The 72,089-nt window shown below is 46.9% G+C and overlaps 2 protein-coding genes and 1 long non-coding RNA gene across 3 annotated transcripts; all 3 read left to right on the top strand.

The window, feature by feature from the left end:
• The first annotated feature begins 26,473 nt into the window (after positions 1–26,473).
• On the top strand, positions 26,474–47,473 carry LOC139831886 (uncharacterized). The gene is made up of 5 exons (XR_011746241.1): positions 26,474–26,522; positions 26,609–26,687; positions 46,323–46,430; positions 46,532–46,879; positions 46,992–47,473. It is a non-coding gene; the product is annotated as an uncharacterized lncRNA (long non-coding RNA).
• A 9,747-nt stretch (positions 47,474–57,220) lies between these two features.
• Positions 57,221–58,327, top strand: LOC127310644 (BTB/POZ and MATH domain-containing protein 1-like). Its single transcript, XM_051341297.2, has one exon. It carries the CDS (start codon positions 57,221–57,223, stop codon positions 58,325–58,327), a length of 1,107 nt encoding a protein of 368 aa, XP_051197257.2.
• Positions 58,328–64,259: 5,932 nt separating this feature from the next.
• On the top strand, positions 64,260–64,658 carry LOC127310645 (uncharacterized). The gene has a single exon (XM_051341298.2). The coding sequence runs from the start codon at positions 64,260–64,262 to the stop codon at positions 64,656–64,658; it is 399 nt and encodes a 132-aa protein (XP_051197258.2).
• The last annotated feature ends 7,431 nt before the right edge of the window (positions 64,659–72,089 follow it).

Here is a 72,089-nt window from a genome sequence, read left to right as displayed (position 1 = left end):
GATTGCTAGAATAAGAGGAAGGGAGATACCTCTTGACCAATTCCCCGATAGTTTGATATAACCCTCGAGTCACCCGTGTGGGGAAAATACTCTGTTGACACAACACTGTGGACTTGGAGTCCCAATGTCATCAGGATATTTTCTTGGGCCGTTGCCGGGGAGTTGGAAGAGCATATCACAACTGCAAGCTCATCAAGCCAAAAGTACAATAATTCCCACGACAATTGCCAGACTATTTTATGGCACTGTCATATTCATCAACTTAGTGCAAACAACCAAGCTTGGGGAGGTTGAACAATTGTGAGCTCTCTTTTAGATTTTTCAAAGTATTTTACTTGTCTTGTTTTTAGTATTTTATTTTTAGTTCTCTTTCAAACACAAAAGCCCATAAAAATGAAAAAAATGAAAAATGCCACATAAAATGCTCATACATCCATTATTGGAGAATTATGGTTGGAACACAGAAGGTCAAAAGAAGGAAAGCCTTTGGATGGGTTATGTAAAGCTCTAAAACACATTGTCAAATAATTTCTTAAACATTATGAAAGAACTTGTTACTTTTGCTTTTGTGAACACTTTGACTTCCAATGTAGATCACATAAAGAACATTCAATTGCCTCCTATCATAGTTATAGTTATGTTCATTTAGGGATAACAGAAGTAGAGGAATTTGAGATCTTTAAGAAAGTCTATGCATTAAAAACTTTCATTAATGATATCTATAAAGCTACTGGTGTGGTCCATAAAATGATGGTGATATTAATCTTATCCTTCATTTTTGCATAGACAACTTTTTTGATAATATATATGTTCTTGACTCTACTGGAAGGAACCGCACAACCCAAGAAAAAACTAGCCTATTACATAAATAAAGAAAATGAATAAGCCATAGTTCCATCTAAGATTGGGGAAGAGTGGGATCTTCCACCTTCACCACCAACATGTGATTATAACTCTAAAACTGAATATGCTCTAGATGATGGCCTATGTTCACTTGAGAATCCTCCATGTCTAGAAAACACTATGTTATGTGAGGATAAAACTGATAAACTTGTTGGTTCTAATGATACTCTCATCATTAAGAGTTCCATATCATTATTGAAATCTCCTATTTACACAACAGAGGAGAAATATACTTATGTTGAAAAATACGTGTATGATTTGCAACTATCTTATGTCTATGGAAAATCTTATTGCAGCCATGATGTCATGATTAAAACTGGTACTAATAATTATCTTGAAAGAGGAAAGCATGATTATGAATACCTTAATAAATTTAATGATCCTCTTTATATGCCATAATTCTCTAAGATTCATGATTCAAATAGTTACACTATCGACTTGTCTTTTATCAAGTGCAATTATTATGAGAGAGGAGCATATAAGCACCCTCTCTATGATAATGATAACTATAAGTTGCATTTACTGTAACATCCCTGTTTTAGCAAACCCTAATTAGGATTTGTTTGTGCATTCATGAGCATCATCTAAAATGCATAAGAAAAATTTTGCATTTTAAAAATGAAGTGGAAACCCTAAATTCCAAAGTTCTACCTCTATTTGAAATGTTTCAAACATTCAAAATCTTGTTATGTGGTATTTATGAAGGGCTTTCTATTTTCGTGCCCTCGGTTCCTTAGTTGTGCTCAGTTTTCCCCAGCCGCTTAGTTTTTCCTCAGTTTTGCCCAAGCCCTTGTCTGAAACCCTTACAAGTGCTGGAACGGCCGTTAGCCCGACGGGTCAACAACTTTGACCGTTATCTGCTGACTAGTGGGGCCACGTAGATCCCACAAAGACACGTCAGACCATCCATCTTTGTTTGACCGTAAGCATCGCCGTATCCCTGATCAAAACGCGGACGAGTGGGGCTTCGGTATATCGAATGACAAGTGGGGCCATGACGCTGATACAAGGGGCAATACACGGGTAGGATTAGATTTTGAAACGGAGCTCTACAGCGATGACACGGAGGAGGTGGCCTGCGGCGTGCCGAGATGAGATTGACGTCCACAAAGAACTGCATGAGGCGAGACCAGACACATTAGATAGATATGAACTATATGTGTTTAACCATGCAAAGAAAAGAAGAAATGGTCGAGGACATCGACGACGACCTCAACACTTTGACTGACGATGTCGGACATGAACGCGAGCGGTGTAGAGAAAACTAGTGTCTCTCCTTTCTGGCGTGTATAGATGAGTGCTAGGGTAGTGTGGTGGCGAAGGGAAAGACCTCGCGGTGGTATGTGGCGTCCAACATAGCGGGGCGGCGTGGCCGTGCCCATGGCGGCGTGCATGTTCGACATTGGCATCAGCATATACGTTCGTCATTGGCCTCGGCGGTATCTCTGGTGTGTCAGTGATCGAATGAGGAGGCGGGATTGAGGGTGCATCCCAACGGTGACCTAGCTGTGGCGGCGAGCATAGCTGTTCTGACCATGCTAATATCGGCATCGGCATCGTTTGGAGGCTATGGTGCTCGAATCATGGTGGTACATGCATAATATATAGAAAATAGCTAGATCTCTAAATGGATGCATATGAAGCTACATATATATTCTTGGTCATAATCCCCTTATCTAAAGGGGATGGATGCATGGCTTTACGTCGTCGTCGCTTTCATCGTCAATATGTTCGTCATCCGTGTAGTAGTACTTCCTGCACATTGTTCCGTCGAACATCTTCACTGTGAGCACATAATCGCCTTCATATTTTAAGTGTAGGAAGCAGCCGAAATTCACACCGTGTGTGATGGCGAAATTCTCCCAGCCCTTGTCGAGGTACATCCGGCCTTGTCCATCAAATAGGACCTCCACGGTCCAGAGACGAGGACCGCAGTCAGCTGTTCGCAGATACACCTTAGCGGGCTCCTGGCCATCAAGATAGTCCGCAAACTCTTTTGGGAGTGCCTGCAAAGAGATCGAGCGCCGATCATTTAAAATTAGGCCCTTGAAATTAAAGGTTTTTTTAGAACATGCACATAATTAATCACATGCATCATATATGTGGAAACATGTACGTACCTTCTTGGCCAAAGGGTCTTCATTGATGACGATGAAGAACTCCTCTATGATCAATGGCAGTGTTGCCGGTGGTGGTGGCAATGATGATGATCCACCACCCCGGCCACCCCTTCCCCTTCCGGTCGATGTTTGAGACGTGGAAGCCATGGCAATGGATCAAGTTGTTGCGGTCAGAAACCCACCGGCGAGCAGCGACGGGCAACACAGTAGAGCCGGGAGGCTCCCAGGACTGCGGCTGGCCCTGGTCCCTCCGAGCGACGGTCCGCAAAGACTCGGCACGCACGTCCGATCTTTGGTGCAAGGGCGTGCCACCTGACCTATACCTGGTCAGGAAGGTGATGGAGATGCCTCGCTTAGTTTCCTGCATGGCATACACGTAAACATTAAATACGAGCCTCGATCGGCTCCCAGGTTGTCCTGTGAATCGGCTCAAAGAGCCGATCCACCCATGATTCGCACGAGGTGTACGAATATATGGTGGTCCTGCTTGATCAAAATAAAGCTAAAACGATCTACTACGATTTAGGGTTTTCACCACATAATCGGAACATCCTACTCGTGATTGAGCCTCGCGGCCACGCACGGTGTTCGTAAACCGACCCTAGGCAAGGCCTAAAAACCGACACGAGGTTGATCCCCGGAACATCCTGTCTAGGGCTAGCAAACTACACCCTACGCGCCACTGGATCCTTCAACCCGTTTGTAAGGCCTAACTATGCAGATATTAAACTAATCCTTGAAGAACAAGGAGCAACCATAACGGATCAGATCTACTAAATAATGATCAAGCGGGGTGCCGCCCTTACACCTAAGATAGGCGTAAGGGCGGCTAGATGTCTAAGGGTTGCACGACGATAGCATATGATACGATGAACAATGCTAACCCTAACACATCTAAGATAACTACGTTGCTCGCCATCAAAAAGGCTTCAGTACGAGCAACGCATGAACAGCGAATAAACTTGTACTGCCTAGATCGCAAGATGCGATCTAGGCAGCATGATGCTTACCCGGAAGAAACCCTCGAGACAAGGGAGTTGGCGATGCGCCTAGATTGGTTTATGGTGAACGTGATTGTTGTTTATTTCATAAACCCTAGATACAAATTTATAGTCCGTAGACTTTCTAACGTGGGAATAATCCCAACCGTGCACGAGACAAACTCTAACTAACCGACACGTATCCTACTATATTACAGATACAAGGGCAAACTAGCCCAAACTTTGCATATAAGGCCGATTCACGTATATTCTTCCATGTATATTCTTCAAGCCCATCTTGATCGCGGCCCACCTCTAACTCGGTCAAATTCTGGTGATAACACATGCCCCCCTGGTTTTGGAATTGATAATTCCAAAATCACTCTGCTTTTTCTTCGTCGGGTCATGTCGTGGTAGAACAGAACCGTCGTAGCATCCTTCATCATGATGCCCTGCCTTCTCAACTTCTCCGCGTGACCTGGCAGTTTTTTTTTTGGGCACCACCTCCTCGGAAACTGCTGTGGCATTGAATCTCCACTATATCCCCTTTATTTAACCGTTCTGAATAGTTCGCCACTTCATCCCCTTGCTCTGTTCTGACCATCGGCACCCAAAAAATCCCCCATCTCCCGTAGCCATGTCTTCTTCTTCTTCCTCCTCCACCTCATCGGATCTTTCTTCCCAGTCCTTCTCCTCTTCGTCCTCCTCCACCTCGTCAGTCTTCTCCGACTCTTCCTCATCTCGCGAGCCGACGCCGGAGTGGGGCTCGCTGGCGGCGCACGACATCCTCGCCGCATTGGAGTGGGACAAGGAGGACCACGAGCCCTACGTCTGGTCCGAGGACGACAAGTCCTTGACCAGTGGTGACGACGACCTTCAGTTCCTCGCCGATGGGGAGCTAGAAGCGACGAGCGAGGACGACTCGTTCTCGTGGGACGGCTACACTTCCTCCGAAGAGGAGGAAGAAGAAGACGACGACGACTCCCTCGAAGACTACCCGCCGGCGAAGCGCTTCCGCGCCGGATCGGATGATGACGACGACGACGACGACGAGGAGGAGGAGGCTCCCATAGAGGGCTATGGGAGCAGCGACGAGGAGCTCGCCGGCAGCAGCGCCGACAAGAGCTCCGACGACGAGGGCAGCGACGGCCCGTAGAGTAGGGTCTACTAGTATAGGTCTAGTAGTAGTAGCAGATCGGCCGATAGGCCCTTCTTTTGTTCTTCCTCCCCTGAGCAATCGGCTCTTTCTTTGTAAGAAATCCTTTATTAATGAAGAAATATTCCCCAATTAATTTTTGCTTCTCTGTCGATTTTGCCGATTGTCAAACGAGGTCGATGCACAAAGAACCGATGGCAGGGCATCGGCTTATGCCATAAACATGCTTTAAGGCCATAAAAGTTGCCTATTCACGCGGTCAACAGATCCAATTCGTGTCCACGCCATCTCCCGGTCTCAAACGCACAGATTCAGCAAAATCCACGGGAAAAATACCTCAGGTGCCATGAATTCTGGCATGATCTAATCCGCTCCATTGAGTTTTGTTCCTCTAGAGTCGATGGCTACACATCGGCTTTTTCATTATTCTAAAGTCGATGTCCGTACATCGGCTATACTGGTATCCATATTTCTCAAGTCAATGTCTGCGCATCGGCTAAGATTTGTATAAAAAAATTTCACTGGCCGATTTCCAATCGGCCCCCCTTTATTCTTCATTTACTGGTCATCCCACATGCTTGGAAAATACTTCTTGAGGTGTTGACCATTGACGGCTACTGGGAACTTAACGCCGTCCAGCTGCTCCAGCATGTATGCATTACCCTTCAAGGCCTGGATGACTTTGTACGGACCGTGCCAATTAGGAGACCATTTGCCATATGCTTTGTCCTTGGTTCCTAATGGCAACACAGCTTCCCACACTAGATCACCGACTTGAAACTCCTTTGGTCTAACCTTCTTATTATATGCACGAGCTACCCTGGCTTTGTTCTCTTTGATCTTCTCCAACGACCAAAGTCTGAGTTCCGTTGCGTCCTCAATAGTGTCACTCATCAAGGCTGCATATTCTTCAGCTGTTAGATCATTCTGAAACGTGACACGTCTTGATCCAGCCGTAATTTCCCAAGGTAATACGGCTTCCTGCCCATAGACGAGCTGGTATGGCGAAGTTTTTATAGCTCCATGGCACGACATGCGGTAGGCCCACAAAGCTTCTGATAACTTTTCATGCCAATCCCTAGGGTTCTCATCAATTTTCCTCTTGATCAGCTTGATCAGGCTCTGATTGGACGCTTCAGCTTGCCCGTTGGCTTGAGCATAGTATGGAGATGATCAGATCAGCTTAATCCCCATGTCATCACAGAACTTTCTGAATTCTTTAGAAACAAAGACCGAACCTCCATCGGTCGTGATGGTTTGGGGAATCCCGAACCTATGAATGACGTGTTCTTTCACAAACTTGATCACATCTTCTGATTTCACCTTCTTCATAGGGACGGCCTCCACCCACTTGGTGAAGTAATCTGTAATGACCAAAATCCATTCATGTTTCTTACTCGACGCCGGATGGATTTTGCCGATCATATCCATGCCCCACCCTCGAAACGGCCACGGCTTGATGATAGGGTTCATTGCTGATGCGGGTACCATCTGAATCTTCCCGAACATCTGGCACGCTTGGCACCCCTTGTAGTACTTGAAGCAATCCTCAAGCATGGTGGGCCAATAAAACCCTGATCGCCTAATTAGCCACTTCATCTTATGAGCCGACTGGTGAGTTCCACAGGCGCCTTCATGCACCTCATGTAAAAGCCGATTAGACTCAGTTGGTCCCAGGCACTTGAGTAGTAACCCTTCCAACGTCCTGTAGAACATGTCGTCTCCTATGACGACATACTTCATGGCCTTGTACCTTATCCGTTTAGGTGCCCCCCGAGCCGAATCTTTTAAGTAATTGAAGATTTCGGCTCTCCAATCATCCTGTTCCAGGAATTGCACCTGAACTTCTGACCCGTCTGATATGTCCTTATAGCCTGACGCCATTTGTGCGAGATCGTTGGCCTCGGCATTTCGGGATCTTGGGACCCGATTAAAGTTGATGTACCGAAACTGTGTCATCAACTCACGGCATTCCATCCAATATGGGAAAAGTGATTCACTTTCGCACTTATATTCATCCGTGAGCTGGTTAATCACCAACTTCGAGTCTCCAAAAAGCTCTACCGCATCTGCCTCGGCTTCCAGCAGCAACTCCATTCCTTTACGTACTGCCTCATACTCAGCGACATTGTTGGTGCAAGGGGTAGATAGTCTGATGGAGAAGGAGTACATTGCCCCCCGAGGCGACACGAGTAGAATGCCGATGCCACAACCATCGTCACAAGCCGATCCATCGAAGAACATAGCCCATGCACGTATAGATAGTGCTGCTATATTGGTATTGATCCGTTCAGCTATAAGATCGGCCAATGCTTGTCCCTTGACTGCTTTCGCAGGCTGATACCGAAGATCGAACTCTGATAACGCAAACATCCACTTGCCAAGTCGGCCTTTCAAAACAGGGGCCGACAGCATGTGTTTGACAACGTCTGACTTGCATCTGATGATGATCTCTGCCGTCAAAAGGATGTGATGAAGCTTGGTGCAGGTGAAGAACAGGCAAAGGCAAAGCTTCTCGACTTCAGGATACCTCGTCTCCGCGTCCAACATCCTTCTGCTGAGGTAGAAAACGACCTTTTCAACACCCTCATAGAGTTGCACCACCACTGAAGCGATGGATGTGTCAGCTACTGATAAGTAGATATAGAACGGCCTGTCTTGTTGGGGTGGAACTAGCACAGGCGGCGTTGTCAGATACCGCTTAATCTCATCAAACGTCTGCTGCTGTTCTGCCCCCCAGTGAAACTCGTCATCAGATTTAATTTTCACCAGTGCTATGAACGGCTTGATTCGTCCTGACAGGTTAGAGATGAACCGTCGGACAAAATTGATCTTGCCGATGAGACGTTGGAGCTCCTTCTTCGTGGTGGGCGGCTGCATGGTACGCACTGCCTCTTGACTTTTTAGGCCGATCTCAATTCCCCGTTCATGAACCAGAAAACCTAGGAACTGACCGGCCGTCACACCAAAGGCACACTTCTTTGGATTCATTCTCAGTCCAAACTTCCGAGTTCGGTCTAGGATGCGTCGCAAATCATCCAAGTGTCCCTCCATGGAGACAAATTTGACTACCACGTCATCGATGTAGATTTCCACCAACTTGCCGATCAGATCGTGAAATATATAATTCCTGGCTCTTTGGTACGTTGCACCAGCATTCTTCAACCCAAAGGTCATGACTACATATTCAAACAAGCCAACTGCCCCTGGTACTCTGAATGCGGTCTTGTGTATATCTTCTGGAGCTATGAAGATTTGGTTATAGCCGGCGTTGCCGTCCATGAAGCTCAACACCTTGTGGCCAGCAGCTGCATTGATCAACGTTTCTGCCACAGGCATCGGATATTCATCTTTTGGAGTGGCTCTGTTGAGATCTCGGAAATCGATGGCCACACGCCACCGGCCATCCTTCTTTTCTACAGGAACGATACTGGAGATCCATTCAGCATACCTGCATGGCCTGATGAACCCAGCGGCCAACATCTTCTCAATCTCCTTCTTCACCTCTTCCAGAATTTCGGCCTTCATCTGACGTGCTCGTTGTTGGAACGGCCGAAATCCCTTCTTAAGGGGGAGCCGATGCTCAATGATGCTCCTGTCTAACCCAGGCATTTCTGTGTAATCCCATGCAAAGCAATCTGGGTATTCTTTTAACAGAGCTATCATCTGACTCCTGAGATGTGGATCTAACTTCTTGCTGATAAAAGTTGGTCGCGACTTATCTCCAGGTCCGATGTCGACTTCTTCTAGCTCATCAGCCGATGTAAACCCATACCCTAGCTTTCCGTCACCCGTTAGATCGACACTAAATTCAGGGAGAACGTGTGGTAAGGATAATACGGGCCGATCGCTGGAATCGGCCTTCATCTTGATTGTAACCGGGGCTTTTTGGAATTGTCGGGGCCGATCGTGTGGGACGGCTTCCTCATTGTCTTCGTTATGAGAGCTGCTGCCCTCGTCTCTGTCCTTACCAGGGTGGCGCCCAAGTCCTACCACGTTGATCCTGAACGAGAATCTTGGCTGGCACCTCCCAGGGTATGTGCATCCCACCATGTCAACGGCGTATGCCGGTGAATTCGGCACTTCTGGTGCTGTCAACATGAATGGCAGCGGTGGACGGGACTGGAGTGGCATCTCTCCTTGGTAAGTCCCGAGAGCTGGTCCCGACGGAGAGTGCTGATGCCTCATGATTTCCTGGATCACCCGAAGAGCGACACGCTCCAAAGTGTTCACCAGGCTCTCAGAATGACGGTGCAGCGAGTGAGCTACCATGTAGTTAATCTCCTGACGCAGGGACCTGGTGCGTTCTTCTGACGGGGCGGACAGGTCCACTCCATCGAGCGCGCCTTCAGGTGAGAACCCTTTCCACCTGATGCCATGTGAGTGGGTTCTGTGAAAAGAGCCGATGAGGTCGGCTTCGAGGATCGCTTTGACCTCGACATACTTCTTCTTGAGCTCCTCGGTCAGATCCTCGTACGTGACTGGGGTGCCGTCCGCCATCTCAGATGTAGATGGCGAAGCGGTTGATGTCGAAGACGGTCCCACCGGGCGTGCCAGAATGTGTTGCGGTCAGAAACCCACCGGCGAGCAGCGACGGGCAACACAGTAGAGCCGGGAGGCTCCCAGGACTACGGCTGGCCCTGGTCCCTCCGAGCGACGGCCCGCAAAGACTCGGCACGCACGTCCGATGCTGGTGCAAGGGCGTGCCACCTGACCTATACCTGGTCAGGAAGGTGATGGAGATGCCTCGCTTAGTTTCCTGCATGGCATACACATAAACATTAAATACGAGCCTCGATCGGCTCCCAGGTTGTCCTGTGAATCGGCTCAAAGAGCCGATCCACCCATGATTCGCACGAGGTGTACGAATATATGGTGGTCCTGCTTGATCAAAATAAAGCTAAAACGATCTACTACGATTTAGGGTTTTCACCACATAATCGGAACATCCTACTCATGATTGAGCCTCGCGGCCACGCACGGTGTTCGTAAACCGACCCTAGGCAAGGCCTAAAAACCAACACGAGGTTGATCCCCGGAACATCCTGTCTAGGGCTAGCAAACTACACCCTACGCGCCACTGGATCCTTCAACCCGTTTGTAAGGCCTAACTATGCAGATATTAAACTAATCCTTGAAGAACAAGGAGCAACCATAACGGATCGGATCTACTAAATAATGATCAAGCGGGGTGCCGCCCTTACACCTAAGATAGGCGTAAGGGCGGCTAGATGTCTAAGGGTTGCACGACGATAGCATATGATACGATGAACAATGCTAACCCTAACACATCTAAGATAACTACGTTGCTCGCCATCAAAAAGGCTTCAGTACGAGCAACGCATGAACAGCGAATAAACTTGTACTGCCTATGCGATCTAGGCAGCATGATGCTTACCCGGAAGAAACCCTCGAGACAAGGGAGTTGGCGATGCGCCTAGATTGGTTTGTGGTGAACGTGATTGTTGTTTATTTCATAAACCCTAGATACATATTTATAGTCCGTAGACTTTCTAACGTGGGAATAATCCCAACCGTGCACGAGACAAACTCTAACTAACCGACACGTATCCTACTATATTACAGATACAAGGGCAAACTAGCCCAAACTTTGCATATAAGGCCGATTCACGTATATTCTTCCATGTATATTCTTCAAGCCCATCTTGATCGCGGCCCACCTCTAACTCGGTCAAATTCTGGTGATAACACAAGTGTATGTGAACGAAGAAGAGAGAGGCATAACCTATTGACATGAGGGATGGCCTTTGTGGGGGTTTATAAAGGAGAGATGACCGTTGTGGGGTTTACACCCTAAATTAAGGTAGAGATGACCGTTGTGGGGGTTTATACAATAAATTAAGGAGGAGATGACCGTTGTGGGGGTTTATATCTCAACAAAAAAGTAATGCCTAAAAGAAATGGAAATTCGTGATAGTTTATCATTTTACCCTGAAAAGTAATGCCTAAATAGATCGTGGAAAATAATGCATAAATAGAGGGAATATAGTACGTGGCAAACTCGTTATTGCACATAAATAGAGGGGTGGCACTGTCCACCGATAGAGAGAGAAAGGGGTGGCCACGAAGAGAGAGAGAGAGGGGTGGCCACGAAGAGACGGAGAGGGGTATACCGCCCGTTAGATCAGTCGATCAATGGTTGGTGGAGTCGATCCGTGTGACAACGGCTCAACCAATCAGGATAAGTTTGGGCTTCTGTGAGCATTTGTGGCAGTACTTGAGGGAAAAATTGAGTAGTACTAAGAAACTAAGGGCACGAAAATAGTAAATAGACTAAGGGATTTAAATAAAAGAATTACAAAATGAAAAATGCGTGTTTTGTAAAATATTGTTAATATTGGGATACATCAAATTATTTGCAATTCAAATATACATGAGTGTGATAATTATGGCCTCATTTATACAAACAATGTTTTGGGGAAGATGTTTTGCAAAGGGATTTGAGTGGAAAACCATGCATCTTCATAGCTACTAGTGATTCTGAGAAGTGGCAATTTGTGGTAAAATTTGATTTATCTATGTTTGTTAAGGTTTCCTAGGGGGCAGGTTGCGTATGAAGACTCCATGAGTAGGTGCCACTATGTTTTTATTTTTTTGGATTTTTTTGCGCATGAAATGACTCAATTAGCTATGTTAATCTCATTTGTTGACTCTCTGTTGACCAGCTACTTGAGGGTAAAACTGAGTATATTGCACTTGTCAGTCTAAGTATACTCGAGGAGAAAACTGAGTACAGATAAAATTTATGTATAAGGCCCGAGGTTATAACTGAGTACACCAAACGTCCCAGGGTTAGACTCGTGTCGCGGTGCACGCTGCACCCGTGCATAGCGGACGCGTGTTGCGGTACACGCCACCTTCCTCTTTATAGAGCCCCTCTTTCTCTCCCTCGATGCTCGCCCACTCTCTCATTTTCACTGCAACCGCCTCTCCTGTCCCATCATCTTCTCCACAACCAAAGAAAAAACCCCGAAGAAAACCGCCGGCGATGGAGAAGAATGAGATGCCCATTGTCGGCGCATCAGCCGCGGCCGCCCCTGAAAGTGCATGGAGCCCCCATGTGTGGTTTTGGTAATTAATGACAATCCATATGGACTAATGTTTGCATTGAGTTATATTTGTAGGAGTTGTCCATAGGCAATGCTTGAACCATATGTTGGCTTCAAGACTGCAATAAGAAGCAAATGAAGAAGATCAAGTGTCAAGTATGTCTTGAAGATGAAGATGAAGTGAGCTCTCAAGGTTAACTTCAAGACATCAACGAAATGAAGTGCAAGTTCAAGATGAGCCAACTTGAAGAGATCATATGCTTGAAGGCAATGCTTGAACCATATGTTGGCTTCAAGATTGCAATAAGAAGCAAATGAAGAAGATCAAGTGTCAAGTATGTCTTGAAGATGAAGATGAAGTGAGATCTCAAGGTTAACTTCAAGACATCAACGAAATGAAGTGAAAGTTCAAGATGAGCCAACTTGAAGAGATCATATGCTTGAAGCTTGCCATGAAGAAATGAAGTGCAAGTTCAAGATGAGCCATCTCGAAGAGATCCTTTGCTTGACTCTTGCCATCCATATGGTGATCATGGATATGTGAAGATGCGCCGAAGAAGAAGCTCTCCCATGGTGGATTATGGGGGAGCAATCCACAAGACTTCGTCAAGCAAGCACAATCAAGAAAGGTGTTCCATCTTGTTGAGGTCAAGATCGTCATCATCGAGCTCAAGTGGAATGCGCAAGTATAAGTTTTTCTCTTGATAAGGTTTCTTTCTCACCGGTCTCATAGTGTAGTTGGAGACCGGTTTATAGTTTAGTTGCCGTACTATCAAGAGGGCTCTCGAGTGAGTAACTCGATTGTATCGTTCGGAGAGAGCTCAAACCTTTGCATCCTTGCATAATCTTTCTTGGTTGTTATTTGGATCTTATCCATGTGATGTTTTAGAGCTTGTACTTATTCTCATGACAAGCTCTAGTTCATCAAGAATGGTTTTTGCACGGGCAACTTGTTGCATTTTCAAGGTTGGAGGTTTTTACCGGTATGTCTTTTTTAGATAGGTCAAACCTTTCATCATTTGTTTCTATCCTACATTGTTGGATTATGATGGTTCCCTGCATGATTTTGTAGAGCTTGTTCCTAGCTTTAAAACAAGCCCAAGATCATCAAAATCGGAGTCCGGATGCTAAAGTTATGCCCGTTTCAGTTTCACGCTTCTGCCAGTTTTCAGGGGGCGGATATTCCGGCCCAAGTTTGGGGCGGATAAGCCGCCCCCCCCCCCCCCCCCCGAAAAATCCGGTTTCTGGGAGAATCCGGCCAAATATCCGGCCCCCATCCAGGGGCCTGTTTTTTCTGGTCCTTAGCCGTTTTTCGGGATCCGGCCCGGAAAATCCGGCCTGAGCATACCCAAACGGTCATATTTCGATGGGAGGGGTATTTAAGCACCCCTTCTTCCTCCTTGGGCTGGTTGGTTCACTCTCTCTCTCTCCCCTCCATTGTTGTCCTTCAAAGCTTGCCCTAGTTCTTGATTCCTCCCATGATTCTTGCATATTCTTGAGGGAAAAGAGAGAGGAGATCTAGATCTACATCTTGACCAATCAAATCCCTCTCTATGTGAGGGGAATCCACTAGATCTAGATCTTGGAGAAATTTGGTGTTCCTCCTCTTATTTTGTTCTTCCTCTCTTATTCCCCAAATAGCTTTTGTAGCTTTGTTGGAATTTGAGAGAGAAGTACTTGAACATCTTTGTGGTGTTCTTGCCATTGCATTTGGTGCATCGGTTTGAGTTTTCCACGGTGATTTGTGGACGTGAAAGCAAGAAGGTTGTTACTCTTGGGTTCTTGGAACCCTAGACGGATTCTAGGCCTTTGTGGCATCTTAGTGGTGTTCTTGGGGACTCCAATTAAGTTGTGGAGATTCTTCAAGGGCAGGGCCTTTGTGGCATCTTAGTGGTGTTCTTGGGGACTCCAATTTAGTTGTGGAGATTCTTCAAGGGCAAGGCCTTTGTGGCAGTTTGTTGGGAGCCTCCAATTAAGTTGTGGAGATAGCCCCAAGCTTTGTGCGGGTTCGGTAACCTCCCTAAGGTTACATAGTGGATCGAGGACATCCCTCTTGGTGGGAATTCTCGAGGAGAATACGGTGGCCCTCGTGCATTTGGAGTGACTTGTCCTCCACACCGCTCCAACGGAGAGTAGCACTCGCAAGAGTGTGAACTTCGGGCTACATCGTCGTCTCCCGCGTGCTTCGGTTATTCCTATACCCGAGCTCTTTACTTATGCACTTTACTTTGTGATAGCCATCGTGCTTGAAGTTATATATCTTGCTATCACCTAGTTGCTTGTATTGCTTAGCATAAGTTGTTGGTGCACATAGGTGAACCATTGCTTAGAATAAGTTGTTGGTGCACTTAGGTGAACCATAGTATATACGCTTTGGGCTTGACAAAGTAAACGCTAGTTTTATTCCGCATTTGTTAAGCCCATCTCGTAAAATTTTTAAATCGCCTATTCACCCCCCTCTAGGCGACATCCGTGTCCTTTCAATTGGTATCAGAGCAAGGTCTCTCATTTTAGGCTTCACCGCCTTGAGAGTAAAGATGTCGACTAGAGAATTAGTGCATGATAACACTCTTATATTAGATGGCACAAATTATGATGTTTGGAAAATTTGCATGCTCAGTCATTTTCGGGACATTGACCCACATATGGAGAAAATTGTAGATATAGGTTTTTCTCCTCCTATGGATTCACAAAATCTATCTTTAGAGGATGAGAAAAATTTATATCTCAATTCTCAAGCTTCTAATGTTCTTATGAATGCTTTGAGAGATGTAGGTCTTTTTCAATTCTTGCCTTTTTGGAGCGCTCATGAGTTATGGACAAAGATTCAAGATAAATATGATGTGTCCAATATTATTAAGGATGATTGCATTGCTTCCACTTCCGGCCGTGATGAGTTCTCATCTTCATCCACTTCACCAAAGTGTGGCAAGACACAAGGTATGATATGGTGAGTGGTGATGAAAATTGCAATGTTGATATTGAGCTTACTATTGATGATTCATCATCTCTATCTCATTGCAATGCTTCATCTATGGACGTAAACACATCTAGCACTATAAATCATCTACATGCTTGTGTTGATAGTCCTTGCATATAATGTGTAAGTTGCTTGAATAAATCTCATGATGATATGCTTGCTTTGTCTTGTGGCCATGATAAAAATGCTTCTATTTCCTCTAGTTGTTGTGTGACTAACAATGTAGAGGAAACCAAAGATTCTATTGGTCAAGACAAGATCTTGAAAGGAGCCTCAAGTAACTCCTCATCTTTATCTCATGGTTCTCATATATGCCTTATGGCCAAGAGTTCCACGGTATCTCCTACCGTGGAACCTAATATTCCTCGTGGTGATAAGGATGAGGGTGAATATGAAGAAGAGAATTGGGTTGTCTCTCTACGCGATAAGGGTAAGAATGTATTCAAGGTTCTTTGCAAAGATAAAATTGCTAGCACTCACTTCTTTGAAATCTTGACTACCGCTATTGAGAGCCAAAAACTTATTTGGATGCATGAGAACACCATTGATAAAATGGGTGCTCTTGAACGAGAATATGCCAATGATGTAGCATCCCTAAAGAATGATCTTGAAGAAGAACAAGAGACCGTAGCCTCTCTTGAAGAGAAACTTGAAACCCTTGAAGTGTCTCAAAATGAAATAGTTTCTAAACTCACTAAGGAAAGAGACCATGCTAAAGCTCAAGTAAAAATGCTTAAAAAGGAAAATTCCAAAGTTGGTGTTGGTCATGATAAACTTGTTAAGGATATAGATGATCCAGACAAGGCTCACAAGGCCTTGGAGAGCGAACACTCTATCCTCACCAAGTCACATGAGCAACTACAAGCTTCATATTTAAAAGAGCATGCTATGTTACCCTCTATTCTTGATGTGTCTTGTGATGATGCTTGTGCTACTAACTCTACCTCTTGTGAAGCATCTATCTTGAAGGAGAATGTTGAGCTAAGGGCTCAACTTGAATTGCTAACTAGCAATTATGGGAAATTGGAAGAAAACCATGGAAAGCTTTCTAGCTCCCATGAGGATCTTCTAGCCTCTCATGATAGGCTAAAGTTAGCTCATGAGGATATCATATCAAAGGCAACACCTTGTGAGCCTCATATGGATACTAGCACTACTACTCAAAATTCTATATTGCCATTTGCTAGTCCTAGTAATTCATCCACTCATAGTATTGCTAAATCTTGTGATGAATTATCTTCCGTGCCTTATTCCTCTAACAATGAAGGTTCTATTTCCTCTAGTACTTGTGTTGTTACTAACCATGTAGAGGAAATCAAAGAGCTCAAGGCCCAAGTCACTTCTTTGAAGAATGACTTGGTAAAGAGTCATGAAGGGAAATGCAAACTTGACAAGATGTTGAGTGTGCAACAATTCCCCAATGACAAGAGTGGACTTGGATTCAAATCCAACAACAAGAACAAGTCCAAGAACAACAAGATTAAGAAGGGCCAACTACAAGTCAAAGACCCGGCCAAGATTGTTTGCTTCAAGTGCAAAATTGAAGGGCATCATGTTAGATCTTGCCCTTTGAAGAAGAAGCAAAAAGGGAAGCGACCTCAAGCTCAAACTCATATTCAATCTCAAGTTGAAGAAATTCCACTTCCCAAGAAGAATCAAGCCAATGCTCCCATTGTGGAGAAATCTAGTGAGAAGAAGGAGAAGAAAAGAAATTGCTACATATGCCGTGAGAAGGGCCACATCTCCTCCTTTTGCACTATAGGTACCTCATCCAACTCTATCACCATTGATGATGTTTATTCTCTTCGTAAGGATGAGGGTGGCAATGTGTTTGCCAAATTTGTTGGTGCTCAAAGTGGTGTCAATAAAAGAACCATTTGGGTTGCCAAGCCTATTGTGACTAACCTCTTAGGACCCAACTTAGTTGGGGACCAACAATCCAAAACTTGATCAATAGGTGCTTGTTGGAGGGCATTGGAGACTTGGCTACATCATGAAGAATTAAGGGATCTTCATCATTTATATTATCTCAAGCCAAGTCTTGGTTATCTTCATTCTATCATATATCCAATGTTCCTCCTTGCGGTAACATGTACTCAACGCATTTAGATTGAAAGTTACTCGCCCCTTTGCATGTGTTAGTTTTGTTCCTAACATGTGTTTGTATATGTTGTGCTTCCTACTTGCTTTTCTTGAGAAATCAAGTCTATGCATGATGGGTTGCACACCATGTATTTGTGTTTGTGTTGGAGCCTCTTTGCATCTTGTTGTATCTTATATGGCTCTTATGAGAGATTAATGGACTATCCCATTTTGGGGGAGTGATATTCCCTTGGGAATTTCATGATCCTAACAATGTGTGTACATGAGGAATATAACTTAGAATTGATATTGCAAGATTATCTAGTCTCTATATGGTATGTCATCTTCATGAGAAATTCAAATTCTAATGTCCATTAATATCTCTAGTTGGATCTTTTTTGCCTCTTGTGAAAATAAATTTCTTATCACATTGTGGGGGAGTAATAAGCTTTGTGTATATTACAAGCCTAGAAAATGTGAACATTTGAGGTTGTGTCACATAGAATTGATATTATAAATTATCTCTCTCATATGTGGCAAGTTTGCTCAAACAAGTTCCAATTTGCTTAAATGGCTTCATTGCTAATATCTTTGTGGATCTTATTTGTGAAAGTTTTTCTTGGCATGGTTTTTCACAATGTGTCCCTCAATACATTTTTCGAAAACCATGTGCTTCAAGTCATACTATTAATTGCTTTGCATGTTGGTATGAATACTATTAATTGCTTTGCATGTTGGTATGAATACTATTAATTGCTTTGCATGTTGGTATGACTAATTGAAGCTATCAAGAAACTCTCTTTGCATGATGGTTAACTCTTATCTTTTACCATATGCTTTATTTGGTGTAAAAATGATCTTACATATACTTACAAACTACCACCGGGAAATATTTCCTAATACCTCTTGTCCTAGGACAATTGTCAATCTACTATTGGGTAGAAATTTATTGATCATATTTACATTGGCTCTTGTGTTTAAATTGTCTTATTTATTGCCATGAATGTGTTGTGCTTTGACTCCCATGTGTCTTCCTTGCATCTTATGGATCTAATTTGTCTATTCAAACTTTCTTAGCATTTTAGTGTGATGATCCTAGATTTGTGCATTTAGTATTCATATGCAAAATCCTAGATAATGCACTAATCTTGGGGGAGCTCTCCTATATTTGTTAGAATGCTTAACATCTCTTGATCATTATCAAAAATTTGGTTTTGGGAGACATAAATTTTCTTTTTGGTACTTTGTGCCATCATAAAAAGTTTCGAGGGTTTGGTTTATTTGTTGGAACCTTGCTCTCTTGGGAGTTGGTTATCTCATTCCTTTGTGTTTAGGTTTAATTAGCTTCTTATAATGAGATAATTCTTTGGAGTCAATCTTGTGTTGATTTGATTCTTTGATATAATTTGGGCAACCATTGTCTCTTGATTTATTTAGTGTTTTGTCCAAATTGTATCTTCCTTTGGTTCTTGAAAGTATTGTGCATGCATATTTAATATATGTATATCTTATGGCATGTGTTACTTTCTTTGATCCAATATATAGGGTAAACTCCATCAAATCCTAATTTGGCTAAGATGTGCATGAAATTCATTTTCATATCTATATGCACATAGAATTGTGGAGTTTGTCCTATATGTTGTAGTGTGTCTAACTACTTCGGACCCAATTAGTTTGGGGACCATTTTGTACTTACCTTTGTGTTAGGTACAATGGATATGCATTGGATGCTTGTCTCACTCTTGGAAAGAAGTGGTGACTCAATGGTAACTTGAGGCAAGCTAGGATGGTCAACGAACACATATCTACTACATCCACACCAATGCTATCTTGGTAACAAGTATCTTCTCATGCATACTTTTCTTGTATCCAACCTTATGGTTGCATCTTGGCATGAATCTCTTGATTTGCAAATATTGTGCTTCTTGAAAAGGTTTTATGAAACCTCTTTATTGTGAATGTGAGTAATTTGAGATGAGTGTATTTGTTGGGAAGTATTTTAAATCATGCTCATGATTCATTCATCCCAACTATGCCTATCTAGCAATTTTATTGCATATCAATTCCTCAAGGCTCTCACGTGTGCAATATAGATGAAAGTGCAAATTTAGTTATTTCTTTTGGTATCCTCGTTTGTGATACTTGTTTCCTTTCTCAAATGCATCCCAACTATCTTCTATCCCTTGTTGATATTTGTGATGTATTTTAGATGTTTGTGGTTGAAGTTCATGAATGTACAATAAGATAAAATTGAGCCTTTGGCCATGCTATTAAGCAAAAATTCTTATTGGTATATTGCATGACTTCGTCTTGGATATCATGCTATATGTCTTGTGTGTCTATTTTGTGTGTGCATGTTTCTTTGTGGATAAATATCTTAGTGATTTTGTCCACTTAGAGAAACTTATACACATAAGAGATGATACCTCTCCATTTGATATCTTATTTATTTGTTGCATGTTGATTGGTCATGCTAAGCAATCTAATTCATTGAAGACTATGATGATGCTTTTTGCTCATCCTTGTAATAGTCTTATAATATGCTTTATCATGCCTTTCATATATCCTCTTGGTTGAGCCTTTTATTATGGTGCCTCTTACTTGTTGCTCAACCATTTGTTTGTTGCAAGTGTTAAGTTTAATTTTTTTATCTATAATCTATTGCAAATGTTTGTGTTTTAAATGGTAATGGGGGAGTGAGGATTCCATGTTATGCATATTGTATTCAAATGCAACATTTTAACTTATACATGTACCTTGGGGAGCTTCCTCATTTTATTTAAGGCACTATTTTGTAGTGATCATTAGAGTTTGATTCACTTGGTATCTTTTGTTTTGAATGATATTATGGGAGTGATGATTCCATGTTTGTGCACTTTATACTCCAATGCAAATTGTCTAGTTTTGTTCACAAACCTTGGGGAGCTTCCTCATATTTTTTAGAGCAATCTTCTTGATCTTATCATAATATCTATCTTTCTTTTGGTATCTTCTTTGTGGTTCATTTGGTTGCTTGCTTCATTTGTTGAAGCTTCTTGACTTTGTTATCTTTTTGCAATCTTTGATCCTATCTATAGTGTGATTCCTTCCGAATATTCGTCATTGGATACGTGCATTTGAATCCACTCAAATTATGAGAAATGCACACGCTATGGAGGAACTCTCACTATATTGGCCTTCTTAATTTTTCACCCATTTCGGCAATTGGTGCCAATGGGGGAGAAGTTTGGAGGGTTTAAGGGAATTTGGTTATGTCTTTGCTTTGTGCTGAAGCATGTGCCTTTATTGCATTGCATCTTGTTGCTTTGCATAGTTGAATATTTAGAGGAAACTCCACTAGGCCTTGAATGCCAATATATGCAATGAAAGTCAAGATCATTCACACATGCATATATTATGGGGGAGTTTGCTCTATATATTCAACTTGTTTGTTACTTAAATTCCTTATATAAACCCTCTCAAAGAGATTGTCATCAATTACCAAAATGGGGGAGATTGAAAGTGCATGGAGCCCCCATGTGTGGTTTTGGTAATTAATGACAATCCCTATGGACTAATGTTTGCATTGAGTTATATGTGTAGGAGTTGTCCATAGGCAATGCTTGAACCATATGTTGGCTTCAAGATTGCAATAAGAAGCAAATGAAGAAGATCAAGTGTCAAGTATGTCTTGAAGATGAAGATGAAGTGAGCTCTCAAGGTTAACTTCAAGACATCAACGAAATGAAGTGCAAGTTCAAGATGAGCCAACTTGAAGAGATCATATGCTTGAAGGCAATGCTTGAACCATATGTTGGCTTCAAGATTGCAATAAGAAGCAAATGAAGAAGATCAAGTGTCAAGTATGTCTTGAAGATGAAGATGAAGTGAGCTCTCAAGGTTAACTTCAAGACATCAACGAAATTAAGTTCAAGTTCAAGATGAGCCAACTTGAAGAGATCATATGCTTGAAGCTTGCCATGAAGAAATGAAGTGCAAGTTCAAGATGAGCCATCTCGAAGAGATCCTTTGCTTGACTCTTGCCATCCATATGGTGATCATGGATATGTGAAGATGCGCCGAAGAAGAAGCTCTCCCATGGTGGATTATGGGGGAGCAATCCACAAGACTTCGTCAAGCAAGCACAATCAAGAAAGGCGTTCCATCTTGTTGAGGTCAAGATCGTCATCATCGAGCTCAAGTGGAATTGGCAAGTATAAGGTTTGCTCTTGATAAGGTTTCTTTCTCACCGGTCTCATAGTGTAGTTGGAGACCGGTTTATAGTTTAGTTGCCGTACTATCAAGAGGGCTCTCGAGTGAGTAACTCGATCATATCGTTCGGAGAGAGCTCAAACCTTTGCATCCTTGCATCATCTTTCTTGGTTGTTATTTGGATCTTATCCATGTGATGTTTTAGAGCTTGTACTTATTCTCATGACAAGCTCTAGTTCATCAAGAATGGTTTTTGCACGGGCAACTTGTTGCATTTTCAAGGTTGGAGGTTTTTACCGGTATGTCTTTTTTAGATAGGTCAAACCTTTAATCATTTGTTTCTATCCTACATTGTTGGATTATGATGGTTCCCTGCATGATTTTGTAGAGCTTGTTCCTAGCATTAAAACAAGCCCAAGATCATCAAAATCGGAGTCGGATGCTAAAGTTATGCCCGTTTCAGTTTCATGCTTCTGCCAGTTTTCAGGGGGGCGGATATTCCGGCCCAAGTTTGGGGCGGATAATCCCCCCCCCCCCCCCCGAAAAATCCGGTTTCTGGGAAAATCCGGCCAAATATCCGGCCCCCATCCAGGGGCCTGTTTTTTCTGGTCCTTAGCCATTTTTTGGGGGCCGGATATTTTGCAAATATCCGGCCCGGAAAATCCGGCCTGAGCATACCCAAACGTTCATATTTCGATGGGAGGGGTATTTAAGCACCCCTTCTTCCTCCTTGGGCTGGTTGGTTCACTCTCTCTCTCTCCCCTCCATTGTTGTCCTTCAAAGCTTGCCCTAGTTCTTGATTCCTCCCATGATTCTTGCATATTCTTGAGGGAAAAGAGAGATGAGATCTAGATCTACATCTTGACCAATCAAATCCCTCTCTTTGTGAGGGGAATCCACTAGATCTAGATCTTGGATAAATTTGGTGTTCCTCGTCTTATTTTGTTCTTCCTCTCTTATTCCCCCAATAGCTTTTGTAGCTTTGTTGGAATTTGAGAGAGAATTACTTGAGCATCTTTGTGGTGTTCTTGCCATTGCATTTGGTGCATCGGTTTGAGTTTTCCACGGTGATTCGTGGAAGTGAAAGCAAGAAGGTTGTTACTCTTGGGTTCTTGGAACCCTAGACGATTCTAGGCCTTTGTGGCATCTTAGTGGTGTTCTTGGGGACTCCAATTAAGTTGTGAAGATTCTTCAAGGGCAAGGCCTTTGTGCCATCTTAGTGGTGTTCTTGGGGACTCCAATTTAGTTGTGGAGATTCTTCAAGGGCAAGGCCTTTGTGGCAATTTGTTGGGAGCCTCCAATTAAGTTGTGGAGATAGCCCCAAGCTTTGTGCCGGTTCGGTAACCTCCCTAAGGTTACATAGTGGATCGAGGACATCCCTCTTGGTGGGAATTCTCGTGGAGAATACGGTGGCCCTCGTGCATTTGGAGTGACTTGTCCTCCACACCGCTCCAACGGAGAGTAGCACTCGCAAGAGTGTGAACTTCGGGCTACATCATCGTCTCCCGCGTGCTTCGGTTATTCCTATACCCGAGCTCTTTACTTATGCACTTTACTTTGTGATAGTTATCGTGCTTGAAGTTATATATCTTGCTATCACCTAGTTGCTTGTATTGCTTAGCGTAAGTTGTTGGTGCACATAGGTGAACCATTGCTTAGAATAAGTTGTTGGTGCACTTAGGTGAACCATAGTATATAGGCTTTGGGCTTGACAAAGTAAACGCTAGTTTTATTCCGCATTTGTTAAGCCCATCTCGTAAAAGTTTTAAATCGCCTATTCACCCCCCCTCTAGGCGACATCCGTATCCTTTCAGCCCCCGTCTAGGCCACCGTCGCTGCTTCCAACGTAGCTGTCGACGCATCGGCCGGTGCCCCCATCCAGAGCCCCATCGCTGCTTCCAACGTAGCCGCCGCCGTCCAGGCCCCGTCTCTGCTTCCAACGTAGCCGCCGCCCCCGTCCAGGCCCCCGTCGCTGCTTCCAACATAGCCGCCGACGCACCGGCCGCCGCCCCCGTCTAGGACCCCGTCGCTTGGGAACCGTACGCACCAGTGCCGTACGTCATGCCGGAGAACCCCTACGACACCAGCTTCGTCGACGACGAGCCGGAGGTAACTCTTTGTTCCCTTGTTCTTATCCAATTTCAATCCTTTTGTGTTAGATCTAGCGTTATTAGGGTTCGTCTGTTCCTAGTTCAATCCTCTTGTGTTATCAAGGAACAGAGTGGGTCTTGTGTTGTAAGGTTAAGTAATATAAGTTTATTGGTAATGTTGTCACTACCATTGGATTAAAATGCTTTTCATGTTCTGTCAAAAAAAATGCTTTTCATGTTAGCAAATTTATGCAGGGTTCAGCCACCGAGCTGAAGTGTCATGGTTTCGCCATTCTAGGGTCCCAAGCCAGCATGTGTTCTCCAGAAGCCAGAATTTGCTTATGTATACAGCTGGGGTGATGTCGGTATGCCATGCAGTTTGCATTACCGCGACCGCTGTGCGGACTCCTGGTGTGCACAAAGATTGCTCATCTGCCTCAAGTATTTGTAGGTAATTTTTCATCTCAACATTGAGTTTGATCTACGCGAAATTGGATAGGCCGCAGACAAACTGTGTATACTTATCTGCTGACAGAATATGGTATGTGGTTTACTTGAACTAAATCGGAAGATTCACAAAGAACTTTGGTTCATCCTGTAGTTACACTCATAGTTACAGCTTTTGCAAGTAACAGAAGTTCACAAAAATTGTTGTTTATTATGAGGTTCAAAAATCTTTTTTTTTTTGAATAACAACAGGAGAACTGTTATATTCATCGCAATAGAGGAGAAGGTCAAGACGACCGGTTGACCCAGTTTATGAGGAAAACCGAGCCCAAAAACCATACAAAATGACCCCGTTTTTGAGAAAAAAAGGGTCGAAAAACCGCACAAACAACAGAGCCTCGTCGCCCACACGACACAAAGCCACCATTGCACAAAACAAACACATCTGTGCCCGGAGCCGCCACTCCGGCTTCCCCTGCTCGGCTTCGAGCCGCAACGCCGCACGGACTAGACACCTCGTAGCCCAGGCTACACTAGACGACCATCCGCAGACCACAAACGTCGCGCCAAAAGATCCGGGGCCGCCGCCCCGACATGCCAGCCAGACCGACCATCCGATCGCGCCGACCGGGCCGACGGATTCGCTACCCACGTAGCACGAGCACGCCACCCATGCCTTGCTGGACCACAACCACACCCCATGCGCCGGTAGTTGCAAGGCCGTTCGAGGCCGCCGCCTCGACGCACCATCCACCGTCCGGAGCCGCCGCCCCGGCGTCCACCATCTTCGGCCGCAAGGCAACAATGCCTAGTTGATGCAAACCCACCACACCACAAGTGTCGAGGCCTCCAAAGGCGGCGCCTTCAAGAAGGTAGCGGCATAACTGTCGCCGTCGCCCGCTCACGAGGAGCTCAGGTTTTCACCAGGAGGACACCAGACACCCTCGACAGCAGGAGATGTAGCTCACGAAGACGCCTTCAAGAAGGAGAACGGCTCCCGTGGGCACCGTCGTCATCGGCACCTACTCAGGATAGGTGCAAAGCTTTCGCCTGGCATGCCATCTCCGCCATCGAGCTCGCTTGAAGCTCGGGTTGAAGGAGCGCAGCCAGCAGAGCATGAGACCTTGCCGCCGACCACCAGACACCCACACCCGACGCAGCAGCCAAAACCAGCACCACACTCTGCTTCAAACAACTGTCGGAGCATCAAATCGGGACGGGAGCCGTCAAAGGTCTGGTCCCCAGCCGCCGCGTCGTCGGGGAGCCGCGCCATGGGCCCGCAAGGCCCAGATCGGCCGCCCGCGGCGACCCCGACGCCTCCACCGCGCCAGGGATGAGGGATCCCTGGCCACCAGCGCGCTTGCGCGACTACGCACAGAACCGGAGCAGGCCTCGCGCCACCACGCAAAGTCCACGGCCCGCGCGGCCCAGATCCGGGCCCGCGCCGCCAGGCGCAAGAAGAACGCAGCGCGCCTGCGCCTGCCGACCCCGTCGCCCAGCCTGAAGCCCCCACCACCCCGCCGACGCCCGCCTGAGGCCGCGCACAGCCACCGCAGGCTGCAGCCGCCGTATCCCGAGGCCGCTCCCCTGGCGCCGGACTGAAGTCGCCCGCTCGCTTGAGCGCGACCGCGACCTGACGCTCGCTTGAGCGCCGCCGGCAGCAACCGCACCAGCGCTCGCTTGAGCGCGGCCGTCCATGACGCAGCCGACGGGTGGCGAACAGCAGGAGGCGGCCGAGGGCGCGACGCCATGGCGAGAGGCGCAGGACGGCGACGACCTCCGGGGTCCGGCGCGACGTCTTCCCTCCGAGGCGGCCGCGCGAGATCCCGAGAGGCATAGAACCTCGCCGCCCCCTTCATCGGCGGCGAACGGCTTCGCCGCCGGCTGCCTCGGGAGACGACGAGGGAGAGGGCCGGGGTCTAGGTGGCGGCGGCGGGAGGCTAGGTTTTGGCTCCCCTGTCGCCTGGAGGAGGCGACCGAGGGGAGCAAGAAGTAATCTTTTCCGGTTCAAAAATCTCTAGCAATTAGTTGATCACGATTAATATCACAGTATATGTTCATCCTGAAATTACTCTTCAATCTTATGGTACTATGCTCAGCTGATATTCAGGTAATTTGCTTCATCCGTGTACTATGGTTCTATTTTTCCTTGACTGCAGATCTCAGTGGTGGTGCCGGTAGGTAAGACATGAAGGTGCATGAGGCTCTACCAGAGCCTTATGACATTCCTCTGGTGGCATATAGTGCACAGCCCTTGAGCGTCTTACAAACACGAGCATGAGATAACAAGCTTCTGGCAGGAGACTTGCGCTTCTTTTCTTAATGATCTTACCATTCTTTTGAGACCGCATATATTTTAACGGCGTGTTTTCATTATAAGTGGAAATCTCTTTATCATTACTCTGTTGGACGAGCATGCAGAGAACTTTGATGAGGACTCTGTCCGTGCAAGTTGGCAGTGTCGGCATATTATTTGTAGGCATGGCTGTTGCTTACTACTCAGGTTTGTTATTCTGTACATGCAACAACACACTGCTCATAAGGCAACTCCATTTACCATTCCCTGACAAACTGCTTGCTCCGGTGCAGGAAACTGTGCTTCAAAAGCACATCTCTAGCCAGTTGGTACATAAACATTCCCATTCCGGAGGTATTTGATACATGCCAGGTATAACACACCAACTCATCAAACTGATATCTACCTTCACTATATAAATGCTTAGCACACAAATGGCTACTTATTACAGACTAGTGTTTGAACCATTCCTTTGGGTTTCAAAATGATTTTCCATGAGTCTTTTCACTACGGGAAAAACAGGCGTTGCCGTGCAGCAAATCATTGCCGTGAGGCGCTGCACGGCAAAGAAGTCTTTGCCGTGCGCCGCAGGATGAACGCACGGCAAAGAAAAAAAGCACGGCAAACTATTAGAGTGGCGCACGGCAAAGAAACGTTTCACGGCAAAGCCAGCAGCGCCGCACGGCAAAGTCTCACCGCACGGCAAAGTCCCTCTAAAGCGCACGGCAAAGAAACCAGCACGGCAAAGAGCATAAACGCCGCACGGCAAAGAAAACATGCTCGGCAAAGGGACTGGGACGGTGCCGTGCAGCACCCTTTGCCGTGAGGCCAGGCAAAGTGCACGGCAAAGCCGCCTTTGCCGTGTGATTCCTTCTTTGCCGTGCGCCATCATTCATTTTATTTGTTTTCTCTTTCTATTTTATTTCATCTAGTACTTATTTTTTTTATTAGTTTTACTTTTTGATGAATATTTATTAGTGTTACTTAAGACAATGTGCAATACAAAATTACTCTCCATGTTCATCCCCCACATATATCAGGGTTTCGGAGCAATTAATACGCGCTTCGGAAAATCTGCTAAGTGTTATCGCCCAAATGTGAGCAAGGTCACACCGGGGAGCTACTTTTGCACCATTAGACCTTGCACCACACTTTGACACATATCATAGGTCCACATGCAAGATTTGGTGGGGTTCCGGTGCTCCGGCGGTCGTTCTCCCCCTCCTCCCCCCAAAACAGCGGAACGTGTGCCCCGGCGGGTCTACCCCCCTAGATTTCTCCACGCGAGGGTGCACCAATGTAACTTTTCATTCTTTTAGGTTTGTTTAGGACATATACACATGGAGAACCAAGATTGGGACCCTTTGGCACATATACCCGCAGCTAGAGCCATTATGACACGATCGAGGGTGTGTCTGATCTACTGGTTATATAGGATTAGGTGTAGGGTTAGGGCTAGGGTCTAGGGGGTAGGGCTAGGGTTTAGGTTAAAGGTAAGTATTTATGGTTAGGTATAGGTTTAGGGTTTAGGGTTAGGGTTAGGGTTTATGATGCATGGTTCTGCAGCTCCCGTGTCGTAGTTTAGGGTTTTAGAGGGGTTTAGTGCTCGAAGCCTCCCCAGTTTAGGGTTTAGGGTTTAGGGGAGCTACTTTTGCACCATTAGACCTTGCACCACACTTTGACACATATCATAGGTCCACATGCAAGATTTGGTGGGGTTCCGGTGCTCCGGCGGTCGTTCTCCCCCTCCTCCCCCCAAAACAGCGAAACGTGTGCCCCGGCGGGTCTACCCCCCTAGATTTCTCCGCGCGAGGGTGCACCAATGTAACTTTTCATTCTTTTAGGTTTGTTTAGGACATATACACATGGAGAACCAAGATTGGGACCCTTTGGCACATATACCCGCAGCTAGAGCCATTATGACACGATCGAGGGTGTGCCTGATCTACTGGTTATATAGGGTTAGGTGTAGGGTTAGGGCTAGGGTCTGGGAGGTAGGGCTAGGGTTTAGGTTAAAGGTAAGTATTTATGGTTAGGTATAGGTTTAGGGTTTAGGGTTAGGGTTAGGGTTTATGATGCATGGTTCTGCAGCTCTGGTGTCGTGGTTTAGGGTTTTAGAGGGGTTTAGTGCTCGAAGCCTCCCCAGTTTAGGGTTTAGGGTTTAGGGGAGCTACTTTTGCACCATTAGACCTTGCACCACACTTTGACACATATCATAGGTCCACATGCAAGATTTGGTGGGGTTCCGGTGCTCCGGCGGTCGTTCTCCCCCTCCTCCCCCCAAAACAGCGGAACGTGTGCCCCGGCGGGTCTACCCCCCTAGATTTCTCCGCGCGAGGGTGCACCAATGTAACTTTTCATTCTTTTAGGTTTTTTTAGGACATATACACATGGAGAACCAAGATTGGGACCCTTTAGCACATATACCCGCAGCTAGAGCCATTATGACACGATCGAGGGTGTGCCTGATCTACTGGTTATATAGGGTTAGGTGTAGGGTTAGGGCTAGGGTCTAGGGGGTAGGGCTAGGGTTTAGGTTAAAGGTAAGTATTTATGGTTAGGTATAGGTTTAGGGTTTAGGGTTAGGGTTAGGGTTTATGATGCATGGTTCTGCAGCTCCGATGTCGTGGTTTAGGGTTTTAGAGGGGTTTAGTGCTCGAAGCCTCCCCAGTTTAGGGTTTAGGGTTTAGGGGAGCTACTTTTGCACCATTAGACCTTGCAACACACTTTGGCACATATCATAGGTCCACATGCAAGATTTGGTGGGGTTCCGGTGCTCCGGCGGTCATTCTCCCCCTCCTCCCCCCAAAACAGCGGAACGTGTGCCCCGACGGGTCTACCCCCCTAGATTTCTCCGCGCGAGGGTGCACCAATGTTACTTTTCATTCATTTAGGTTTTTTTAGGACATATACACATGGAGAACCAAGATTGGGACCCTTTGGCACATATACCCGCAGCTAGAGCCATTATGACACGATCGAGGGTGTGCCTGAACTACTGGTTATATAGGGTTAGGTGTAGGGTTAGGGCTAGGGTCTAGGGGGTAGGGCTAGGGTTTAGGTTAAAGGTAAGTATTTATGGTTAGGTATAGGTTTAGGGTTTAGGGTTAGGGTTAGGGTTTATGATGCATGGTTCTGCAGCTCCGGTGTCGTGGTTTAGGGTTTTAGAGGGGTTTAGTGCTCGAAGCCTCCCCAGTTTAGGGTTTAGGGTTTAGGGGAGCTACTTTTGCACCATTAGACCTTGCACCACACTTTGACACATATCATAGGTCCACATGCAAGATTTGGTGGGGTTCCGGTGCTCCGGCGGTCGTTCTCCCCCTCCTCCCCCCAAACAATGGAACGTGTGCCCGACGGGTCTACCCCCCTAGATTTCTCCGCGCGAGGGTGCACCAATGTAACTTTTCATTATTTTAGGTTTGTTTAGGACATATACACATGGAGAACCAAGATTGGGACCCTTTGGCACATATACCCGCAGCTAGAGCCATTATGACACGATCGAGGGTGTGCCTGATCTACTGGTTATATCGGGTTAGGTGTAGGGTTAGGGCTAGGGTCTAGGGGGTAGGGCTAGGGTTTAGGTTAAAGGTAAGTATTTATGGTTAGGTATAGGTTAGGGTTTAGGGTTAGGGTTAGGGTTTATGATGCATGGTTCTGCAGCTCCGGTGTCGTGGTTTAGGGTTTTAGAGGGGTTTAGTGCATGAAGCCTCCCCAGTTTAGGGTTTAGGGTTTAGGGGAGCTACTTTTGCACCATTAGACCTTGCACCACACTTTGACACATATCATAGGTCCACATGCAAGATTTGGTGGGGTTCCGGTGCTCCGGCAGTCGTTCTCCCCCTCCTCCCCCAAAACAGCGGAACGTGTGCCCCGGCGGGTCTACCCACCCTAGATTTCTCCGCGCGAGGGTGCACCAATGTAACTTTTCATTATTTTAGGTTTGTTTAGGACATATACACATGGAGAACTAAGATTGGGACCCTTTGGCACATATACCCGCAGCTAGAGCCATTATGACACGATCGAGGGTGTGCCTGATCTACTGGTTATATAGGGTTAGGTGTAGGGTTAGGGCTAGGGTCTAGGGGGTAGGGCTAGGGTTTAGGTTAAAGGTAAGTATTTATGGTTAGGTATAGGTTTAGGGTTTAGGGTTAGGGTTAGGGTTTATGATGCATGGTTCTGCAGCTCCCGTGTCGTGGTTTAGGGTTTTAGAGGGGTTTAGTGTTCGAAGCCTCCCCAGTTTAGGGTTTAGGGTTTAGGGGAGCTACTTTTGCACCATTAGACCTTGGACCACACTTTGACACATATCATAGGTCCACATGCAAGATTTGGTGGGGTTCCGGTGCTCCGGCGGTCGTTCTCCCCCTCCTCCCCCCAAAACAGCGGAACGTGTCCCCGGCGGGTCTACCCCCCTAGATTTCTCCGCGCGAGGGTGCACCAATGTAACTTTTCATTCTTTTAGGTTTGTTTAGGACATATACACATGGAGAACCAAGATTGGGACCCTTTGGCACATATACCCCACAGTTCCGGTGTCGACCCTCCTCCCCCGCCTCCCCAGTTTAGGGTTTAATTAGGGTACCGGGGAGCTATTTGTGCAATGGTGAATTTTTTTGAAATTTGAAAAGCATGATACGTACATTATTAAATAATACACATGTTTACAAAAAAGGATTAATATATTTTTTAAATAAAACTAAATGTTTTTTACAATTAAAATGTTAAACAAAATTTTAAATACCTTTGCCGTGCACAAACGCACGACAGAGAACTCTGCTGCACGGCAAAGGTACCAAAGCGCACGGCAAAGTCCTGGCCGCACGGCAAAGGACCTTTGCCGCACGGCATATGTGTGTGCACGGCAAAGGGCCAGATCTTAATTCGCATCGCGTCCCGACCGGCCGGCCAGATCTTGTCTTCCCTTCGCATCGAGCTAGCTCGCACGCCGCCGCCACCTCTCCCCCGCCACCAGCCACGCCGCCACCACCACCAGCCACGCCCGCACGCCGCCGCCTCTCCCCCGCCGCTGCTGCTGCTTCTCCCCCGCCGCTGCTGCTGCTTCTCCCCCGCCGCCTCTCCCCGGCCTGCCGTTGCTGCTGCTTCTTTCCCGCCTCCTCTCCCCCGCCACCAGCCACACCCCCACGCCGTCACCTCTCCCCCACCGGCGGCTGCTGCTGCCCGCGCCCCTCCCCCTCGCCGGCTGCTGCTCGTCCGCCTCGGCCATTCCCCGGCCTGCTGCTCGCCACCACTCGAGCCGCCACCAGCCGCAGAGCTCCGGCCGCCACCACCACCTCGCCGGTGGTGAAGAGCTCCGGCCGCCACCACCTGGCCCGCCTCTGCTGCCCTGCAGCCTACCGCGCGCGTCGGGCGTGAGGTATGTGCCTCTTTTTTTGAAATTTTCATATTATTTATTGTATTTAGGGTAGTTAAAAAATATTATGCATGCTAATTAGTAGTTACAATAAATATGCATGAAAATAGGGTAGTTTAGTATAGAAATTATTTTAGAACTTGGAGGGTACAATTTATTAGAAATATTGTATTTACAATAGTGGGGTTTAGAGCAAACAAATGGTCTTTATCGCTAATTACTTTTCTCGCTATGCAGACGATGTTTTGAGGTGGACAAAGGGGACGGCGTTGTCGGGGTGCTTGAGTAGCGTTTTTCTGGAGGGGATTTTGCCGGAGGGTCGTTGGTCTTCTTCACTGGCAGTCGATCACGCTTCGAGGGTGAGAATCCGTTCGCCTCTCTTGTACCTAGGTTTTTTGTGTGTCTAGATCACCAAGTCTGTCGCGATACCTAGGCGTCTCTTCCCGACGGTAAGGGTTACGCGGATAAATATGCATTAGTGGTCTCGCATATTATGAACCGTAACTCTTACGGCATTTATCGGGACAGCCGGCGGATGCGTAGTTGGGTACGTTCTCCGTGCTCTACCCCGATCCGAGACAGGATTTCGGTAGCGCCTCCCCCTTATTCTCCGGATGCACACCCCTCTCGGCTTTTTGCCGAGACGTGTATCGGGAGAGCAGCGGGGAGGTGCTGCCGAAATTCTGTCTCGGATCGGGGTAGAGCTGGGAGAACGTACTCAATCTACGGATCCGGCGGCTGCTAGGAGCCCACCTAGTAGAGTTTCAGGTTGATGCACGCGTAAAAAAAATAAATATATGATGCATTTATTTCCTATTTGATATATTGTTGCGGTCAGAAACCCACCGGCGAGCAGCGACGGGCAACACAGGAGAGCCGGGAGCAACTTAGGGCTGCGGCTGGCCCTGGTCCCTCCGAGCGACGGCCCGCAAAGACTCCGGCACGCACGTCCGATGCTGGTGCAAGGGCGTGCCACCTGACCTATACCTGGTCAGGAAGGTGATGGAGATGCCTCGCTTAGTTTCCTGCATGGCATACACGTAAACATTAAATACGAGCCTCGATCGGCTCTCAGGTTGCCTGTGAATCGGCTCAAAGAGCCGATCCACCCATGATTCGCACGAGGTGTACGAATATATGGTGGTCCTGCTTGATCAAGATAAAGCTAAAACGATCTACGATGATTTAGGGTTTTCACCGCATAATCGGAACGTCCTACTCGTGATTGAGGCTCGCGGCCGCGCACGGTGATCGTAAGCCGATCCTAGACAAGGCCTAAAAACCAACACGAAGTTGATCCCCGGAACATCCTGTCTAGGGCTAGCAAACTACACCCTGCGCGCCGCTGGATCCTTCAACCCTTTGTAAGGCCTAACTATGCAGATATTAAACTAATCCTTGAAGAACAAGGAGCAACCATAACGGATCGGATCTACTAAATAATGATCAAGCGGGGTGCCGCCCCTACGCCTAAGATAGGCGTAAGGGCGGCTAGATGTCTAAGGGTTGCACGACGATAGCATATGACACGAAGAACAATGCTAACCCTAACACATCTAAGATAACTACGTTGCTCGCCATCAAAAAGGCTTCAGTACGAGCAACACATGAACGACGAATAAACTTTGTACTGCCTAGATCGCAAGATGCGATCTAGGCAGCATGATGCTTACCCGGAAGAAACCCTCGAGACAAGGGAGTTGGCGATGCGCCTAGATTGGTTTGTGGTGAACGTGATTGTTGTTTATTTCATAAACCCTAGATACATATTTATAGTCCGTAGACTTTCTAACGTGGGAATAATCCCAACCGTGCACGAGCCAAACTCTAACTAACCGACACGTAATCTACTATATTACAGATACACAGGCAAACTAGCCCAAACTTTGCATATAAGGCCGATTCACGTATATTCTTCCATGTATATTCTTCAAGCCCATCTTGATCGCGGCCCACCTCTGACTCGGTCAAATTCTGGTGATAACACTTGCCCCCCTGGTTTTGGAATTGATAATTCCAAAATCACTCTGCTTTTTCTTCGTCGGGTCATGTCGTGGCAGAACAGAACCGTCGCAGTATTCTTCATCATGATGCCTTGCCTTCTCAACTTCTCTGCAAAATTTGATAGCTTTAGCATCACTTCCTCGGAAACTGCAATGGCATTAACTCTCCACTAGGTTTCCCCTTTATTTAACTGTGCCGATTGATTAGCCTTTTCATCCCCTTCCTCTGTTCTAGCTATCGGCACCGAAAAGCCCTCTTTCCCTGTAGCAATGTCTTCTTCTTCCTCCGTCTCCTCCGGCCTCTCTTTCCAATCTTCTTCCTCGAGTGAGCTGATGTCAGAGCCAGAGTGGGACTTCGACTTTATGTCAGATGGCCCACCAGAAGCCCTTGTCGGATCAGATGGCGACATGCCCCTGACTGATGGGGAGGGCAACCTCCAGTTCCTCATTGAAGGGGAACTGGAGAGCGAGAGCGAGGATGACCTCCACTCCTGGAGGAACCCCACTTCCTCCGATAAGGAGGAGGAAGAGGAAGACGAGGAGGAAGAGGAGGAACAGGAGGAAGACGACTCCTCCTCCTCCGCTGGGTACCCGCCGGCAAAGCGCTTCCGCGCTTGGGCGGACAGTGAAGATGACGATGATGACGAAGAGGAAGAAGCTCCGGCCGAAGGCTGGGGCAGCAGTGACGAGGAGTTCTCCGGAAGCAACGCCGGCGGCGGCTACGATGCTGATGATGAGGGCAGCGAGGATTAGTAAAGTAGGATCAGTAGTACGCGAGCAATCAGCTCTTCTTTTGTTCTCCCTTTCTTGAGCAACCGGCTCTTCATTGTAAAAAACCCTCCTTTTATTAATGAAGAAGTATTTCCAGTCAACTTTTTGCCGATAGTCAAAGTCAAACGATCTCCCAAAAGAGCGGATGGCATCGCATCGGTCTCTACCATAAAAACACAAGTAAGGTCGACCTAGCCGCCCCTCCAAACGGTAACCTGCGACCTCCGTCTGAGAAAGCAACCTCAGATCCCCAAATCGCCGCCTGAGCAGTTCTAACTCACGGCCACCTGCATCCCAGATCTCGACCGCGCCGCCCCCAACTCTTCAGCGCATCCAATGGCGGAATCATCCAATACCAACACCATGGTCTCCGGTCTGAAGGTAATCCTTAACCTCTTCTCGCCATTCGAATCGACGTTAGGATTAATAGCAAACACCTGAATTAATGTTTTGTTCCGTTATTAATTTAGGTTTCAGACATCCTACTGCCACATCCTTCTCTCGCAAATTCTATGTGCCTCGGTCCTCGTTCTTCCGAGAGTCCCGCCCTCTTAATTTCATGCGAAGCTAACAGAATCCCCTTCGTGAATCAGAACTTAGATCTGTCTTCCTGGGCCGACTGCCTGCGAGCCTGGCCTAATCCTCCTGAGGGTTGGGTGGCATGGTACAATAGAGTATCCAAAACCCATTATGCCACCTGGGAAGCCATAGGGATAGCCGATGCCTTGTCATTATCATTGTCTCCCCTTGAGAAGAATGAAAATATTCTGAAAACCATCGGCTACTTCTGGTCTGATGCACCGAATCGCTTCATGTTTGGCCATGGCCCTATGACACCAACTCGCCGGATGTGGCCATGATCACAGGCCTAGAGATTGCATCCCCCAGCCCTTCTGCATTCAAACTGCCGAAAGTCCCTTTCACCCTTTCCTATAAAAAAGAGTGTACCAGCTGGGGTGCCTACCTCAATCGTTATATGAAAACCAAAGGCCCTGTGACAGAGAGAGAACACACAGCCTTCCTGAACTTCTGGTTGGAGCACTTCATATTCTGTGGCCCGTCACTTGCCCCTACCAAGAATTACCTTTCCCTGGCCTATGAACTTGCCAAAGGCACCCAACTTGGCCTAGGCAAACTGTTTCTTGGAGAGGTCTATCGATCTCTTCAACTGATGTCTGTCAAACTGTTCTCTCAAAAGACAGTTAAAACTGGCGGCCCCTGGTGGTTTGTTCAGTTATGGGCTCAGCTATACTTCCGTAACTGCATCCTGCACTTCCCACCTTTGGCCACCTGCACCTTTCCGGATGCTAATGAAAAGGAGATCCGATGCACCAGCTATGGCCAAGCTTTGTATGGTCTCCTGTGCAAAGAGCTGATCCCTAAGGAAGCAGCAGGGTGGTTCAAGATTTTCTTCCAAGGTTTGGACAACCCCCTGTTCTTTCCTTATACTGAATCGGAGAACTTTGAGAACCCAGTCTCCTTTTGATTGGATAACTTTGCCGATGACGCTAGCACCCAGCATCTGTATTCTATCATGATTCGTCCTTGCTTCCTCCCCGTTGGCATGAGTACCTCGAACCGGATCATCAAGCCTGGTTATGAGTCTTACCAACCGGTAGCGGTAGCCCGACAGCTTGGCCTCGGGCAGGTGCCTCCACACTTCTTCCTACACCACCTGACAGCAAGCAGAGCTGAACTGCCTGACATCCTTACTGGCCAAAGGTGCTATACCTTCTTTGATGCTTTGGCCATCCCAATTCCCCACAACCTCCGTTTCTCCTTCACTACCGATGGTTTCGAGACTTGGTGGTCCATGTGGAAGACCCATGTCTTCAGAAGGGCTCTAGGACCGCTGTTGAGACAACTTGATGCCGAGTATGACGTTCCTGCAGACCAGGTACCATTACTTAAACATTTCTTGCAATGGCTTATGGTGATTGTCTGTAACCTGACTCCATCTCCTGGCAGCAACAAGATGGCCCAGCTCCCACGCAAGCCGATGGCTCCCCCTTCGCATTCCTTCCTCCGGCCCCAGTGGTTCTCTTCTGCCAGAGCTCGCCACCCCTGAAGAAAGTCATAATGCAGAGTCAGCCGATTTCACCGAAATCGGCTCCCAAGAGTAAAGTATCTTCGGGGCCAGTTGCCCCCCGAGCCTCGACTCAGGCGAGGACGGCAGTGAGGAAGGTGGCTGCCAGGAAAACCCTGAAGCGCAAAGCTCCTGCCCAAGAAAGCTTGCACGTAAGTTGATTTGTGCCCTGCCCACATTTACCCGCTTTCCCAGTCTTTTGCAACACGCTCGTATTCTTTTCTATAGACTTCCACCGAAGAAACCTCCAGCGGGGCCGCAGAATCCAGCCAGAGGGATTCGAGCTCGGGCAATTCCGAGAGGTCCACCACCCAGAGCCAGACGGCTTCGCCAGCGCCGGCTTCTAAGAAAAGGTCGATTCCCGAACCTCCTGCTCCCCAAGCCCCGACCAAATCGGGGTCACGCGTGAAGCGTCGATGCGTCAAAAGGGCTCGTAAAAACCCACGAGCTTCTCCATCAAGCCAGGAGGTCTCAAATGTAATTATCTCCCTGGTTTACACTTCATGCTAACCCATTGCCATTTGGATTGGCTAACCACTTCCTTTTGCAGACCAAAGAAACCTCTAGCGGAGACGTCGAGGAGGTACTGATGCCGTCCGCCACGCTAGACCTAGCCACCTCGACGATCGTGGCTGACCAAGTGGCTGACCTAGCCAAGTCCACGGAAAAGCCGATTATCACCACCTCGGCTGCTCCTCCTACCTTGGGAGAGGTACACCCCCTTTCCTTGGCTCTATCACTTTCTTCGTTGTATGCTAAACCCACTTTGTTTGCCTTGTCAGGGTTGTGATCTCTCGAGCTTGCTGACGTTCGATCCAGAATCCATCGAACCAACTACTTCCAAGGCAAGTGGAGAGCCCAGTCCTAGCACGGTCCATGGTCCACTCCAACGTCTCAAGGATCTGCTCTCTTCCTCAATTGAGACCCTGCTTGAAAATTCCGAGGAAGTCAAAGGCATCCTCGAAGACATCATGCCCCATCTCCCTATGACACTGCAAGTGAAGCTTTGGCCAGCTGTTACTCTGTCGGTCTTCAAGTCAAGGGTGCAATCGGCTCGCCAAAGGATTGCTCTTCGCCACACCCAGCTTCCATTGAGAGCCGATATTGCAGACAAGTGTCAACGGCTCAACGAGAAGAAGGCTGCTTTAGACGCCAAAACTGACACTTCTGCTCACAGTGCCGAACTCGGAACCCTACGCAAGGAACTGGAGAACCTTGAAGAGAGGGTCAGGGTGACCAAGCAGCTTATCCAAGACAAGGAAGCCCTTATTGCCCGCTCTCAAGAGGAAGCACAGGGCCTCACAGCCGATCTGAAGACCGATCTGGCTGAAATTGCACTCGAGCGATCAGCTGGTGACGGGCAAAGATGAGGACGACGAGGCTGAGATTGCCGAGGTGGATCGCATCCGTGCTGACACCCTTCACGCCCTCAGCGTGTTTCTTCAGTAGAGCCCTTAGAGACCGATGTTTTACTGAACTTGGCCTTTTGATGACTCCGCTTCGACATGTTTTACTGAACTTGGCCTTTTGATGACTCCGCTTCGGCTGTACTGATTGTTTTTTTTTTACTGGCCGATTTTCCATCGGTCCCTAATATGTTATTGCCCATGTATCGCACATGTTCATAGCGTCTGTCTATCTGATTATGTGCCCCCCCGAGCCGAATCTGTCAGGTTACTGCAGATATCGGCTTTGCAGTTATCGATAGGACTACACCTGAACATTGGCTCTGCAGTCATGACCAATGCCGATTTCCTCGAGCTCGCAAGCCGATGTAAGCCCATACCCTAGCTTTCCGTCACCTGTTAGATCGACGCTGAACACAGGCGAAGCATATGGCCAGGATAATACGGGGTGATTGCTGGAATTGGCCCCTATCTTGATTGTATTGTTCAAAAGAGGCTTACATCTCGTTTGTGCCAGCCGATGTCTCATCACCAGCTTTCCTTCGTTTGGGGCGCCATACTCTCCCTTGTGGTCGACCCTCTTCGTCCAGGGTTCGTTGAACTTTCGCGGCTAGATTAGGCCGCACCTTCCTTAGCGCGTGGCTGAGTCCATCAGGGCACCACCTTGGCCGGTGGTATCTGTCCTTTTCTCCTTCACAGTCACTTTTTGACCCATCAAGGTCTTCTTCCTGAGAGGAGTCAGTTTGCTTGTTCTTAGATGGGAGAGACCCAAGCCGTTTAGTAGATACCGTGTGGGCGGGTTCTGTGAAAAGAGCCGATGAGGTCGGCTTCGAGGATCGCCTTGACCTCATCATACTTCCTCTTGAGCTCCTCAGTCAGATCCTCGTACGTAACTGGGGTGCCGTCCGCCATCTCAGATGTAGATGGCGATGCGGTTGATGTCGAAGATTGTCCCACCGGGCGTGCCAGAATGTGTTGCGGTCAGAAACCCACCAGCGAGCAGCGACGGGCAACACAGGAGAGCCGGGAGCAACTTAGGGCTGCGGCTGGCCCTGGTCCCTCCGAGCGACGGCCTGCAAAGACTCCGGCACGCACGTCCGATGCTGGTGCAAGGGCGTGCCACCTGACCTATACCAGGTCAGGAAGGTGATGGAGATGCCTCGCTTAGTTTCCTGCATGGCATACACGTAAACATTAAATACGAGCCTCGATCGGCTCTCAGGTTGCCTGTGAATCGGCTCAAAGAGCCGATCCACCCATGATTCGCACGAGGTGTACGAATATATGGTGGTCCTGCTTGATCAAGATAAAGCTAAAACGATCTACGACGATTTAGGGTTTTCACCGCATAATCGGAACGTCCTACTCGTGATTGAGCCTCGCGGCCGCGCACGGTGATCGTAAGCCGATCCTAGACAAGGCCTAAAAACCAACACGAAGTTGATCCCCGGAACATCCTGTCTAGGGCTAGCAAACTACACCCTGCGCGCCGCTGGATCCTTCAACCCTTTGTAAGGCCTAACTATGCAGATATTAAACTAATCCTTGAAGAACAAGGAGCAACCATAACGGATCAGATCTACTAAATAATGATCAAGCGGGGTGCCGCCCCTACGCCTAAGATGGGCGTAAGGGCGGCTAGATGTCTAAGGGTTGCACGACGATAGCATATGACACGAAGAACAATGCTAACCCTAACACATCTAAGATAACTACGTTGCTCGCCATCAAAAAGGCTTCAGTACGAGCAACACATGAACGACGAATAAACTTTGTACTACCTAGATCGCAAGATGCGATCTAGGCAGCATGATGCTTACCCGGAGGAAACCCTCGAGACAAGGGAGTTGGCGATGCGCCTAGATTGGTTTGTGGTGAACGTGATTGTTGTTTATTTCATAAACCCTAGATACATATTTATAGTTCGTAGACTTTCTAACGTGGGAATAATCCCAACCGTGCACGAGCCAAACTCTAACTAACCGACACGTAATCTACTATATTACAGATACACGGGCAAACTAGCCCAAACTTTGCATATAAGGCCGATTCACGTATATTCTTCCATGTATATTCTTCAAGCCCATCTTGATCGCGGCCCACCTCTGACTCGGTCAAATTCTGGTGATAACATATATAAATGCTATGTTCGTCTGTTTTGTTGCTGATTAGAGGATGAATAATCGTGGCTGGATGTACGATGGCAGAATCAGTCAGTGGAACTATACTGATGAATGGGGAGAAAAGACCGAGCAGTTTGTGGATAGGGCGTTTGCCATCCCTAGCAGACCTATAAGTGTTTGGTGCCCTTGTAGTAAGTGCGCTAACCGAAAGGGGGTGGGGAGGACCAGGAGGAGGAGGGGGGTGGGGAGGACCAGGAGGAGGAGGGGGACGAGGAGGACCTCTCGGAGGATGAGGGGTTGGGGAACTTAGTGTTCGATCCTGATCAAAGCCTACATTGGCAAGCGCCGGAGGATTACCAGTACGTTCCAGCTGTGGAGAGGCTGAGACCACGTGATAGGAAGCCATATCGGCGTGGGATAACACAGATCCCCGCGCTGAAGGACTGGCGCTACAGGCACGTTGTTCTACAGCCCTATGGAAGGAGGTACATGTTAATTTTTGGCATTTCGTTATCGCAATTTTGTCATTATCAAAATTATTATCACGTACATATTGATGTTGTCGTTTCATGGTGCAGCTCGTTCCAGTATGAAGACCCGTCGCAGAGACCGCCACGTGGGTACTCGAACATCCTTGGGGGGCCTACTTAGATGGTATTTTCCTAGGATAGTCAATCTCCCTACTGGTGGCTGTGACGTAGCTTGGAGGTGGGCGCACTACAGCCTCGCGGAAGATCCTCTTGGCCGCGGCACCGCGGCGGATTTGGTTGTTGCCAAATTCTGGGTACGTGACTTTTGACTTCTTACCATTCATACACTCTCCTTGGTTCACAATAATTGCACTAATGCCCTTTGTTTTACCTATGTGCATGGTTGCAGAAATACTTCAAGAGGGCCGAGGGCAAGGAGAATGCGTGCGATGATGTCCTACACCAGCTTGCAAGGAAGAGGGTGACTGGCATGCACTACGAGGCACGTGTTCAATGCGTCCGCGACTGGCACGCCGACCGCTTCGTCCACATGACTAAGGAGGACGCTCGTGACACGCTCATGCAGCCGTGGCAGTACTTGCAGGTATTTGCATTTATGTGTTATTGATTTCTTTATCGCCATGTAGTTTATTTTACCATAATGGGTTTATCTTGTGCATGTAGAACCCTCCTCAGTACGTCGGCAACGACGAGAGGTGCTTTCTTGCGATGATCATGTGGTGGACATGCCCCCAGTACCTCAAGAAGCATGAGGAGGGCAAGAAGAAGCGGGCAGAGATGCGAGGTGGATCGCATATCCAAGGCAGCATCCCCATCTCTCTTCACCTGCAGAAGGAGGTGAGCAAATTAATGGTTCCTTCATTCTTTGAATTCATGTTATATATTTGTTAACTCCGCAAGGGTGTGCCACTTCACTCAATTACATGTTCTCTTTTGCAGAAGTCGACAGAGCGAAGCCTAACGTCTTTGCCGTGCTAAAGAAGATGAAGCAAAGGAAGACGCCTGATCCTGAGACGGGGTCCGTGTGGGTTAACCCGCAATCCGAGACCCAGTGCACGTCGTATGTCTCCAAGTTCAAGCAGAAGTACGGCGAGGACGCCAACCCAGAGGCCGAGGACTTTGACCCTGAGGTCGCGGTGCTTGCGGGAGAAGGCTTGAAGCATGGCCGCCTATGGTTTGGTGACGGGTGCGTCGACCCAGCGAAGGTTCCCTCTCTCCGCCAGATCCGTCGTGGTCGTAAGAGCGGCCAGCCTGAGGTAGAGCCCTGGCCACGGGCTACGGATCTAGCTGTCGAGCGGTTACGGGTATGTTCTTCCTCGGGCCTCTACATTTCCTTTACATGCTTTCCATTGAAATGTTAATGACATCGCGGCAACACAACGTAGGAGGAGATGGCAGCGAAGGAGCAGGCGGCCCAGGAGCAAAGGGCGCAGATGGAGCAGCAGATTCTGGAGTACCACGGCAGAGACACGATGATGCAGCAGATGCAACAGCAGCAGCAGATGATGCAGCAGCAGCAGGCACAGATGAGCTGGCTGATGAGCCAGACGGTTCTGACTTCTCCACCGGGGAGTCTTCCTGCTCCTCCACCTTACTCCATGCCGTGGATGCCGCCACCGCCCACTCAGACCCCGGGGACACCTATCACCGTCAACAACATGAACATCATCCGGAGCATGAACCGCGGTGAGTCCTCTTGTGCCCAACCCGCTACTTGTTCAAGTGTTCAATATGCAAATGCAAATGTTCATTCCATCAACATGCTTATAGATTATATGTCACAAGGCAATGACGATGAGGCCGGCGGAAGCGAAGGAGGACAAGGTTGATGGCATGGTCTTCGTGCACTCGTCGTCGTTGTAATGCATTGTTCGCACTTGTTATGGATTGTTCGCACTTGTTATGGATTGTAATAATGGACATTGCACTTGTTATGCATGAACTATGTGTGCTCGATGTATTTGTGGTGTTGTTGATGTGTTTGGTGATGCTATGGTGAATATATATGTTGTATATGTTATATATATATGTGAAATGCAATTTTGAAATGCAGGGATTAATGAAAAACAGAAAAAAAAATGAAAAAACCAGGGGCCTTTGCCGTGTGTGTGCACACGGCAAAGGACTTTTGGTCTCTTTGCCGTGTGCACACGCACGGCAAAGGCGCCACGCGGCGCTCACCTGTGCTCCTGGCACGCGGCTGGGAGTGCCTGGAGGAGGCTTTGCCGTGCGGGCTGGGCTGTTGCCGCACGGCAAAGGGAGCACGCACGGCATAGTCAGGCGCACGGCAACGTCCCGCCGCACGGCAACGAGGTGCACGCATGGCAAAGACATGCCGCACGGCAACGAGTCGGACGCACGGCAAAGATTCCACGCACGGCAAAGCGTCTGCCGCACGGCAACGTAGAGCTCGCACGGCAAAGGCCTTTGCCGTGCATTTTGGTCATCCGCACGGCAATGTCTTCGTTGCCGTCGGATGTTATGCCGTGCAGACGTTGCCGTGCGTCGACGCACGGCAAAGCCTTTGCCGGCCAAAATAGGCTCTTTGCCGTGCGATCTGTCGCACGGCAACGAAGAGTTCTCCCGTAGTGTTTGATATGCTAGGAATGTTTAGGACACTATATGCTTGCTGGACTACTTAGGATTTTTTCTTTGATATATACGGAAGCTACTATCATATCCTTTGCCACTAATGTCACCCCATAGAAAAGAAAATAGAAGAAAGTTTTGTGTTAAAGTTTTTTGACAGTGAATAATGGAGGAACACCACACCAAGAGGCATCCAAGAATGTATGGTGAAGACTATGAGCTTGGGGATGCACAAGACACCTCACTGGACCTATTAAACTCTCAGATTGCAAACCTCTAAACTTTGTTTTGAGCAATATAGAATGATCGTAGAAACTTGGAGCGTCTTTGTTTAGTGTTATGTCTAGTTTTGCATGCAAATAAATGAGACCACCATCATAGATATTTTTCATGCTTAGGAAAGAGCTACTTAAACAAACTATCCTATGATTGAAATGAGTTGTGTGCTATCAAAATAAATCAGAATGAAAGCAAAAAAGCTGAAATTTAAAGTCATGCTTAGTGTTGCTGATCTTCCAACACCACCATTAACGCCGGGAGGAAGATCTCATCGTCGAAGAGTGGGCAGAAGATGAATTATTATAGACGATGACATCTTCAATGATTTGAGAACCAAAAAATAGGACCACCTAAAACTTTAACCTAATCTTTAGAAAAGCAGTACTCATAGATCGGGTTCCCCACCCCTCCTGGCGAGGCCGGCCGGGGGAGGAGGAACCGATCTATGGTGAAGTAGGAGGTGGAGGCGGCTCTTTTTTTTCTCTTGGCGGCGGCGCAGGCGCGATCTTGGGAAGACTTTGTTCCACCAAAAAACAAAGTTTTTTTTACAATCAATACCACATATATTCGTAGCAACAAATAGTACATGGTAGAGATACATGAACTGACTCCAACGATTCCAAAATAAAGTCTAAACCAAGATATTCAGAGATGCATACATCTAAACCAAGATATTTAGAGATGCGATATCATCTTCTGGCAACAACTAAATCTACCACAACAGAAAATTATTTGCATCATCAAAGCAAGTCCTGTATATATTCAAATCACTATTAGGGAGCAAAAATAGATACTCCCTCCGTTCCTTTCTATAGTGCCTATAGATTTTTGGCATTTGTTTCAGAATATAAGGTTGTAGCTCAGCTTTTTTTAATTACCCCCTCCCCGTTCAGCTCCCAAATCGTTCAGCTCCCAAATTTATTATGGTAAGTTAGGAAGATATGAATTTCGCAAATTTTACGTTGATCTCAAATCGTTTAGCTAGGGATCTTGTGTAAAAAATACTCTTGCGTTAATTTCCGTGCTAAAAAACTATAGGTACTATAGAATGGAACAGAGGGAGTAGATAGGTATTGGATAGTGAACATATTCCTGCGGTGGAAATTCTCAGGTAAAATTCCTCATATTCTTGACAAAAAATAGAGCTTGAAAGATCTATCAACCTGGACCTTTATTACCTTTATGAGTAGCAGTATATGAATATTCGCATTTGCTGATCCGAAATACTCGTGATTTAGAAGCGTACCTGCACATGCTGGAGATTATTGTTACTTCCCTCCTCCACATTTATCTTCTCAGCTACAAGATGTTGTTTGCAATATGAATTGGAGGACACTTCTGATTGTGATTGTTCTGTACCACTTTACTGTTCTAACTGCTAGTGCAACCCCACCATCTTGCATTTATCTCAATTGTGCTTTTATTGAATTACAAAAGGATAGATGAGCCTGATACTGTATTAGATCAAGAAGCCACTGAGATCTTGTATTAAACAGATGATGGCCATTGCAGCTAAATCTGCATGACGCCTGCCGCGCCTCATTAGCATTAGTCCTTGAAATTCATATACGATAACACTGACACCCTAACCGTAGTGCTAGCATAATCGATCGACATCAATGTCCAAGAGTCGGGCATGATATCCTCCCTGCTACTACTCTGCCTCGCGCTGGCGGCGCACGCCATGTTGATAGACAAAACCGTGTTTGCATATCGTCATGGGACCATGTTGGGCCACCCGGCCGTGATCAGCAGCTACGCCCTGATCAGCAGCTACGGCAAGAGCGTCGGTAACAACGGCGCCGAATAAAACATACCAAGTAGGATTTGCATACCTCCACAAGGATCTGGACTCGATCACATTATATGCATAGATGCATAGGTATTGTCATTGGATTCGATTTGGCTCACGAGCCAGCACCTCAGAGTCTGAGGCTCAGACTGCCGCGTCTGCATCAGTTATCTGGTCCGCAAGGTTGCCACCCTGGTTACGGTTCGAGCACCTTACACCGCCTCCGCCTTCTGTTTCCTCCTGCCATCCCCTCTCCTGATCTCGCCGAGTCGACTGAATCCTGTCGAATTTGTTTTCCCAACAGCACGTCAGCATGCCGCCGGATCTACCCGCATCAGGCTCTCCAGGCCGCCAGCTTCATCTGCGGGCGCGGGCTTCGTGCCGACCAGGCACACTGTGCGCACGTCCTCTCGGTGTAGAACCGTTGCGCCGCCGCGCTCGCGCTCCAGTCCAAAGGATTGTCGAGGTCTTCGTCATGAACATCCATCCGGCCGCCACCCTCGGCAAGGCATCCTCCTGTACCACGCCACCAGCGTCGTCCTCGGCGATTGTCGGTGATAACGTCTCCGTCCACAGTCCTTCGCACTTTCACAGAGTGCTCCTTCTGGGCGACCTCGTCCTCGTGACCGTAGTGGCATGAATAGCAAGACGAGGCTGCTTCATATGTAGGCACTCGTATTGATCTGAGTCCCTAAAGATATCCACTTCTTTCGTGTCCTCGACGAACTGTTCTGTTGTGCCTCTGGCTGGATCTGGTCGCACCTCGTCCAACATACGTCTAGGCTGAGGATTGACTCGTGTGGAAGGAAAACACCAAGCTTTGCAACTCGTGCCAAAGGAAATCAGCGATGCGATCTACGAAACCAAATGCGACCGCAGTTTTCGCCAGAGTGGTGGCCGGTGCCGTAAGTTGGATGGACTACATCGTGGGAGTAGAGTTGGATTAGATCGGGACACAGTTGCCATATCGATTCGACGGGACAACGCTGCCATATTTTTGGTGCGACGGAGGAAGGCGTAAAGTATGATGGACCAAAGCGTAAAGTGACGGACCAAACCAAGGAAATGTTAGCTCCTTTATTATTAGGTATAGATATGGGAACAGCCATATGAAGTAGAATGGCACGGATCAACTGCAAGGGCTGACCCTGTTGAGATAACATTGCATGCTTTGTGCAAAGAAGAAAGAGATTTCACTATGGTAACCTTTTAAAATTATTGATAAAATAAAACATGGAAATAGCAAAGATGCGTTGTGGCCTGCTTATCCATAAACATATCGGTTGCATTGATAATATGCAGGGAAAGTACTATAAGATGACATTTATTGTCACAGAGGACGAGAATTCTGATGGCTGCTGTTCACGACCTGCAAGGTATGCTGGAAAAATATCCCTAATGGAAATGCTTACAGATGCACCTACAACTGCTTCTGCAAAGAAGAGACGCATGGGTAAGCAACTAGGTTTTTTACACTGATGAAACCGTCCCTGCTCATATAAACAAGAAAAATAAAGAGGCCAACGTTGCCATCAGCAAGAAACACAAAAACTGCGTTGTCTACAGAAAAATCTTCCATGGCTTCTCCATCTGGCGAATCACCAAATACAACAGCAGATAGGCGCCACACCAAGCAAAGACATCATAGATGTAAGTACAAACTGGATTTATCCATTCTCTCAGTTCCCAGCTGCATAAGCTTAAAAGGGACAAATATATGCCACAATGTAGATCGAATAACAACATTTTTTTCCTACCGAAGGATATCAGCTCTGTGTCTGAAAGGAAGAAGAGGAAGGCCACTGCCTCAGATTCTGCATTGGCTAAGAAACAGGTCAGCAAGCCGTTCTTCCCACGCCAATAAAGACGATGTCACTTGCCAGTAAGAATAAACCTCAAAACAGCGGTTATCCAGAAGCAATGCAGTTGTAAGAAAATACTCAACTTTACCTTTCTCTTCGCTTTCGCACCCACACATATCCTCAGTTCCAACAAAAGGTCAATACAGACAGAGAATAGAAAGATTGGTTAAGGGCAGATTTCATAGACTACTACTGATCTGCTATGTGTAATATTATGTAGCTACCGACTACTCTAGACAATATGTGCTTTTGATGCATTGTGGTATGACGGAGTAGGTGTGACCCATCTGTGTGTAATAACATAAGATGTAATCCAATGTTCCACAATAGCACGAAGCTATCTACCGCTCCAGCAGCAACAAGCCCTTCTGCAATGTCTTCAGTTCAGACCCATCACTTAGATGTTTCGTCACGATGCCTCCTAGTCCGTTCTAAAGTGTGTACTTTCTTTTCGTAGGCCCAAAATATCAGCAAGGACCGTCATATTCAAATGCTACATTAGAAGGTAGAGCACATGTAGGAATATAGGATTAGTTAGAATATCATATTATGACGCAAGCTTGTAAGATATGTGCTCTTACGATAATTTTCATGTATGGATGGTGATTATAATTTTAAATATATAAATGTTTCTTTATGCAATGCGTTCATATTCTGCAACTTCTTCATTGTTGTATGAATGTATTGAGTATATATTCCATTGATGAGGAAAACAAACTCTGCAATATTTGAAACTACAAAGGCACCCAATCCAAAGAAAATCAAAATACATTATTCAATCCGCATAAATTATGTACCAACGGATACTACAGTTGCTTGACTTCCGTTTCCACTTTGCAACGCTCTATTTCAGTTGTTACCAACGGACCTATATGCGTTGCATTGTATCTTTGCAACACACAAAAACACAACACATGATTATCTGTTGGTAGATGCGCTAGCAACGCCTATATTAGCATTTAGATACAGCTGTACGTAGGCGGGATCCTGTTGTAGTGGCCGATGTTTTTCCTCCACCTCGTGGCGTGCCCAATCCGGCTGCTCCTTGTCATTCAGCGAAACCACTTGCAAAGGGGCGGGAAAGATTGCAACACAAATAAGACGGTTAATAAACAAAAATTAATGACATACAAATATGATTTTTAATCGTGTTGTTCGAACATACCTTAGGCCTCGAGGACGATGAACTTGTTTGCGTGGGTGGATCATCATCGTAGTTCGCGCATAAGAAATATTTAATGCTGAACTTAACAGAAAAATCTACCACCTCCTTCACCTTCGCAAGCCGGCCGCACCAACACCTCTTCGCTCTCACTCTCGGTGGCAAGCTTGCATTATTCCTCTTCATTGACCTAAAATCCTGGTCCGAGCAAGGCATACTCATACTCACTTAAATATTTTGCGAACGAAATAGAGACGCGGAGAAGACAAACTTGATCCTGTTGTTTTGATTTGTATGCTTTGTATGTGGGTAAGTATGACTTATATAGCCTTCAATTAGTATGAACAGTACCTTAGTGCACAATAATTAGCATAGGTTGTCGGTGCTCTATTTGATGTATCAGCACGGGACTCTTACGCAAATAGGCTATTTTCGGTGGTTAATTTTATGTACAAATCGAGCGAGAATATCAGACAAATTACTCAGTCCGCATGGCATTGCATCATTAAAATCAGTGCCCGTCACACTGCCGGCCTGCTGGGGTAGATTCGCCGGGCGAACAGGCATGCAACCCTATCGCCACCAGCTGCGGAGGCCTGCTCCACGTCAGCCTACCGCCCCAGGCTCCCAGCGGCATGGCCCGCATCGGCAAACGGCGACGGACGGCGAGGTCTGCGACCTAACGTGCCGCCAACGCACCCGGCAGCATGCGCTGCCGCCAGCTCCAACGGCGGCATGATGCCACATGTCGGTTGGGGGCCCTGCCGCCTCGCAGAGGTGGTCTTTTTTGCCAATTTGATTCAGAGGTGGTCCTTTTTGTCAACAAATTGGGGAGACGTGGTCTCTTTTGCCAAAAATTCGAAAGTTGGGTCTCGTACGTTGAGAAAACAAAGAAAAGTTGTGACCATGTAATTGAGAATCTAAAGGAGATTGTACATGGGGTGCAAAGGAAAATGGCATGCTCGGGTTAATTAATTTTTTCGGTGGCATTGTGTGTATTAGTTACATGTGTGACACTATCAGGCACTTACGGGTTTCACCTTAATAGAACAGATATATAACTGTTGCCTTTGGCTCTATACACGTGCAAGACAAAGCATCGTTCCAGAGAGAAAACTCACACTGAGGACTAGTTCTACTTTAGTTGTCAGGATTGTTAGATACTTGTATGTATTCTTGGGGCAAGTGTTCCAGATCTACATGTATTTTCACTTCTCTCTCACCTATTATATTATAGATATTTTGAAGAAAAAGACACACGTGTTAGCTGGGCATTCATTCACACACATATTATCTGGGCGTTCATTGACACACCTATTTTTTTCCGAAAGGTCCTCAATAACATTACAAGGAATCCTAAAAGTAATAGAAGCTATGAATGAGTCTCTGGACCACCTAACGATATCTACGAGATCACGATTGAACTGAAGGCCTGCCACCGTCCTTGCCCCTCCCTCATCGAGGCTGGGTAAAATTTGTCGTAATAAAATCTGTTGGAGTAGATAAATAGGAAGTCATCGTGCTAAGATCTCAAAAAACCAGAACATGAGATCGGCAACCATCGCTAATAATGAGAAGGGTGGATCAGAACTAACAATGAACAAATTCTAAGAGATCCACTAGAGACAGACCTCCACATGTCCTTCATAGACATAAATCCTAGTCAATTTTTTTGCAAAAAAACGCCGGCAGATGATTCGAGGTGAGGATTAACTTACCAAAACAAGGCGGCGGATCCCCTTCGTGGTGGCAGATGGGAGCCATGACAGCCACAATCAACGCGGCCGCTGGTGTCGCCTCGACGTTGTCTCGGTTGAGTGATCGTTGTCACCGCCGCCTTCCTGTGCCTCCCTGTCCGTCGCCTTATTTTTTCCTCCCTCGAACAGAACAAAACTCCCTAGAACTGAAACAACTTGGGAGGCTGATTAATTGGCTAGATGTAGAGGGGGTGACCTGCGAACTTTTAGGAGCGCTAATGTAAGTTCTAGATGTAGGAGGGGTTACATGCAAATTTTCAGGACGGATGCTCTCATGTGAGCAGGACCCACGTCCATGTGTTGTCCACGTCAGCGCATTTTTTTATGGCAAACCTTTTTTAAGACTAAATCGAGCCACACGCACAACTACTATAGTATATTTAACTCCACACAAAAACCAGTTCAAAAAAAAAAAACTCTACACAAAACCCCCTATTTCATGCATCTTGTTTACTTAAATCTGCGCAGGTCTCTTTCAGGTACATAGTATAATTTTGGTAGGTGAAATCCTAGGTACGTACGTTAGGTCACGATAAAAGACATGTGTTGATCAATCGATGAACAACTCGTGGTTTAGTCGGATACCGTACCTGTACAGCAAACGATCGAGATCGATATCACGCCATCGCCGGCGGCCATGTTAACCAGCAACACTGGTGGAAAAAAGGGCTTTGGTCGCGGTTGGCAACTGCCATTAGTCGCGGTGGCGCAACCGCGACCAAAGCAGCGCGACTAAAGCCCCCCCTTTAGTCGCGGTTCCTTACGAACCGCGACTAAAGGCCCGTCCACGTGGGCCGCAGGCGAGCGCCAGGGCGGAGGACCTTTAGTCGCGGTTCTTCTGGCCAACCGCGACTAAAGGCCTCCGCAGGGTTTAGGGTTTTAGCCCCCCTCCCCCTAAATCTGGTTTCTTTTTAATTTGTATTGTTTTATTTCTTTTGGGTTTTAATTTTGAAGGAGTTTCACATATTCTACGGTACTGTATACATACATGCATATGAATGTACAATTTCAAACAAATTTGAAATTAGAACCAAAAAGAATTCAAGAGGAATATACAATATATATTCAATATCGGATGACCATATACAATATATATTCAATATCGGATGACCATATACAATTTTGAACAAGTTAGTTACAAATTCTGGTGCATATAAAGTTCTACGTCATCGTAATAGTGTTCTCCTCTAGGATCGATGACTTCCCTCGCCAACCATCCAGCTAGTTCCTCTTGAAGTGGTCGGAAGCGAGCTTCTGGACTAAGCGTCTTCCGGAGGTTATTCCTCAGGATGTTGTTCTCACACGTCTGGTCCCGCTCATTGCAGTATCTCCGGATCCTCTCACAAACATAGTATCCACATAGATTGGTCCCCGGTGGCTGAATATCCCCAGTCGTCCGCACTGCCATTTTAAAATGTAGCTCTTTTTTGAATTCACCGACCTTGGTATCTACGAACCGTCTCCAAACCCTACGAGGCAAAGAAAATTAAATAAACAAGAGAGTTATTAATTAGTTACTTGATATTAGGAAATGATGAACGAAATAGGCCGATCGATATAGAGCGCAAATGAATGAAAATAATTACTTTTGCATCATTTTTCTCATGTCGCCCCAAAGCGCCGGATCCATATTCAGAGAGTCGTGGACGAGAACCGAGGAGGTCTGAACTTTAATTACCATAAGAATCCGGTGGAACCTGCGGACACGATACATGCACAGTCATGCATAACTCATCGATTAGCCACATACCATGCATGGAGTAAACAAAAGAGAATGTGCTCAAGACAGAAACACTCACCCAAAATGGTAAGGAAATAGAATATCACTTTTCTCGTTGCTGTTTTCTAATAAACCGCCACAGTCATCCTCCACGTCGGCGGGGTGGTGTTCTAACACATGTGAATTAACGATGTGTGGGTCAATGAACCCAACATCATGGATGTTCCTTATTCGCATTTCCCGCTTCTTCATTCTCGCATAATAGCGTACACAACAAGATAGTTAGGACAGTGCAGGCAATGAACGAGATGGGGTAGAAATTAATAAATCACTTACAGAACGTAGCAACTGATGATAGATTTGTCGAGGTCGCGCAGATTGAACAGCTGGAACAATTCACTCAGATGAATTTGTACCCAGTAATGTTTGAAGTGATGCTCATATCTAACTTCCGCATAGATATACTCTTTGGCGTTTTTATGTTTTATGTAACCCTTGTACCAATTTAGCAGACCTTTCATTTGTCGAGGTAGATCCTCTTCCTGCGCAGGCTCGACGAGAGGGCCATTCTTCACATATGTAAATACTACGTCCTTCATTGGCGCCTCATCAAGGCCTAGCAATGCACGAAGAGTGATACCTAACTCGGCCGCTTGTTCTCTCGGCACTCGTTACGGTCAATCCATGTCTGCCGCAGCTGCTATGATATCGGGGGCATCCGGATCGGCGGCTTGCACTATGAGCGGGGCGATCGATTGTTTACTTTGTTCCCCGAGCTGGGCAACTTCTTTCCCCTTTTCTAATTTTGACTCGGCCTCGTCCTCCAAGGCTTTCTTCTCCGCCAACTCTTGGTTCCTCTTGAACGCGAGTGCTTGCCTACGAAGTTCCCGTAAATAGTCGTCGGGCAGATTCTTCGCGGCGTGGGCCGGTGGGTTCAAAAATGACTTAGCCCACTGCTTTTGCTTGTCGAATATACCGGCTTGGGCTCGCCCTCTCTTTTCTTCTTGCACTCCTCCTTCCATTTCTCATGCCGAGCAGCCACGGCCGCGCATTTTCCTCGACACTAAGTTCCCAAGGCCTCGGGATGAGAGGCTTCGGTGATGGCTCTGGTATCTTTGTTTTCTTAGGTACATAAGGGTCCGGGTTAATAACCCAGACTGCTTCGCTTCTTCGCCGGAGGTGGATTGGGGGCGGTGTCTGCTGATCACCCGCCGGACGAGGACTAGGGCGGCGTCGCTACCCGCCGGACGAGGACTGGGGGGCGGCGTCGGCTGACGTGAAGGAGGTGTATTAGGTGAAGCACCACCACCACCGCCGCCACCGCCACCGTCACCGCCACCGCCACCGCCACCGCCACCACCACCACCGTAAGGGGGTGGACTTGTTGGCGCCTCGCCTGGAAACTTGATAAACTTCTTCTGCCATAGAATGAACTGGCGCTTGACATCTCCAAGTCTTTTCACCCCTTCAGGTGTAGCAATGTCAATGTCCAGGTCCTCAAACCCTTGGACTATCTCCTCCACCGTCACACGAGCATAGCCATCTTGAATGGGGTTGTTGTGGTGGAGTGCTCCAGGTGGCAAAGCACTGCCGATGGCTACCTTCATGGACATGTTCCCGATAGGATAATACAGATGACATGCTTTCATCTCCTTTATATCGTCCACGGGGTAGCGAGGAGGCTCCGGTGCAGTAATTTCGACCACCAGAGGCTCCGGTGCAGTAATTTCGATCGTCGGTGCACCAGCCGGTGAGGCCTCCGTGGAAGCCACGCTGCTTCTTTTCCCTGAAAGAACAATGTGGCGCTTTGGATCATCGCATGATGTACTGATCGTTTTCTTATCTTTCCGTTTCCTCGGTTTGCTACTCATGTCCTTCACATAGAAAACCTGAGCGACATCTTTCGCTAGGACGAATGGTTCGTCAAGGTAACCAAGATTGTTGAAATCCACCATTGTCATTCCGTATTGCTGGTCCACCTTTACCCCACCTCCTGTTAGGTTGAACCATTTGCACCGGAACAAAGGGACCCTAAAGGAGGGTCCATAGTCAAGTTCCCATATCTCCTCTATGTAACCATAATATGTGACCTTTTGCCCATTCTCGGTTGCTGCATCAAAGCGGACACCACTGTTTTGGTTGGTGCTCTTTTTATCTTGGGCGATCGTGTAAAATGTATTCCCATTTATCTCGTACCCTTGGAAAGTCGTTATAGTCGAAGATGGTGTCTTGGCCAACATGTACAGCTGATCTACAACCTTATTGTCACTCATTAAATGTTTTCTCAACCAACTGCCGAAAGTCTCCATGTGGGCCTTCCTAATCCAGGATTCAGGCTTCCCAGGGTTGTCCGAGCGTAAAATATTCTTGTGTTTCTCAAAGTACGGAGCCACCAAGCTGGAATTGGTCAGAACTGTGTGGTGTGCTTCAGTCAGAGAATGGCCGTCCATACATATCATTGATTTCCTTCCGATCGTGCCTTTTCCACTTAGTCTCCCCTCGTGCCGCGATTGAGGAAGACCAATCGGCTTAAGGTCAGGAACAAAGTCAACACAAAACTCAATTACCTCCTCATTTCCATAGCCCTTGGCGATGCTTCCTTCTGGCCTAGCACGGTTACGAACATATTTCTTTAATACTCCCATGAACCTCTCGAAGGGGAACATATTGTGTAGAAATACAGGACCGAGAATGGAAATCTCATCGACTAGGTGAACCAGGAGGTGCGTCATAATATTGAAGAAGGATGGCGGGAACACCAACTCGAAACTGACAAGACATTGGATCACATCGTTCTGTAACCGTGGTAGAACTTCTGGATTGATTACCTTCTCGAGAGATTGCATTGAGGAATGCACATAGCTTCACAATGGCTACTCGAACATTTTCCGGCAGAGCCCCTCAAAGCAATCGGAAGCAATTGCGTCATAATCACGTGGCGGTCGTGAGACTTCAGGTTTTGGAACTTTTTCTCCGCCATGTTTATTATTCCCTTTATATTGGACGAGAATCTGACGGGACCTTCATACTGCTCAGGCATTCAAAAAAGATGACCTTCTCTTCTTTGGTCAGAGCGTAGCTGACACGACCTTGAAACCGTTCCGGATGCCGGTCATCAGGGTCTTTCAAACTTTGCTGGTCCTGCCGTGCTTCCTTTGTATCATTTGACTTCCCATACACGCCCAAGAAGCTTAGGATGTTCACGCAAATATTCTTCGTAACGTGCATCACGTCGATTGCAGAGCGGACTTCTAGGACTTTCCAATATTCTAGCTCCCAGAATATAGATTTCTTCTTCCACATGGCTACGTGCCGTCAGCTCCTTCGGGCGATTGTCCGCCAGGACCCTTTCCAAAGATGACTTTCAAACCCTTGACCATATCAAATACCTCAGCACCGGTGTGTTCCATGCAGCTTCGGCCGGTGATCTGCCTTGCCGTTGTAATGCTTGCCTTTCTTTCTTACTGGATGACCTTTCAGAAGAAATCGACGATGCCCAAGGTACACGTTCTTCTTACAATTTGGCAAATGTACACTTTCAGTCTCATGTAAGCAGTGCGTGCATGCATTGTATCCCTTATTTGACAGTCCCGAAAGGTTACTAAGAGCAGGCCAATCGTTGATGGTTACGAAAAGCAACGCTCGTAGGTCAAATTCCTCTTCTTTGTGCTCATCCCACACACGGACACCAGGTCTGCCCCACAGCTGTAAAAGTTCATCAACTAATGGCCTTAGGTACACATCGATATCGTTGCCGGGTTGCTTCGGACCTTGGATGAGCACTGGCATCATAATGAACTTCCGCTTCATGCACAACCAAGGAGGAAGGTTGTAGATGCATAGAGTCACGGGCCAGGTACTATGGCTGGAGCTCTGCTCGCCAAAAGGATTCATGCCATCCGTACTTAGACCAAATCTTATGTTCCTTGCGTCAGCTGCAAAATCTTTGAACTCTCTGTCGATCTTTCTCCATTGCGTTCCATCTCGCGGGTGTCTCAACTCCCCGTCCGACTTACGGTCCTCTTTGTGCCATCGCAACAACTTGGCATGCTCTTTGTTCCTGAACAGACGTGTCAACCGTGGTATTATAGGAGCATACCACATCACCTTGGCGGGAACCCTCTTCCTGGGTTTCTGGCCCTCAACATCGTCACCAGGGTCATCGCCTCTGATCTTATAACGCAATGCAGTGCATACTGGGCATTCATTCAAATTCTCGTATTCACCGCGGTAGAGGATGCAGTCGTTGATGCATGCATATATCTTCAGAACCTCTAAACCTAGAGGGCAGACAACCTTCTTTGCTTCGTACGTAGTGGCGGGCAACTCGTTATTCTTTGGAAACATATTCTTCAACATTTTCAGCAAGTTTTCAAATGCCGAGTCAGCTACACCTGCTGTGCCTTCCATCTCAGCAAATCCGGTGTGCAGCCCAGCTTTTTCAGACCATCATCGCATCCGGGTACAGCGCCTTCCTGTGATCCTCTAACATGCGATCCAAATTCTCCCTCTCTTTTTCAGTTTCGCAGCGTCTCCGTGCATCAGCAATGGTCCGACCAAGATCATCAACGGGATCATCACGTGCCTCTTCTTCACCTTCCCCTTCACCTTCAGCATCCTCCATGAAAGTATCACCGAAATGAGCAAGATAGCTTTCATCATTGAAATCATCCCCTTCTTCATCTTCTTCCATTATAACCCCTCTTTCTCCATGCTTGGTCCAACAATTATAGCTTGGCATGAAACCGTGCCGAAGCAGGTGCATGTGAACATCTCTTGAGGAAGAGTAACCATTCTGATTCTTACATTTAACACATGGACAGATAACAAAACCCCCCTGCTTGTTCGCATTGGCCACTACGAGGAAATCTTTCAAACCCGCACTGAACTCGCCGGAGAGTCGGTTACCGTACATCCATTGTCGATTCAACATCAATATTATAATATAAAATATATAATTAACCATCATGCATTTGTTAAACTAACTAGCTACAAACAATATAAATTAAACAATGAACTACACACACATGCACATTTTATCAACGACACATCAAAGGTTCAAGTTGCTAACCGCGATCGAGGAGGAAAAAATAAATGAGAAAGCTCAAGTGTGGCTCCAACACTTCATATCATGTTTGTTTCATGCTCTTGGGGCATTTCATCAAACACCTTATGTGCATAAGAGGAACCAAAAGCAAACCTAACACCCACTTGTGAAGCTTGTGAAGAGAATGGCACCAAATGACTAAGTGTTGGCTGCTGGATGGGTATATATAGGGGAGGGGCTTTAGTCCCGGTTGGCCTGGCCAACCGCGACTAAAGGCCTTCGGGCACCTTTAGTCGCGGTTGGCCTGGCCAACCGCGACTAAAGACCCCCCACGTGCACCGGCTGGCCACCGAGCGCCCTGGGCCCAGGCCTTTGGTCGCGGTTCTCCTCCCGAACCGCGACTAAAGGTACCATTAGTCGCGGTTCCTGCAGCATCGCGACTTATGGGGCTCACCCGAAGCCTGTTTTTCCACGAGTGCAAGACCTCCTCAACGGTGGCCGTTCACAGTGGCGAACACCTGTTCAGGGTCACCGGACACTCGCAGATCACAGGAGACAACGCCTTCGTCACGTCGGATACCTTCCGCGTCGGCGGCCACGACTGGGCTATCCGCTATTACCCAAACGGCGACACAAGGGTCGTCGACGGGCAGTTCGCGTCAGTGTTTCTACGGTTGTCGAGCGCCTGTGAAAGCGAGATCACGTTGTCCTACTCCTTTTGCCTCCAGGACCCCGCAACGCCAGGGACAGGAGACAAGTACAAATGCAGCTTTACCAAAGTAGTACCGCCAACAATGCCCGAGCACCTCAACAAGGGTTGCGGTAATTTCAGGTTTGTGAGTAGAGCCGACTTGGCAGCTTCGGGCTGCCTCAAAGATGACTGCCTAGTGATCAAGTGCACCGTTAATGTCACCAAACTCGTCGACGACGCCAAGGACGACGATCTTGGTACCATCATCGTGCCGCCCTCCAACTTGAGCAAAGATCTACACAGTATGTTAGGGAGCGGACTCAAGGAAGACCTCACTGTCGATGTCGGAGGTTTTACAAGTTTCAAGGCACACGCATGTGTGCTTCGTGCGCGCTCGCCAGTGTTCCGCGCGCAACTCTGTAATCCCGCGTCCGCGATGCAAAGCACCATTCGCATCGAGGATGTGGACGCTCACGTTTTCGAGGCTCTCCTGCACTACATGTACAACGACCGCCTGCCCACGTCTATGGAGGAGGCCACCCAAGAGGCTACGAAAATGGCGCGACAATTGCTCGAAGTGGCTCATCGATACGAGGTAGAAAGGCTCAAGCTTCTCTGCGAGAGCAAGCTCAGCAAGGCGCTAGATGTCAGTCTCGTGGGCTTCGCTTTGGATGTCGCAGAGCAATACCATTGTCAGCAGCTCAAGGATTGTTGTCTCAAGTACATGGCAGCTGACCGCGAGAGGCTGCAAGCCATAATTGGAACCCAGGGGTTCCTGCAACTCAACACAAACCACCCTCGTGTCGTGTCTGATATCCTCGCTCAAGTTGTTGCACAACGGCTTGGTGACGGGAAATAGTTAACCCATTTTGTACATACAATCTTTCAGAAGAGATGGTGAAATGAGGTCACAAATTTTGTTTTATCATATTTTTTGTTATATCTCTACCACGCGCATCTATGACTTGATGGCGAAAACAAACTTATTATCATAGTCAGTTTTATTTTATTTTTCTTCATCCTTTGATGTGTGCGATATTAAGGGCCTTGGCCATATATTTAACAAACTAGCCGTATGCTCGCGCGTTGTTGCGGAACAACAAAAATAATGACTTAGAAATATATAGTAATATAACTGAATGCTCGTACATTGCTACGACCTTCTCATTTTTTCCTATTGCATGAAATTTATGTATATAGCGTGTCTACCGGCCTCGTATAGTTTTTTTTTTTTTTGAAACGAGGCAAAAGCTTTGCCTTTCATTGATATAGGAGAAAAGAGTTGGCCCGTTTATGAGGAAAACTGGCCGGAAAACCGTACAACACGACACCACACACACCAGCCCCGAGGCTGCGCTCCACACGGGTCGACGACCAACCAGGTCGACACCATGCCTCAACGCAACAGGCGGAGGCGAAAAGACCGGAGCCACCGCTCCAACTACCACGCCGGCCCCGAGGCCGCGCCTCGCCTGGCCGAAGACGAACCCGCCTCCGCCGAACCACCAAAACACTGCACAAGCCCCTCTGTCCGGTGGACGTCCAAAGCGAGGCCCCACGAGGCAAAGCGACACAAGAGCGCCGCCCACGCCCGATCCCGCGAGAGATCTAGGGTTTCCCCCGGAGAGCCCGGGTGGAGATAATGAGACACCCACTTCGACGACGCCTTCAAGAAGGATGCGGCGCCCACGGGCGTCACCGTCGTCGGTCCTGGCCGGCCGCCAAGACAAAGCTTTCGCTCAGCAAGAGTCCCAAAAACTCGCGCCCGCCCAACAAGGACCGGCACAGACCACCACCTGCAACCGTCGTATCGCGACCCCCGGAGCAACGCGCCTGAAGCCAACGGAGCACCGCCGAAGAGCACGGTGGGTGCCGCCGGAACACTGCATAGAGAGGACGCCGACCAACACCAACGCGGGGCCCGATGATGAACGCCGAAGCCTGCAGACAAGAGCTCCTAGATCCGGTCGCCGCGCCGCCCACGCGGCCACCGTAGCCGCCGCACCGCCGAGGATTCCGGGGCCGCCTTCCCGTCGCACCCCTCACCCAGCTCTCCTCCAGGCACACCTCCACCATCGAGCGCCACCGCCCCTGGCCTGCATCAGCGGCGCACCGCGACATCACCAAGCAGACCCGCCGCGGACGTCCCGCAACAACCTCGCCGCCATGGCAGACCCCTTGCAGCATCTTCGTGGCCAACCCAAGGCCGCCACCGCCCCTGGCCAGCCTCGTATAGTAAACATGCCCTTTCGTTGCTATGTTTTAGTTTCGATTTGTTTTGTTCTTTGTTGCGAGCTGTAAGAAGGGATTTAGAACCCTAAATCGGCTTTTCTTCCCCTATTTTAAATTTCATTCAAAATCTCACAATTTTTTAAATAGAATTATGTGTAGCTTACCTGGTATTTTTGGAATGTCCATGGTTATTTCTAGAACTAGATGATACCCCGCGCATTGCTGCGGAATTTTTCATTGACATTGATGATTTTGGTACTTGGTCTTTTGCTGCAATGATGATCCACAATCAAATGAATTCTCGAACAAATGTGGATCAATCTAGTGTGCGAGATATTCATCATTTATATTGTGAATCAGTAAAATGCCAAATTAGCTTTGAAAATTCCAAGGTGAGTATTTCATGAATAGGTAGTAGAGTAGGTTTTTCGAACCTATGAACGTAGTATATATCAACCTTCAAGCCTATGGATTATACCAATGCTTGATTACCAAGAGTTTATCTTGATTATCTAAGAGTGTCAACTTTAATTTAGGTACACTACACCACATATTAATAGGTTAGAGGACAAAGAAAAGAGAATGTTAGGAAATATGCATTGAAAGCAGGGAATAATTTTGGTTGAATCTTGAAGCACATCATGCAAAAAAAGATGTAAAATTAATTTTGCAGACTCAACTTCACTATTAAAATAATGTAGGTACTGGGTATGAAGTCAGAATTCATGGTATAGCGAATGTAGATTGGAAATAAGAAGACATCGAGCGGTGTTGCCATACAACAGGTGTGATGTGTCTACAACAATTCAGTCTTCATCATATATGTAAATATTATCACGAAAAGAAAATCTGTAATGATATTATGCTCCAGCCCCGTAGGAAGTAAAACCATCAAAGAAAAATATGGAGAACCTACATGGTAATTTTGTTTGACTGGATCTATTGCGATGGCCTGCCTGCAGCCAACATACAAATAACGGTACAAATCCGCATAAATTTAAACATGTGATATACATCAATCCTTATCGAGAGAAAAATGATGGTAGATCAAGATAAGCAAGAAGATTCCACAAAATATTATCATCATCAACCATTCAGTTTCGAGGAACATGAACCGCCAAGTATCATGTAGCTTGTAGTTGTTGCAACAAAGAAAATCATGCAGCTAGCCAGTAGTTTTTTTACTGGATCTGCAGCTTCTCAATTCCACATGGTTGGAAAAAGACTGATTAATTTCTCCGATTAAATCCAAACACCTTTAATCAGGTAAATCAAATGCCGCTAGTAAGTTGTTCGAACGTCATTTATGTGGATAGCAAGTAATCAGTTCTAGCTAATAGCATCAGAAATATGGGAAAGTAGTCAACAAAATAATATAAAAGATTTGAAGATAATTAAAGAAGAGACGAAATTATATAAAGGAGGGGCTGCCACACGGGCTAAATTGTACTGCACTTGCTGCACTTTATCAGAAGAATATCCAAGGTACAGACAAAATTGATGCAACCTGCAAAGAGAATTTTTTTGGGGAAACAAATCAGAACATATAACCAGGGAAAATAAGGGAAATCCAGGGAAAAGTGCGGGCGTTGATACAACGCTGTAGTGTCCAACTTTTGATCTCATTTAGCACATTAGAAAATAGAAAGTATACTCTAGATGAAAAAAGTATGTATTACCATGAACAAAAGAACTGAGATTTTTATACCAGTCTCATTACTGTATAATTGGGGGCCTGAACGAAGCTGACCAGTTAAACAATTGCCCCCACACCAGCAGGGAGCTGCTTGCAGCTAGCTTACCTGTGAAGGGGATGGATCAGCGTGAGTTATACTATCAGTCGTGGATGAGAAGCATACCGTCAGCCGCCGTCAGGGCCATATACCATAGACGACGTGAAGTACCGGCGCTTGGCCTGTTACCAGAAGGCCAGAATACAATTACAAACCAAGCACACTGCCTAGACGATTGACCCGTCTATGTCCTTACCGACCACCATGAATGATGAATCACTGGCACGGTGGCATCTTTCCTCCGCTTCTTCCGTTCTTCGCCGATCGACTGAATTGGTGGACATGGCAGTGACAGAGCCGCGTATGGAGGCCTAAATCGGATAGTCGTCGTTCTCGAAGGTGTGTGTGGCGCGACGGCGAAACTGAGCAGAAGTTGGGCGCCTAGTGAAGTCTGGTAGAGGCAGACCAGGGTGTAGTAGCGTGAACACTGTCGAGGATGGCGATGTGGAATCTCAGATCAACATGGGTGGACTGAGCTCCCAGCGTCCATAAACGGAGGATGACGGCAATATTTATGCATGAAAGTGGTGGGTGGAGATGCACCCGTTCGACTACCTCTGCAGTTACATGTCGATTGCCGATTGATCTCCAATGCATGGAGTTGAGGAGATGGAGAGATGACAGGGCCGCCGGCTGCATGCCTTACCGAGTTCAGCAAAAAAATGTAAGAATAGTAGTGACTGTTAGGATGATCTCCACGTCACCGATTCCAACGGATCGGTAACAAGTCCTTGACCTCGTTCGCGCCCTGATCGGGGGCGTCCAACCCTCATATGGTTGGTGGGCCCCTGTGACCTGCGCTATATAAAGAGGTGGGGGCCGGGGCACACGGTACGAGGTTGACCGCGCCGCCAGTCACCCCACCGATATTCCCCTACCGATCTAGGGCTAGCGCAGTGCTCACGGGAAGCACCACCACCGTCGCCACCGCACGCTCACCCTCTCCGCCGCCGCCACCATGTCGGCACCAGAGAGCTCCTCCTCGAAGGGAGAAGGTACTCATCTCTCTCACTCTCAGATCTAGCAGTGTACCCATCAGCAATAGCATCTACCTGTATAGGATCTAGTGTAGTCGTTGGCTACTCTAACAATGGTATCAGAGCTACTGTTAGAATGTATAGATCCTTTTTGTTCAGGTAGAGAAGTAAGAACAGAAACCCTAAATCCTCCCTGATGCAAAAGAAAAGAAAAGTACACCGGCCGAGGCCCTCGGGCTCGCCGGCAAAGTTTGCGCCGCCGCAAGGCCGCGCCGCCCCTCTCGATCCCGATGCGCATCGGCAAGCCGAGGCATTGGGAAGAAGGGCTACTCCCACTTGCTCTGCAGGCCGGGGGCAAAGAAAAGAAAGTCGACCTCACCGGCTTACCGTGCTGCGGCTCGGTCGCCGGCAGAGGAAAAGGGCACCGTCTCTGCGCCGCTTGACGGTGACGCGCCCACCCTCGGGTGCACGCGCCGCCGCCAAGAGGTACAGGGGGGCGCCGCCGCATGCTCTTCTCCGCCGCTGGCCATCGGGTCTAGTGGGTGGTGGGAGATGCAGGTACAGAAAAGGGGCCGCTGCGGGGCGCTGCTGCGTGCTGCCGTCGCCGGCAGTGAGCGCCGGGCGGGGCGAGCAGCCGAGCGGGGCGAGCCAACGGCTCTCCGCCGCCGACGCCGCCGGACCCAACAGAGAACCGCGGGGAGTCTCGCGGAAGGCGCAGCCGTCGCCGGCAAGGCGGCAAGGCGGCAAGCCACGCGCGCGGCGGGAGGTGAGCCTCCGCGCCGCCGCCGGAGTCGACAGAGAAAGATCGAGAGGGAGGTCGGGGAAATGGCCTTAGGGTTAGGGTTTGGGCCGTTGGCCACCCTTTTATCCCGGCCGAAACAGAAGGGCGACCGTCGGATTCGATCCGACGGCCGGAGAGGGCCGCCGCGTGGGCACCGTGTGCCGGGCCGCGTCGGCGCCGTGTGCGGGCCGCGTCGGCTCCGTGCCCGGGCCGCGTGCGGGCCGTTGGAAGGCCGCGATTGCAGGCCGCAGGAAGGCGCGCGCAGCAGGCCGCACGGCGTGCGGGCCGTGTCTGGCGGCCGCGTGGGCGCCGCGTGCGCCAGCCGCGTGGGCGCCGCGTTGCTGCGCGTCGCTCGCAGCGTGCGGGCCGCGTGGGCCGCGACAGAACAGTCAGCTTTACTGTTTTTTACAGTTTTACTAATTACAGAGGCGTTTTTAGGCAGTTTTGGGTCATTTTTGGCCAAAATTTTGTCTAGTTTTTTTTTTTTTTTTTGAATAAATAGGACCAACGAAATATTTGTTCAGAAATTAAAAAGTAAAGGAAATGCCTCTGAAAAGTTCAAAGTTTAAAGTTTAAAGTTCACAGTTTCCGCTGCAAATAGCAATGATATGTGCATTTATCTCTATTTCTGCCCAACGGTGATATAGTTTTATTTGCATTAACAGTTGCATGTTTTAATTCGGACCAACGTTGGATTATAATTTGCAATTGTACTGTTCTCACTTCTTTGTGGTTTTCAGGAGGGTTCTACTTGATGAGCTGCATCAAGGATGTTCCCACCCTTAGAGGGGATAACTACACAGAATGGAGGAAGAAGGTGGATTTCGCCTTCGTCTGTGCTGAGGTGGACTGGGTGGTTGACACACCGCAGCCCATCAAGCCTGCTGACCCCGTCAGAGCTGACGGGGATACTGATGATGCATGGGCTAAAAAGAAAAGGGACCATGCTCCTGTGGAGATGTCCTACACCCTAGAGAACAGACAGTGGCGATCGCCAACAAAAAGTGCATGGCTTTCATAAAGAATACAATTGAGAACGCTATAGTGGGCTCAATTACAGAGTGTACTTCCGCTGGGGAGTACCTAGAAAAGATAAAGAGCCAGTTCACTGGTTCTTCAAAGACATATGCAACCCAGCTGTTGAAGCAGCTGGTGACAGAAAAGTATACTGGAGGTGCACATGGCATCAGGGAGCACATCCTCAGGATGAGCAACATGGCTGCAAAGCTGAAGCCCATGGATGCTGACCTGGAGCTGAAGCCTGCACTTCTGGTTCACTTGGTGATGGCTTCATTGCCACAACAGTTTGAAAATTTTGTCATCAATTACAACATGAGTCCTGAGAAATGGGACATTGAAAAGACCATTGCCATGTGTGTGCAAGAGGAGGATAGACTCAAGGCATGAATGGAGGTACCATCAATTATGTGAAGGACAACAAGAAAAGGCCCTTCACACCAAGCAACAATGGTTCTCCTTCAAAGCAATATGGTAAAGCCCCAATGCGACATCGGCGAAGTTCCAGCCTGTGCCATTGCCGGTGAACAAAGATCGGTGTCTTCACTTTGTCGAAGACCGGGCACTACAAGAAAGATCGCCCCCGTTTACGAAAGAATTAATGGCAAAGAAAGGTAACAATTTAGTTTCCTTTGTAAATGAATCCCTGTATACACAGTTTTCGAAATCTACTTGGTGGATTGATTCAGGTGCAACTGTTCATGTTGCAAATTCTTTACAGGGATTCCATTCGATGAGGACTACGAAAAGAGGCGAAGGATGCGTTGAAGTCGCGAATGGAATTCAAGCAGAAGTTGAAGCTGTTGGCGACGTCCTCTTGGAGCTAGCTGATGGCTTGACTATTCTGCTTAGAGATGTCTTATTTGTTCCTTCCATACATAGAAATTTAATAAGTGTATCGCGCTTAGATAAAGACAGTTATCAATGTTATTTTGGACATGGCAAATGTGCCATATGGTGTAATAATTCTTATGTTGGGGTTGCTATACTCCATAATGAGCTTTATTTATTGTCCTTGCATGAAAAAGTAATGTCTGTGTGTAAAGTGAATGAACAAATATCCTCGTCGGAAAATGTATGAAAGAAAAGAAAAAGAATCGATGAATCATCGAAATTATGGCACTGTCGCCTAGGCCATATTTCGAGGGGGAGAATAGAAAGACTCGTTAAAAATGATATTCTTCCTCCATTAGAATTCTCAGACATAGAACAGTGCATCGATTGCATTAAAGGAAAATTTGTAAAGCAAATTAAAAAGGGTGCAAATCGAAGCACAGCAACACTAGAAATAATTCACACCGATATATGTGGACCATTTCCTGTGAAAAGTGTGGATGGCTATGATTCGTTCATAACATTCACGGATGATTACTCCCGATATGGTTATATTTATCCAATAAAAGAAAGAACAGAAGCGTTGGATAAATTCAAAATATTCAAAGCTGAAGTTGAAAATCAGCATGATAAAAGAATAAAGATAGTCAGGTCTGATCGTGGAGGGGAGTACTACGGTCGACATACTCCATATGGCCAAGTCCCTGGACCTTTTGCAAGGTTCCTACAGGAGACTGGAATAGTCGCCCAGTACTCGATGCCGGGCGAACCTCAGCAGAATGGAGTAGCTGAAAGGCGCAACCGTACCCTTATGGATATGGTGCGCAGTATGATGAGCTATTCCACCCTACCATTGGGATTGTGGATTGAGGCGTTAAAAACCGCTATTCACATTCTAAACAGAGTACCAAGCAAATCGGTGCCCAAAACGCCGTATGAGCTATGGACAGGGAGAGTGCCTTCTCTAAACCACCTGAAAGTGTGGGGGAGCCCTGCTGAGGCCAAAGTATTCAATCCAAATATCGCAAAGTTAGATACCAAAACAGTCAGTTGCCATTTTATTGGCTATCCTGAAAAGTCAAAAGGTTATCGTTTCTACTGTCCAGACAAATATACAAAGTTTGTGGAAACGAGACATGCTGTCTTCTTAGAGGACGAAATGATGAGGGGGAGCATGGTAGCTCGGAAAATTGATCTTGAGGAGAAGAGGGTGCATGCACCCAATCCGATGACTCAGGAGCCATTTTTTGCGCTACCATGTGCACCTGTACCGACGATCCCTGCGATTGTGGTGCAAGCGCCTGTTGTGACTCCACCCATGACAACGATGAGTGAAAATTCGGAACCTGTCCGTCAGGAGACGAATGAACCATTTGTGAGCATGAAAGGGAGCAACAACAGCCACCTCCAGAAGCTGAGCCACAAGTTGAGGAACAGAATGCTCAAGAGAATGTGGCCCCTAGAAGGTCTACAAGAGCTAGAAAATCAGCCATTTCGACTGATTACAAAGTTTACAACACAGAAAGAATTCATATGGAAGGTGATCCCACTTCATATGAAGAAGCCATGAGAAGCCCAGATTCATCAAAGTGGGTGGAGGCCATGGAAGACGAAATGAGATCGATGAGTGCCAACCATGTTTGGGACTTAGAGAATATTCCTAAAGGAGCCAAAACAGTGGGCTGCAAATGGGTCTACAAAATAAAATATGACTCCAATGGGAATGTCGAAAAGTACAAAGCACGACTTGTGGCAAAAGGATTTACACAAAGAGAAGGGATAGATTACAATGAGACATTTTCTCCGGTCTCATGTAAGGATTCCTTCAGGATCATCATGGCACTAGTTGCACATTTTGATTTAGAGTTGCATCAAATGGATGTAAAGACGGCATTTCTAAACGGGGATTTAGAAGAAAATGTCTACATGAAACAACCCAAGGGTTTTATCATGGAAGGCAAGGAAGAAATGGGATGCCGCCTAAAGAAATCCATTTATGGATTAAAGCAAGCCTCCAGACAGTGGTATCTAAAGTTTAATGAAACAATTAAGAGATTTGGATTTAAAGAAAATATTGAGGACAATTGCGTTTATGCAAAGTTTAAAAGTGGGAAATATATTTTCCTAATCTTGTATGTGGATGATATTCGCTTGCACGCAGTGATGTTAGTCTACTGCAAGAGACAAAGAAGTTCTTGTCCTCAAATTTTGATATGAAAGATCTTGGTGAAGCGTCATATGTTTTGGGCATAGAAATTCACCGAGATAGAAACAATGGAGTATTAGGACTATCGCAAAAGGCTTATTTAGAAAAGATTCTAAGTAAGTATAATATGCACAAGTGCAGTGCCACACCTGCCCCTATAGTCAAGGGCGACAGTTTTGGGAACCATCAAAGTCCCCAAAATCAATACGAGCTCGATCAAATGAAAGCGGTTCCATATGCTTCGGCTATTGGAAGCCTACAGTATGCACAAGTGTGCACTCGCCCTGACTTAGCATTTATCACCGGAGTACTCGGTAGATATCAAGAAAATCCAGGTTTCGAACAACTGGAAAATGGTAAAGAAGGCATTGCGTTATGTGAAAGGCACAAAGAGTTACATGCTAACATACGGAAGATCCGATTCCCTAGAAATAAGAGGGTATTCAGATGCAGATTTTTGGGGGATAAAGATGATAGAAAATCCACATCCTGGATATGTATTCACCCTCGCAGGGGGAGCTATTTCGTGGAGAAGCTCCAAACAGACCATAGTTGCATCATCCACGATGTATGCAGAATTTATAGCATGTTATGAAGCCACGGGGCAGGCATTATGGCTAAAGAAATTCATACCCGACTTGAAAGTGGTAGATTGTATTGACAAACCACTAAAGATGTACTGCGACAATGAGCCTGCAGTATTTTATGCTCACAACAACAAGTCGAGTAATGCTACGAAACCGATTGAGGTTAAGTATTATGTTGTGAAACACAAGGTCCAGGATCAAACAATAAGTCTCGAGCATATAAGGACAAAAGATATGCTTGCGGATCCGCTAACGAAAGGCTTACCACCCAGCGTGTTCAAGGAGCACGTAGCCGGCATGGGTTTAAGGGAAAGTCTTACCTATCCTGGATCATAAGAGGCCCAAAAGTAAAAGAATTTGTTTCAAAACAGAGAAGTGCATTGTGGCTGTCTGATTCTATCGGCAATAGAGCTGTGACGATGAAACATGCCCTATGAACTAATCCAATATGAAACGAATAAAGTGAAAGTATAAAGTTAAAAGAAAAGTTGAGATCAAGGGGGAGAATGTTAGGATGATCTCCACGTCACCGATTCCAACGGATCGGTAACAAGTCCTTGACCTCGTTCGCGCCCTGATCGGGGGCGTCCAACCCTCATATGGTTGGTGGGCCCCTGTGACCTGCGCTATATAAAGAGGTGGGGGCCGGGGCACACGGTACGAGGTTGACCGCGCCGCCAGTCACCCCACCGATATTCCCCTACTGATCTAGGGCTAGCGCAGTGCTCACGGGAAGCACCACCACCGTCGCCACCGCACGCTCACCCTCTCCGCCGCCGCCACCATGTCGGCACCAGAGAGCTCCTCCTCGAAGGGAGAAGGTACTCATCTCTCTCACTCTCAGATCTAGCAGTGTACCCATCAGCAATAGCATCTACCTGTATAGGATCTAGTGTAGTCGTTGGCTACTCTAACAGTGACATGATCATGTAAAAATAGTAATGACATGATCATGTGGCAAGTTAGTGGACACATGATGATGTGGCATAGCTGCATGTTTAGAGAAATAGGTTAGTGGGGATGAACTTCTTAGTTATATAGGATTTTCATAGTATTTTGAATCTCTAGACAATTCAAAATTGAGCAAACTTATTTTGGAAATCCCTTACCTCTCTTTTGTATTTTTTCCCTTAGTTCAGTATAGTACACCTGGCCTTTCTATTAATGTAAATTGTATGAAAGTTTATTCCAAAATCACAAATATCTTCCATGATCCATGTCAGCCGAACTTTTTTTTTTTGAGAATCATGTCAGCCGAACTGGTAGCAATATTATTTGCATCTATATTTGACTTGCCTCCCTTCATGACGAAACATCCGGGTCTCCTATCCTTAATTTTATTGATTTCAGTGATCATGGTGGCGTACCTACCTTATTTGTTTTTCACAGATGCACAATCTGAGGCGATCTTACGTATCGATCGCGTGGAGATGGGCCTCCCGTCGGATCTCGAGTAAATGGGCCGCGGCGACGGACTCCAGGAGATTGGCTTCTCGGGTTTGATGGGGGGAGACTGGCCGGATCGATCACAGAATTACACGTACGAAGGCAGCCCTGGTTTTCTTTCAGATAAGTTAGGTTTTTTTGACGTACCAAAAAAATCCGGTTTTATTACGTACAGACACCACTAATTGCAAACTAATATATATATATAAAGACTAGTTGAATGCCCGTGCGTTGCTACGGTCTAATAAGTTTGAGCCTCATACATTGATCAAAGCAATTATAATCGCAATATATTCAATATTATTGCGACCGACCATTATCGCCTTGCATCTACTTGCCCTTATATTTTGGTAAATCGATGAAATCTACGTATTTTTCTTGTTAATACTTACATACTTAACAAATACTTTTGGACACAATATTGGAGAAAAGAAGATATCTTCGCAAAATATATGAATATGAACTTTACCATACTCAATAAAGTTATCTAGATGTCCATCTTTTGAGTTAACAGCTAGCTGCCGCTTATTCTTCCAGGACTCAATGCTTGACTCAATGATGAATATGGCCCGACGGAGTGACATGTGTGTATACTTATCTTGACACGAAATGAACATCCCCCACATGACACCTGAAAATATGAATCTCAAAGCACCTCGCCCCTAAATTTTGCTTGTCTCTCCCACGACTTTCCTGTCCTGCCTGTTGCGCCGGCGCAACCACCGGCGAGGGAGACATCCAAGCTGCTCCCCCATACCGTAGCGCCAGGAAGCTCTCTCCCGGCGTAGCAGTCCGCGTTGGTTTCCCTTGCAATCCATGGCAAGCAGATAGTGCGATCTACTGGTGGTGTCGCGACTGACGACGTCGAGGAGGGCGGCCGTGGTGGAAGGCATGTGGTTCGCGAAGCAGCGTAGTTGCACTGCTGGGCAGACAAGAAGCTATCCGAGAACACTGGGGAGAATACAAGCATTGGTGGATCTGCAGCCGAGCGTCGCCATGTACGCGGGAGTGCAGCGAGCGCCGGTGGATACACCGATAAACACGGCCGTGAATACCGGCAGAGAGAAGTGGCCGCAGGGATGCAGTGACAGAACAAGCATAAGAACTCTAGCGACGTCGAGGAGTGTCCCGGCGGCATCGAGATGTGCGATTTGGTAAATGAGAATAAAATGGTTGACTCCTTCGATATTCGGATTGCCACGCGTCAAATGTGGGAGGTCGTCCACGAATCTGGCATGTACGACCCAGGTCGTATGGGATTTTCTTCTCATACTTACATAGCGTTCAGTTGAAAGACCCAATGGACACCAATGATCCTGTTTAAAAAAAATCTTTCTTTTTATTCCAGTAACTTGACAAAAGTGTACATCTGAGTAGTCATTTTCAAATCTCCCAAAACATATCAAATTTTGTCATTTTTTCTAGCACAAAATAAAAAAAAATCGAGTTGAGATTTTGCATGATTGTGAGATGTATTATTGACAGTTCTCAAAATTATTCTCGAATATTTTAGTAACTTGTACAAATATATTTTATTTTTTAAATGGCGAGAACACTCGAGCTCGCGAGCCAAAAACATTTTTTGTGGCAATAGTCCTTATATACACTGCCTGCCAGTACGATGCTGCCAAAAGCATGCGAGGCCATTCCAATAGATCCTTTAAGGCGTCTTCGTACAACAAAACAAGATCCTCATATGTTCTCAAAAAAAAAAACAAGATCCTCGTAGGGACTATGTAGAACATTTTTTCCACAACCGAATTCCAGATTGGTTGATATTACAAGTGCTTTAAGATGCACATTTTCTTCCCAGCAAAAAAGCACACTATTTTTCATGAGGATCCAATTCATTGTGAAACGCCGACAAATTCTAGATATGAGAAACCTATTTCACAAATAATGGCAAGCATGCAAGGTGCGATTACAAGTTACCGAATAACCAGTCGGGGCCGCTGTCATGGAGTGTGGCCTTGTCTTTGTAGGAGACAACCCAATACACCTCCACTCGTCGCCGAGCACAGAGGCAAGCGAATCGACGACAACTCTCCTCATGTCGTCCGTCCCGAACTAATCGGTGTTGTGGACAAACACAGTCGCTGACGGTATTGGCGAGCGTCCAGGTGAGTAGGTCCATCTATGCGTTGCAGCGAGATTAAAGGTGAGAAAAACTTGGGCGACGGCGCCTCTGCTCCTCTCTTTCCTAGGATATTTTATGGAACGAGATGGAGAGTCAGAGACAAAAAAATTCTCCCTTTCCTATTGCATGCGACCATCGTAGATAGAAATGGATTCCTAATTAATTGCAAAAAAATCTCCCTTTCCTGTTGCATGCGGCCATCGTTGATAGAAATGGATCCCTAATTAATTGCAAACAATTTCTCCTTTTCCTATTGCATGCGGCCATCGTGGATACTTTAACTTTGCATGGGGTGAGATTGTTTCCTAGTAATAAATTGACATTCGTTTGAGATTGTTTCCAAATTAATTGATAACGTGATTGATGATACCATAATTGTTATGCGGTGAATTTAGATCGGACAAAGCGGAGACCATGAGATTGATTGGACGGATATGATGCTCCCAATGACGATCACCAAAGTAAGTTGAGTGTCAAACGACCAACTCCCATTTAATAGTAAAGATAAAGATAAAGATTGTTTAACACCCTAAATTTTGGATTTCTTAAATTGTACATAATAAAGGGTACACAATATATGTGAATATAAGATTCATCAAATTAATTTAGTA

Source organism: Lolium perenne, chromosome 6, assembly GCF_019359855.2.
Source record: "Lolium perenne isolate Kyuss_39 chromosome 6, Kyuss_2.0, whole genome shotgun sequence".
NCBI classification, from domain to species: Eukaryota; Viridiplantae; Streptophyta; class Magnoliopsida; order Poales; family Poaceae; genus Lolium; species Lolium perenne.
This window is presented reverse-complemented; position numbering and strand designations above follow the sequence as displayed.

Excerpts from the sequence above, each read along its gene's own strand:
- LOC127310644 (XM_051341297.2), top strand. The coding sequence starts at position 57,221 with ATGGGGCTCACCCGAAGCCTGTTTTTCCACGAGTGCAAGACCTCCTCA.
- LOC127310645 (XM_051341298.2), top strand. The coding sequence starts at position 64,260 with ATGGCTTTCATAAAGAATACAATTGAGAACGCTATAGTGGGCTCAATT.